At 35.4% G+C, this 60,948-nt stretch overlaps 2 protein-coding genes across 6 annotated transcripts; one reads left to right on the forward strand and one right to left on the reverse strand.

Moving 5' to 3' along the window:
- The first annotated feature begins 3,254 nt into the window (after nucleotides 1–3,254).
- On the forward strand, nucleotides 3,255–21,456 carry LOC110824363 (Amino acid dehydrogenase family protein). Its single transcript, XM_022054957.2, has 5 exons — nucleotides 3,255–3,973; nucleotides 19,531–19,847; nucleotides 20,468–20,704; nucleotides 20,806–20,973; nucleotides 21,151–21,456. The coding sequence occupies exons 1-5, from the start codon at nucleotides 3,769–3,771 to the stop codon at nucleotides 21,319–21,321; spliced, it is 1,098 nt and encodes a 365-aa protein (XP_021910649.2). The 5' UTR covers nucleotides 3,255–3,768; the 3' UTR covers nucleotides 21,322–21,456.
- Nucleotides 21,457–21,698: 242 nt separating this feature from the next.
- Nucleotides 21,699–58,686, reverse strand: LOC110808754 (retinal-binding protein). Of its 5 annotated transcripts, XM_088221955.1 has the most exons (16): nucleotides 58,282–58,683; nucleotides 57,680–57,807; nucleotides 57,325–57,457; nucleotides 44,342–44,498; nucleotides 44,185–44,263; nucleotides 43,854–43,894; nucleotides 43,587–43,703; nucleotides 43,376–43,456; nucleotides 42,170–42,232; nucleotides 42,037–42,088; nucleotides 41,503–41,577; nucleotides 28,106–28,153; nucleotides 27,964–27,999; nucleotides 27,807–27,881; nucleotides 22,028–22,143; nucleotides 21,699–21,934 (listed from the first exon to the last, which is right to left on the reverse strand). In XM_088221955.1, exons 1-15 carry the CDS (start codon nucleotides 58,439–58,441, stop codon nucleotides 22,072–22,074), a joined length of 1,317 nt encoding a protein of 438 aa, XP_088078081.1. In that variant the 5' UTR covers nucleotides 58,442–58,683; the 3' UTR covers nucleotides 21,699–21,934; nucleotides 22,028–22,071. The 5 variants fall into 5 exon arrangements, 3 of the variants coding, with proteins under 3 accessions (XP_088078081.1, XP_088078080.1, XP_088078079.1); XM_088221954.1 differs by having other exon boundaries at nucleotides 21,699–22,143; nucleotides 58,282–58,682; XM_088221953.1 differs by lacking the exon at nucleotides 21,699–21,934 and having other exon boundaries at nucleotides 22,070–23,322; nucleotides 58,282–58,686.
- Nucleotides 58,687–60,948: the final 2,262 nt, after the last annotated feature.

Here is a 60,948-nt window from a genome sequence, read left to right on the forward strand (position 1 = left end):
CCCCAGAATATAAATTTTCACCTCTTTTTCCCAAAATCAATTTCAATTAAATCCAAAAAATAATTTTACCCTATTTTATCATTATTATTATTTTTATTTTCATTAAATTAAATTAAATTAAATTAAATTAAAATCTTATAAATTAAATATATAAAAAAATTAAACTAAAATTCAAATACAAAAATAAAAATAATACAAAAAAAATAATTTGGGTGTTACAACTCTCCCCCCCTTAAAGAAATTTGGTCCCTTAAATTTGCCTCTTACTCTTTTCGAACAAATGGGGATACTGGGCTCTAAAATCTGATTCTAGCTCCTAGGTAGCCTCCCTAGGTGTGTGGTTCTGCCATACGACCTTTACAAATGATATTTCCTGGTTGCGGAGTATCCTGCTCTTTCGGTCCGTGATACCGACTGGTACTTTTTCATAAGACAAGTCCTCTTAGAGTGGAAGCGGTTCATGAGCCAAGATATGAGAAGGGTCCGAGTTGTACTTACGTAGCATGGATACGTGGAACACGTTGTGGACTCTAGAGAGCTCTGGAGGCAGTGCTAGTCTGTAGGCAGCAATACCAATCCTGTCTAAGATTTCAAAAGGTCCGATAAATCGGGAGTTTAATTGGATAAATTGGGTAAAAATATTATTTGGATTTAATTGAAATTAATTTTGGGAAAAATTGGTGAAAATTTAGATTTTAGGGGTGTCTTTGAAAAAAAAATCAGAAACTAGGGTCAAAACGTAATTTAGAAAAATTGTGCCACGTCAGCAGCCACGTCAGTGGCCCAGTCAGCAGCCCCGACCAACCAGGATACGCCGCGTGGCAAGAAAACGTTGACACAGGACGGGCCACGTGAGTGATCCGCGTGCGCGCGATCGGACGACCCAGATCCGTTTCCGCGCGCACGGACGGCCCAGATCAAACGTGCGCACAGACGGCCCAGATTCACGCGCACGGACGGCTCAGATTCACACGCACGGACGGCCAGATTCACGCGTACGGACGGCCCAGATTTAATCAGGCACGGACGGTCCAGATTTAATCTCAATTAAATCGCGATCAGACGATTCAGATTTAATCTTGATGGACGGTTGAGATTAAAAGGCAAAGGGTATAAATAACCCCACCCACACTTGACCACAAAACCCTAGCCGCCAGTGCCTCGTCGAAGAAGAAGAACCAGACGCCAGAGGAGCCGGCTGCCGCCACCCACTGCCGCACCGGAGAGGTTTTCGACCGCCAATCGAGGTAAATTTTCTCCCCCTGGCTCATTTTTCGATGTTGAGTCCGCCTATGGCCAAACCACTGGCCAAACGGCCGAAAAACCCAACCGAAGTTCGGCACCGCTGCCGCGACCCCCCTTTTGTTTTTGCCTCCGATGCGGCCCTTCCCGGCCTCCGTTCGATGCAAATTTTATAGCACCATGATCATCGTTCTTTTTTTTATAGGTTGATCGCAGCCAAACATCAAAACGCGACTCACGCCGAAGGAGTCGCCGCACCTGAATGCACCGCCGCCGGTAAGTTTCGATTTTTCGTAATTTTTTTACCCACCGAGGGTCTTAGGGTTATTTTATCGCAGGGACCGATGCAAGTTTGGCTGAATTCGGCCGAAAACAGCCAACCCGAGGCAGATCGCCGCCTTGCCAAAATTTCGATATTGGCCGAAAGGGGCCCTAGGTCTGATTTGGAATTTTTTGGGACACGTGCAAGTACTGGTAGTGCATTTCAGTTTTTCGGGAAAAAAATTCAGGAAAATTAGGGACAGCCCGTAGGCACACTGTAGAGTCGGTTTCATACCCCGAAATAAGTAAGGACCCCTCACCCTATTTCCTATCACGGTATTAAAGCTAAATAAATAATTAAACTGTACTTTGTGACTTTATAGATGTATAATTGATTAAGGTTGCCAATGGAGCCCGATTCTGATACAATGTTGGTCTGTTATTGTTTGATCTATTTTTCAGTATTAAATGCAGTATGATGTCTGATGTATTTATTTTATAGTATCGTATGCATGAATCATGGTTTCTTTTATTATGGTTGATATTATGATTAACCCGATACTGTGTTGTCTTGTTTGTTGTCAATAACTAGTTTACATGTTGTGTATGATTGGATGATTGAGATTAAGAAAAAAGGCAGAAAGGTTGTGTGAATTGATAAGTGGAAAATGTGGACAGCCTGACTAGATATCCTGGGAGATATTTGACGGACCGGGTCTATAGGGAATCCTACCGGAAATGTGGTCTCTCATACCGGACGGGGTATGGAGACCTTATATGTTTTGGCACCCATACCAGACGGGGTATGGGGACGGCCCTGAAATCAGGTTGTAATGTTAATGGTTCACGGGTAGCGGGGACCCCCTATGGATCCCCATGGATATTAGTAGGCTGGTAAAAGAGAAAAATATGTTGTTTAATGATTGAAGTGCAAAGGTGTGGTAAGTATTATGTTATAAAGTTTATATGATTTCATGATGATGATAATGTTATTGCTTTTATATGTTGTTTCCATGGATCTCACCGAGGTAAGTGGACAGTAAAGATTTTTATGTTAATAAACGAGTTTGTTATAAATTATGCTCCATTGGTCATTTTTGTTTTCTACCCACCTTTACTTCCGTGGCGGTAAGATAGTGTGATGTCTTTACTGGGCTGGTGTAACTCATTCCTTATTTAACCATTTCAGATCAGGAATACGTTGTTCCCGAGCCTGTTCTGCAAGAAGACGGCGAAGGGGACGCCTAAAGACTTCATAGTTATATTTATAGTTCTTATTTCGAGTATCTCTTTTAGTTAGTTTGTTCCTTCATATTTTGAGTACGTTTTGGTTATTGTGTAAGAGATGTTAATCAAAATTTTTATTACGTTTTCGCATTTGAGATTTTTAATACATACATTTCATTTAAATTTCCGGGGCCGTTACACTTGAACCTGTATAAACAACATTTGCATCTTTTTCTTTATTCTTACTTTCATAACTTGCTTTAATTGACTTTGAATTGAATTTATAATTGAAATACATAATTTATAGTTCAAGTTATTCTTTGTTAATCCACATTAGTATAGCAACAAGTTTGTGATTGACGTTAATATATTAAAGTTGAAAGTAATCTTTCCTTATTCATGTTATTGGCAAAAACTAAGTTAAAAGTAACTTTTCTAAAAGAAAAAAACAGTGAGATTATTGGATTAAGCTTAAAATTGTATTAAAATTATCAAACTCAGTTCATTCACCTTTTGAATTATATTCACCATTCAGAACCAACATAATTGGTTCTATAAAGTGAAACTGTATGCATAATTTAAATTGTTTTCATCTTAGTCTTACTCATCTCCTATGCATCTGTGTCTTCTTTCCATAAAAGGGAAAAAGCAAAAATCAATACATCAGAGAAACAACGTGCGTGCATAGAAGAAGTGTGGCCGAGAGGAGAGGGAAGCAGAGTTGTGAGAGAAGAAAGCGTCAGGAGGGAGCAACCTTAGGTGCCAGACCCGGAGGCGGAGAGACTCGTGCTCCGTGAAACCGATAGAGGCTAGAAGCCGTTGTGGACAAGGGCCAAATTCGTGCTAGAAGCAGGTATAGTAGGGAAACCGACACTGAGGAAGGAAGGAGAGGAGGTTGAGAAGGCAGAGACAATTTCGACAGAAGCTTTTAGATTTTTTTTTTCCTGTGAAAGAGGAGTTTGAGAGGAAGGGATGATTTGGCGAAGAGAGAGGCTAGGATTTTTTGGGGGAATGATATAATTCTTATAAGGAAATGAGATGGTGATGATTGGCAGGAGAGTTGTTGCAAGGATGGCAGTAGTCTGGAAGAAGGGCATGCCATCCAGAAATAGAGGGATTCATACCTTTAAGGATGGTGAGAAGTGCCATTTCCTAATGTCTCCTCCTCTTGTGTCTCTAGACCTGCCAGACACTTGGGGTTCTAACTCCAACTACTATGATCCTCAATCAATTCCTAAATACTGTAAGTGGCTAATCTATGACCATTTAGACTCCAGCTGTCAGAAAAATAGTTATTAAAATTTCCCTTTTAGTATTATTCTGTTAATCAGTTCATACTTTTATTTTTTTTTTTTTAAAAAAAGAAATTTTATGTTAATCAGTTGGCATATAGTTCGAGAATTTTTCATGGTTTCATTTCGTTTCTGAAAACGATGTAGAAACCTAACATGTTAATTCATTAATTTGTTAGATGTCCTATAAATACATGGTGATTCATACCGCGCATGTTCTTCAATGTGACTTCCTCTAGAATCTCAATCTTAAGCAATCTGCCCTGTTACAACATTTCAGTTTTCTTTAACGTTATTTTGGTTGTCTCATGAAGAACGATGGAATGGCAATGTTCGAACACTTGAGATTGGATATGAGTCACTAAATCAATGTTCAGAGATTGGAGATGAGTTACTAAATCAATGTTCAAATTGGCAACACAAAACAATTAACCTATTCATTTAACTGTATTGTGTTACTCATATACTAACCCTAGAATATATTTTATTCTCTCAAAAAAACTTTAGAATGCAGTTTATCATCTAATCATTGTCTGCAAGAAACTAAACGAAAATTAGAGAGAAAAATTTGGCTGCAAAGGACTTTTCTGAGTTATGAAAACTTCTCAAATGCTTAAATTAGCAAATTTATTGAGAATGGGAAACATGTTTCTTTATTTTTGAATTCCCTAGACTGCATCAACTCCTTGATGCCTTGTACATCTCTAGATACTGACAATAAGGAGAAAAACAGATCTGGAAAACTTAATATGCGAAAAACAGGACTTGAATTATCTTCCAACAGTCCCCTTTAATTTAAGCAAGGGGCTCCAGAGCAATTAAGGTGCTTAGCTTCTTGGACTTCTCTACACATGTTTTTGTAAACATGTCTGCTGGCTGTTCTTCATTGTCTCAACACTGCAACTATACTTTTCCTTTCACAACTAATTCTTTGATGTAATGATGGCATACTTACAATGGGTTTTGATCTATCTTGCTGGACTGGATTTCTGCTCAATGTAATTGCAGACTTGTTGTTACCCGACGCTATAGTTGGCTTCTCTTGCTTTTGCTTCAAATGCAGCAAGTATTCTCCTCAACCTAGTGTCATGACATGTTTTAGCTGTTTCAGCTATATATTTTGTTTCTGTACTTGATAGAGCAGTAGTTTATTGGCTTTTTGATATCCAAGAACAACAGGCGCCAGACAACATACATAACCTGTTATGTTTGTTTGTCATCTACATAACCGGCTTAATCACGATGAGTAAACACAAGAAGATCTTTACTGTTTCTATATGTACCTAATCCCATTACTTACTGCCCCTTGAACATATATGAAAATCCTTTTGCCTGTTACAATGTGATACTTGCTTGGACTGTGCATGAATTTGGAAATGATACTGACAAAGAACATATGTACCTGGATGCGTTTGTGGGATATAGTAATCCTCCTATTATACTTCAGAATTGCCTACATCTGCATTTACTGTCTCCCCTTGTCATTTTTATTGAGTGGATTATTGATATTTTGCAATTTGATATACAACTTTAAGAGATTAATAATATATAATTATTTAGGACAAATTAGGGTTGATTTGCCAACTTAGAGATTTAGGGATAAGAATCTTGAGATTACACCTATGATTTCTTAGTTTTAAGGGTTTTGTGGAAGAATTTTATTTCTTTTTATTGAATGATACACAAAAGTTGCACGTATATATACTGCAATCCTAGTTATAGAAAAGGAAACTTGGTTGATCTCATGATTTGTGGGATATTCTACTGTAATAGACATCTAATTTGAGAAGCTTAATTCTAGGGATACAATCTGTTACAGAAAAGGAAAAAATATATATGCGCAATTTATTATTTTGTCTATACTTCCACTCAAGCAAGCTGGTGAATGGGTATTTTCTATTTCCAGCTTGAAAACAATACTCTGCAACACTTAACTCTTTGGTAAGTACATCAGCAAGTTGGACATGTCTTGACATAATAGGTATACGAGTATCCAATTTTTCTTTAATAAAGTGTTTGGCAACTTCTATATGCTTCCTTTGATTGTATTGTACCAGATAATGGCTACGCTGATGGTAGATTTATATCACAATAAATTCTGATTGGACCATCTCATTTAATCTTTAAATCTTCTAAGATGATAATTATACAGAGCTATTCACACACACACAAACTGAGCCATTGTTCAAAAGTCCTTCCTCCACACTTGACCTTGCTATCACATTCCACTTTTTACTCCTTCATGTCACCTGATTACTGCTAAGGAAAGCACAATATTCGGAGGTTGACCACCTTTTGATGATTGGCTAACATAGCTGGCCTATGTATATATCTTAGGAACTAAATTTCCATGCCTTTTGAAGAGGATACCTTTTCGTGATATACCTTTAAAATACTGCAACACTCGGCGAGCTGATTATAAATGGACTTTTTTAGGGTTGTGCATAAATTGATTGATAACACTTAATATGAAAGTTTGTAATTAAATTTTCTATTTATTGAATTTTTATTTATTATACTTAATTTACAACAGCTGAATATATATAGGAGAAGATTAGAAAAAGTTTTAATAGAAAACTGACTATAAATAGCCCATAAAAAGAAAAGATCTTTCAGTTATGGAAGCCGACTGTAACTCCGCTTTATATAGAGATTTTCTTGAAAGCACCAATTTTTATAAGAATTTAACTTCCATAAAAAATTGAATTCGTACACTACCCCTCAAACTAGTTTGAAGATGTCGAGTAAATCAAATTTTGAACTCTATTCTTTGAAAGTCTTTCTAGGTAATGTCTTTGTGAAAATATCCACAATTTGATGGCAATATTGAATGTGCTCATGACTCTATTTTCTTTTTAATAAAGTGTTTATCAATCTTCACATGTTTATTTCGATCACGATGAACTTGGTTCTTCGTTATGCATATTATGTATTGAATGTCAAATAACACTTTCATAGCCTCTGAAAAAAAGAATTTTTAATTCACCTAGTATTCTTCATAGTCACATTCCTTCATAGATATCATGCGTTAAAACTCTAAACTCAACCTTAATACTACTCCTTGATTCCAATGATTGCTTTTGGTTTCTCCAATTAATTAGGTTTCTCTAGAAATATGTACAGTATCCAAGAGATGGACCTTCTATCAGTTATAAAATCAGTCCAATCTGCATTAATACATATTCAAATTCTTGCTCTTTTTTTTAAAAAAAAAAATAGCCATTGTCCAGTTGTCATTAAGTTCTTCAATTGAGTTATTTATGAATTGACTTACGACATTAATAGTAAAACTGATATCTAGTCTAATACGTGATAGGTGAATAAATTTACGAACTAAATGTTGGTATATTCTATCAGTTATAAAACCAACTAAATCTTCATCAATATATATTTCAAGTTCTTGGTTTTTTTTTTTTTGTGAAAATAGTTCTTGTTCAGTTGTTATTTTAGATATGTGAGAATTCAAAACATTATCTCCATAAGTTCTTTAATTGGATTATTCATGAATTGATTTACCACACTGATAACTATATGGTCTGTAATGTGAGAGGTAAATCAATTTACTAACTAGACTTTAATATCTTTCTTGTTCAACTAGAGCACTGTTAATTTCATGGGTGTGTCTGAGGAGTTGATGCAAGCGTACTAGTTCCTTTTAGAAGATCAAAACACTTTTTTTTTGAGAAACTTAGATTCTTTTTCATGAACTAGCTATTTTCTTCCCAAGAATTATTTGAGATTTTCTAGGTTTCTAATTCCAAATTCTTTAGTTCACACTTTTTTTTACTTTGAGTATCTCTTATGTGTCATCTCCTATCTTATTATATCATCTACATTTTTTATGAGGATTTACATTTTCCTAAAAGATCATGTTTGATAAATATAATATGATCTATTTGATATTGATTATAATTCAAACCTCTTCATTTCCTTAATGAATTTTGTAAAACTATGCTGTTGTTTGAGCCCATATAGGGACTTTTCGAGTCTACAAACCTTTCTGTTAGTGTCTTGACTTTCAAAACTAGGTGTTCTCTCTATATAAACTTCTTCCTCTAGTTTTTCATTGAGAAAAACATTTTTCACATTTAGTTGGAATAGTCGCTGTGACATTCCAAGTGCTAATTAAGACAAATAGGTTTTAGATACAGATTCAAAATAACGAGTGCATGATAAAATTTATGCAACAAAATCAAATCATAACAAATCCCTTATAAATATATATAAGTTCCAAATACATACATAAACTGAGGACAGGAGTTGGCACAAAATACAAAACATAAGGGCCGCTTATTTCACTATGCTATTGAATTCATCAGAGTGCGGAACAGTTATGTACTTAGACTTGTGAATTCACGAAATCCTCATACACTTTCAAGGATAGGTCTGCTTGTGGTTTCTCATTTTCCTCCTCATCTGGGAGGGGCGGCATGAAAAGAGTGAGTTGCATATGCTCAGTAAGGAAAATAGTATTAAATTAACATTGTAAGATTTCAAAAGTTAATTATTTTAACTTACCGTTTAAATTCCTCATTTAGCTATCTCACATTATGAAAAATCATTTATTTGTTAAAAAAATGATACGTTAGCACAGAAAATCAAACATACATCATGCCACATAATAGAGAAAATCAAATAAATTATGAAATGTACAGATTTTTCGTGTCATATTTCGCGAAATCGTTACAACTTCCATCTTTAAGGGTAGATACAGATTTCCAACTAGTCAAGTGGAATGATCAGATCAGATACAGATACGCCAATTTACTAAGGCCCATTTCCGGTTGGTCAAATCATGATACGATTTATGACTACGGTCGTACCAACCATAATGACTCTAACAGATATCTATAGTCATGACATTACTTACCTATGGGTGACCCATACAGATAGGGCAACACCACTCTCGTCAGAGGATACGCCGTCATCCACTGGGAGCGGTTTTCTTATGTCTTTTCAAACCAAATAGAGGAGGGGGAAACAGATACCCCGAAGGATAAGGGGAACAGATATCCTTCAGAGATAAAAAGTCTAACGAGACACTTAATGCAATATACATATCAATACAGATACATTTTGGACTATATAGGCTTCATTCCAAGTTTCTCTTTTTTTCTTTTTAACTTTTACTGTTACCGATTACATATTATATTTATTTCATGCAAATTCATCAAATGTCTGCAATTCACATAGCATGCTTGAAAATCAGAACAATTCGACTCATCTGAACACAGAAGCATACAAAACAGACAAATTAACAATCATATTAAATTCATTTATTAAGACGTCGAAAGTAATACTAGATTTCTTACCGAAATCTCGATGATTTCTTCTTTTTCGTTCTCCTTTCTCTTTTTCTCTCACTAAATTACTATATTTCTCTCTCTCTAAACCTTTGAAAAATGAAAGAAATGGAAGTGTGAAGGGGAAGGGAATGGGAAGGGCAATTTATTAAATTTCGAAACCATTAGATTCGCACCAAGTGGCAAAATCCGGTGAAGAGAGAGGAGAAAAAGATATTTGGTATGAAAAATGAAGGAGGGCCTCCTTCGCCGACGATGGCGACGCGCCGCCCAAGGAGCGTCCTGCAGGTTAGCCTGCAGATGCATAGGCTTATTTCCGGTTGGTCAAATTATGGTACGATTTATGACCACGGCCGTACCAACCATAGTGATTCTAACATATATCTATAGTCACGATATTATTTACCCATGGGTGACCCCTACAGATAGGGCAACACCACTCTTGTCAGAGGGTACGCCGTCATCCACTGGGAGCGGTTTTCTTATGTCTTTTCAAACCAGATAGGGGAGAGGGAAACAGATACCCTGAAGAGTAAGGGGAACAGATATCCTTCAGAGATAAAAAGTCTAACGAGACACTTAATGCAATATACATATCAATACAGATACATTTTGAACCATATAGGCTTCATTCCACTTTTCTCTTTTTCTTTTTTCTTTTACTTTTACTGTTACCGATTACATATTATATTTATTACATGCAAATTCATCAAATGTCTGCAATTCACATAGCATACTTGAAAATCAGAACAATTTGACTCATCTAAACACAGAGACATACAAAACAGATAAATTAACAATCATATTAAATTTATTTATTAAGACATCGAAAGTAATATTAGATTTCTTATCGAAATCTCGATGATTTCTTCTTTATCGTTCTCCTTTCTTTCTCTTTTTCTCTCACTAAATTACTATATATATCTCTCTCTAAACCTTTGAAAAATGAAAAAAATGGAAGTGTGAAGGGGAAGGGAATGGGGAGTGCAATGTATTAAATTTCGGAACCGTTAGAATCGCGCCAAGTGGCAAATTCATCAAATGTCTGCAATTCACATAGCATACTTGAAAATCAGAACAATTTGACTCATCTAAACACAGAGACATACAAAACAGATAAATTAACAATCATATTAAATTTATTTATTAAGACATCGAAAGTAATATTAGATTTCTTATCGAAATCTCGATGATTTCTTCTTTATCGTTCTCCTTTCTTTCTCTTTTTCTCTCACTAAATTACTATATATATCTCTCTCTAAACCTTTGAAAAATGAAAAAAATGGAAGTGTGAAGGGGAAGGGAATGGGGAGTGCAATGTATTAAATTTCGGAACCGTTAGAATCGCGCCAAGTGGCAAAATCCGGTGAAGAGATAGGAGAAAAAGATGTTTGGCATTAAAAATGAAGGAGGGCCTCCTCCGCCAGTGATGGCAACGTGCCGCCCAAGGAGCGTCCTGACCGCCAGTGATGGCAACGTGCCGCCCAAGGAGCGTCCTGCAGGCTAGCCTGCAGACGCATAAGCCTACTGCTGCGCGCAGGATCTTGGCGTGCTGGGCACCGCGCATGCAGGCTTACTGTGCGCAGGCCCCAGGCGCACAGGGCCTATTCGTGCAGGCTTGCTGCGCGGACAGCGCGCGCACAGTGTGCAGCACCTGTCCTCACGCGAGGTGATGTGCAGACGGCCCACCTGCGCACGACAGGACGCGCGCATTGGTCCTGACCGCATGCTGTGCGCACATCCCGTGCGTGTGGGTGAACGGATGGAACGTGCGTGCTGTGAGCACGCCCCACGGCCACTATACGCGCATGCGCACCCGCACAGTGCCCAACACCATGTGGGCAAACAGCCCTCTCACGGGATATTTCCTGCGGGCCATTTTTTCCTATTTTGCCGTTTTTTGATTTTTTTTCAATTTTTATTTTAATTCAATTTAGTTAAAATAAAATAATTTAAAATAAAATAAAATAAATTAAATAAATAAAAATCAATCAAAATTACGAATCACGATAAATGTTAAACAGCGTAAATTAATTAAGTTTAAAACAGATAAGTGGCCGAATAAATAGAGTTTTCAAATCATTTTAGCACAATAATAGATGGGGTGTTACAGTGGCTAATCTAGATTGGTAGTTAAGGACATTAATATCCAAACTATGTTAAACTTTGTACTGGTGTAAATATATCTCTTGATAATCAGTTCCGTAGGATTAAGTAGAGTCTTTGGCTATTTATCAAGATTTAAACCTGTTGATACTATTATTCACGTTATGCTTGATTGTGAACATTCATTTACATTTAACTGGGTGTTTCTCTAGTGGTAATTCTGGTATTTTCCAAGTTCTATTTTTTTCTAAGGCTTGAATATTCTCCATGACTATATGGGTACTTTTAATGCTTTATGTATCACCCTGGTAGCTGTATTTTGTCAATATTGCTAACAAATATCTGATAAGTTGATGACAAACCTTTGTGTGAAATAATTGTTGTAAATTGGATGAGCAACGCACAATCTTCTTTGTTTTTTTTAAAGCAATAGGTCTATCATCATACAGATTATCAAGGAAGAGATCTAAACATAAATTACTTGAAGTACTCAGTGATGTAGATTTGGATTCATATTAGATTCATGATTCTAATCAAGTGGTTGTGACCCTTTCTCTTCTTGGTTCTTATTTCTTCGTTTGTGTAGACCCAAAGTCTAGGTTTTCAATGTGGTGAGTGGGTTCATGTCCAAGTGTTTCATTTTGATCTATCTGTTAGGCTCGAATACATTTAGTTGGAGGATGATGTTAGGCTCGAATCTGTGAATGTTACCAGAAATTTGAATGACTTGGAGCTTGAAAAATATGAAAGTTTGCTTCTCATGCTATGTAAGATCCAATTAAAGAATCACAATGATCAGGTGTTGTAGAAAATGTGTATAAGTGGTAATTTTCAATAAAGACATTTTACAAGCATATAACTAGAGGGGAAGGGAATTAGTATGTTCATTTTCTGGCAGATTTGGAAGATGAAAGCCCCTCCTAGAGTTGCTTTTTTTGCTTGGGTAGCAAGCAAGAATTGTATCTTAACTATTGATAAGCTGATGCGGAGAGCTATATTATGGTTAATAGGTGTTTCTTATGTAAGAGGCAAGCAAAATCTTGCAATCACATTCTTCTTTGGTGTTTGATGGTTTATAATATTTGGACCATGGTGTATAGTCTTTTGGGTATCAAGTGGGTAATAGTGGGTTCGGTTAGGGAATAATTGTGTGCTTGGGCAGGTTTATGTAAAAAAAAAACCTATTTATTATTAATTCCTTTATCTATCTTTTGGGTTATTTGAAATGAGAGAAACGTTAGAGCTTTTGAGGGGATTCAAAAGGAGATGGATAATATTAGAAATAGGTCGTTCCATGTTTGTAGTTTTATGGTTTTCGGTCATGACATTAATAGGTTGAAAGATTTTGGAAATGTCATTGATCATTTAATTGACTTGTTACTATTATGTATACGGGTGGTACCCCTTTGGTATCATTGTGAATAATACTTCTGTACTTTTATTTTAAAAAAATGATAAAAATATTCAATGTTAGAGTCTTAAAATTGAGATTTTTGTATATTTTTCTTGTCTTGAGTACCAAATTTGTAGTATAGTTGGTTTTCATGAAAGTGACGTTCATAAAATTATAAAACTTTTAGGTGACTCGTGAATGACACTTATATTCTTTTTGGTTTGAAGAATACTCAATAAAGATATATTTTATTGATTTGACATCTAATTTGCTTTTGTGATGGTTGTATATGTGAATAAAGACTTAACAACCAAAAACTTTGATAGGTAAAGTAGATAGAAGTCGAATGGTAGGAAAATGTTGGAGTATAGCTTGGTAGAGTATTTGAAATTCAAGGACAGAGTTTTATTAATAACGTAAGTTTTGGGGAAAAAAAAAGGTAAGTTGCAGTTAGAACAACTTCCTCCTAAAAAAATTTTGAAACTTGAGTTATGAATATGAGGGTCGGACATTGATGAATATCCCATTTTTCTTTAAGATACACACCCAACTTTTTCTGAAAGTATTTTTCTGCATTATCTGTCTTCACAACTTATATTTTTGTTTGAAATTGAGTTTGAATCATGTTGTTGAGTTTTTTAAATATATGGCCAAGGGGGATTTCCAAGAGTGTATTCGATGGAGGTGGGTTCAAGAGAGAAAGTGAAATTTTTGAGGGATGATTGGGTGCGGGGTTGGGGGGGGTGAGGGGGGCTTTATCTCACCAATTTCCCACACATATATATATATATACACACACTTGCTCGCAACAAGGTGGCCATTATGAAGGAGTCTTTGGTAGGCGCTAGAGGCAACAAGGTTACAAATATAGAGTTCAGCATGAATTTTAAATTATCAGAAAATGGCAGAATATGTGAACTTCATGAATTTACTCTCCCTCTCACGGATGAAAGTGGATTATATGCAGCGGCAAACAAACCAATTTGGGAGTTGAACTCATTGGGTGTACTTTCGGTGAAGTCTTTCTATGATCTTTTGAGTAATGGTGAGGTGAAGGGATAAGAATTTCCTACTAGATATATTTGGGAAATACAAGCAACCCCAAGAGTGGCTTTCTTCACTTGGGTGGCTGCATAGGAATGCATTCTTCCTTTGGATAAATTGATTAGGGGAGGCAAGTTCTCGTTAACTGATGCTACTTATATAAAAGAGATGCAGAATCTTGCAATTACATTTTCTTGTGATGTTTGTTTGCGATGTACGCTCTGGAGTTTGGCTTACAGGTCACTAGGGTGGAATTGGGTAATTAAGGGAACAATTAAGAAAGAACTGTATGCTTGGATAGGAATTCGAGATGATAAGGGGTTAAGGCTTATTCTTTTAGCTACTTTTTGGGTTATATGAAAAAAAAAAGGAATAGAATGGATTTTAAAGGTACAGAAACTAATTTTGATAGATCCAAAGATGTTTAGTTCTAGAGCTTGAGCTTTTTTTTATAGTGGTCATCTGCTCTTTTATGGTGACAATATTCGGAAAAGAGACATCGACTAATAAACAACCAACAAATAGATTTTTTTCTCCTAATGCCTTCTCTTCAGGAGGGTTCCATGTGGTTTTAAATTGCAATACTTAGCAATTTTCCCATATTTTATCTTGATCTGACTTATTTTTATGCGAACAATATTTTTCTAAATGGTTTGTTTAACCACAATAAGAACATTCTAGAGTAATAAAGTTCTTGCCATGGTCATATCATCCTCTACTATTTCTCTCACTTCTTGAATCTTTAAACCTATTCTTCCTTGTGCTTCTCTTTTAACTCATTCCATTCAGCAGCCACTAACTTTGGTTCTTGCTTTAGGTTAGCAAGTTCTGGATATCTATTCTCCACCAAATCCCACAAATTGTTTCACTTAGACAAGTTTTTCATTTTCACTACCCAAAATTGATAGTTGGAGCTGTTGGTTATGGGTAAATGTTAAAACCTATAGTATTGACTCACAAACACTCCTTTGTTTTGGGAGGAAAGAACAACCTGGCTCACACCATGGCGCATAAACTCCCAAGAAAAATTAGAGAGGGAAAATTGGTTGGAAAGGACTTTTATTCAGTTGTGATAATTTCTCAATAGCACACCCAAAAGTGGAAGACAATGCTGCTCAAGTAAAGGAATTAATTGAGAACATGGTACATATTTCTGTATGTTACCCAAATGAATCGAATGAAGTCCATACATGCCTCGTCTACTTGATATCTGATACATCTCTAATACTGAAAATAAGGAGCATAATAGAAGTGGAACATCTAATACCCAAAAAATCAGGACTTGAATTATCTTTCAACTGGTGTGAAGTAGAGAAGTGGTGAGTATGTAGGCCTTTTCTTCATCTTAATTGCTCTCATTATTTTCCTGCTGCTCCTTCAATTTCTACAAAAATATATATGCTTATTAATAAGATGAAAAAAATGTGATAGAATAGATGTCCACAAACCCATAGAGTGAAACTCATTGAAGCTTGTGGTTTTAATTTGGACTTCAGGACTGCCTGGAACTCATGCAACATTTTTTAAGGACAAATGTTGTGTCTTCTGGCAGAATTATGAACTATTTTCCAGCCCCAACTTAGGGATAGGTGTATGGGAAGAAGGAAACCGGAGAGTTTTTGAGGGGATTGAAGGAGAGATAGCTATGGTTAGGAATAGATGGTTACAATATATGGGCTCTTTGATCTTAAGGGCATGATATTAATAGGGTGGAGGATTTAACGTACAAAAATTCAACAAACAGATGGGTGTTTCGTTTGAAAGTATGGAACATTTGACTTTCTTATTTTTCTCTGAAATTGAAATAAGAAAATTTCAAAGAAAAAATCGGGTGTGAATATCAAAAAAAGGAAGAAGCAAAACGGGGTCTTTCGAGGGAGTTAAAAAGACTTGAGTCCATAATTAACTATGAGAACAAGAGCAAAGGAGGAAAGATCGAGGGCGGGGTGAGGATGATTGACCAATGATAGGGAAAATAATTTCTTGGAATGTTCGTGGTGTAAACGATAGGGGCAAAAGATTAATCATTCGGAGATGTCTTAATAAATGGAGCCCTACTGTGGTCTGTCTACAAAAAACGAAAATGGAAGATTATAACAGTGAGATTATTAACAGCATTTGGGGTATCAAGGATAGGGTGGCAGGTCATTCCCGCCAATGGGACGGCTGGTGTGCTGATTATTATGTGAAGGATCATATTCAATGCATGGATATGATAAAGAGAGAGTGTACTTTGTCTTGTACGTTTAAAAACAGCAAAGGAGATTTTACCTAGATGTTCACTGGCGTGTATTGCACGGGCAATAGAATTGAAAAAGATGTAATGTGGAGTGAACTGGAGCAATGCAGAACAAAATGGGATAGGAACTGGATAATTGGTGGTGACTTTAATATGATTATGAGAAGGGAGGAAAGAAATGGTGACAATTTTTCGGCAAAGGAAGCTAGTGAATTCAAAGAGAGGATGGATAGAGTGGGAGTTGTTGATCTTCCATTATCTGAAGGACAATGGACTTGGTCTAACAAAAAATGCAGTTTGAGGATTGATAGGTTCTTTGTGTCCGTTAATTTGATGGTGGAACTGGCTGGAATTAGTCATAAAACATTATCCAGACCCATTTCTGATTATTTCCCGATTTGTATTGAGGCTGGAAGGGATCAAATGGGGGCCTACTCCTTTCCGGTTGGATCACAAATGGTTGGGGAAGGAAAATTTTTCGACTTTTGTGGAAAAAATCTGGAAGAATACTGAGATTGAGGGTTGTGCCTGTTATAGAGTTGCTCAGAAATTAAGAATCCTCAAAAACAAAATCAAAGTCTGGTCAAAAGAGGTTTTGAAGAAGGATAGAGCTGGGTTTGATTGTATTATGGCAGAAATTAGTGATTTGGGTTGGAAAGAAAGTACTGTGGGTTTAGATGGTGCTAACTGAGGCAAGTGATGTAAACTGAAGTATGATTTGGCCAAATACTTGATGGATGAGGAATCCATGTGGAGGCAGAGATCTAGAGAAAAATAGCTGGCTGATGGTGACAGAAACACACAATAGTTTCATGCTACTTACAGGCGCAGCTGCAACAATATTGAGGAGGTTAGAGTGGGTAAGACCAAAATTCATGGTAATACAGAGTTAAGGGAAACAGCCGAGGCTCATTTTTCAAATTTGTACACAGAAAAGTTTGAGATCAGACCCAAACTAGACGGCTTGCCTTTCACATGTTTATCTGAAGCAAATAAACAGATGCTTGAAGTTGATTTTACTGAGGAGGAAGTTTTGCTCGGATTGAAATCATGCAGTGGTAATAAAGCACCTGGTCCGGACGGTTTTAATATGACATTTCTCCAATCTTTTTGGTATCTTTTAAAAGATGAGATAATGTGCATTTTCAAGGAGCTGCACTCGTCTGGAAAATTTGTCAAGTCTTTGAACTCAACCTTTATCACCCTCATTCCAAAAAGAGTGGTGCTAATGACTTCAATAATTTTCGGTCGATAAGTTTGGTTGGATGTATTTACAAATTAATCGCTAAGGTTTTGGCTAGGAGACTCGCTAATGTATTGGGGGAGATTATTGGTGAATGTCAACACGCTTTTGTGGGTGGGAGGCAGATCTTAGATGTTGTCATGGCTGCAAACGTGACTGTTGATGATTTACTAACCAATAATAAGGAGGATTAGTGTGCAAGCTTGATATGGAGAAGGTTTATGATCACGTAAATTGGAATTTTGTTGATTACACACTTAATAGAATGGGTTTTGGCTTGAAATGGAGGAAGTGGATGAGATCCTGTGTTACAGCATCTTTTGCGGTTTTAATTAATGGGGACCCCTCATAATCGTTATGGAATCTCTTAATGGGTTACTTAATAGGGCAAATGAATTGCTGCTCCTGCAGGGTGTCTTGGTGGGGAAGGGGGGAAAAAGTACTGTTGTTACTCGTATTTTCTTTGCATATAGCACTTTATATTTTGCAACCTTGATATGAGGAATCTTCTTCATTTGAGATGTGTTTTTTTATGCTTTCAAGTGGTTTCTGGACTCAAGATCAATCTCAATAAATCTGAATTAGCTAGAACTGGTGGTGATGGTTATGCGCAGCCTTTTGCAAAAATTTTGGGATGTAAGGAAGTAAAATTTCCATTCAAATATCTTGGGGTTCCGTTAGGGGCTAAGTACAAAGATTAACCTACTTGAAAACCGGTTATCAACATGTTTGAGAAGAGATTAGCGGATTGGAAGAGAGGTTTTCTTTCAAAAGGTGGGAGATATACTTTAATTAAGAGTATTTTGGTAAATCTAACAATCTACTATCTATCTACAATTACTATTCCCATGAAGGTGGTTAAAAAATTGGAATCTATTCAGCATAATTTCCTTTGGGGTGATGGTGATGATGGTCATAAATACTATTTGGTTAATTGGGATGACATCAAAAGCCCCATCACTTTTGGGGGTTTGGGTATCCGGTTTTTGGTTAAATTAAATGAAGCTTTTTAAGGCAAATGGTTGTGGAGGTATTGGGATGAGAAGAATAGCCTTTGGCGATGGATCATTGATGGTAGATGGGGAGAGTATATGGTGAACAACAAGAAACTCAAAATTCCGGGCATGGTCTTTGGCAGAAAATTGTGATGCTATGGCTTTCTTTCTGACAGTGCATTCAATGGAAAGTTAGTAGAGGCAATCTAATTAATTTTTGGGAGGATGCTTGGGCTGGTGATGGGAGCTTAAGGAGTAGATTTCCTAGGCTGTACAGCCTTTCAAAAAATAGAGATATGAATGTGGAGAATGCGTACCAGGTCTGTAATGGTATCATTGTGTGGTTATTTATTTAAAGAGAAACTTAAATGATTGGGAAGTGGATGAATTTAAAGATTTGCTACAGCTGTTAGATTCTCAAAGGATTTCACAGATGGATAATCAGATTGTCTGGAAATTGGACAAAAATGGTATTTTTTCTGTCTCCTCTTATTACCAGTACCTGTGTAAGAATTGTGCTGCTGACAAAATTGTTTTCCTGGCAAACATCATCTGGAAGACAAACGTGCCCCCCGCATGGCTTTTTTTGTTTGGGAAGCATGCTGGAACAGAATTTTAACCATTGACAGATTGAAATCCAAAGGACGGATCTTTGTTAATGGTTGCTATTGTTGTCTGTTGGCTGAGGAAACGTGCAACCATCTGTTATTGTGGTGTCCAATAATCTATAATTTATGGTGTATGATTTACGGATTTCTTGGGATTGATTGGGTGATTGCGAGTTCGGTTAGGGAGGAAGTTTGGGCTTGGGAGGGTCACATGTAAAAAGAAGCTTTGTTAACATTATCCCATTAAGTGTCTTTTGAGTCATTTAGAAAGAGAGAAATAGAAGAGTTTTTTATAGTGTTCAGAGTAGCTTAAATAGATTAAAAAATAGTTGGTTACACACTTTTGGGTCAGTATTATTAGGTTATGACATTAATAGTGATCTGTATTTTGGGATTGTCATTAATATGCTAACTTTGCTGTAAATATTTTTGTACATGAGCGGTACCACCGGGTTTTAGTACCAAATTAATACATACATTACACTTTTTATTTCAAAAAAAAAATACAAAACAAAACATTATCCTGATCCCTCCATTTTCTGTCTGTAAGAGCTCATTGATTTCACATTCATCTCAGCCAGTGAGCAACTAGCTGCAACAATTGATGGGAAATCTATTGCTGAGGAAATCAGGTCAAGAATAACTAGCGAAGTATGTAGAATGAAGGAAATAATTGGGGAAGTTCCAGGTCTGGCAGTAATTTTGGTTGGTCAAAGAAGAGACTCGCAAACTTATGTTCGAAACAAGATAAAAGCTTGTGAAGAAGCTGGAATCAAGTCCCTGATGACTGAACTTCCTGAGAATTGTAAAGAAGAAGAAGTTATTAATGCTGTGTCAAGCTTTAATGAAGATCCATCAATTCATGGTATTCTTGTACAACTTCCTCTACCACAGGTAATTTCTATAGCTTTTATATCAAATTATTATTTTTAATTATGCTTATTTGAAAGTAAGATGTCAAGACCTTCAATGTTGAATGCAAATCAGAGCTGTATCACTTCACTGATATATTCTCTCTCTAGCTTTTCGGTCATCTACTAAACCAGTTTATCTGAATCTTCCCATTTATAGGTTTCCTATTTGGCCATCAATTATATACTCCTATTTGTCTTTTCTATTGGGGCTTGTAATTGCATATTGACATTTACTACAAAATTTTTTTTATATAAATAATTTACTACAAAGAAGTACTTCAGGGTAACTGAAGTTCAATTAGGTTGTTTAGTGGCAGAATGATTTTTGCTCATCAGCTTGGCATATGAAAGTGCAGGACTTTTGCAGGACTTTCTTAGTGTTTGAATGTCTTGGCATGCATGCATAGTTTTCTGATTATTTAAGGGATCTGATTAGGGACAGGAATTGTTAAGTGCAGCATGTTAATTACTTTACGGGAAAAATTCTACACAAAATTTAGTTCCTTTCAGTTGGTCATGTGCTGCCATAAAATAGGGAAGGCTTTTTATCAATCCTACAAGTTGGTTTTTTTGGTGACTGATAAAAGACGTTTGGTACAGCACCTAGATGAGGAAAAGATTTTGAATTCGGTGAAGCTAGAGAAAGATGTGGATGGTTTCCATCCCTTGAATATGGGGAATCTTGCAATGAGAGGAAAGGAACCACTGTTCATCTCATGTACTCCGAAGGGTTGTGTTGAATTATTAATCAGGTCAGGGGTGGAAATAATGGGGAAGAACGCTGTGGTGATTGGGAGAAGCAACATTGTTGGGTTACCCACATCCTTATTATTGCAGGTATGTTGCATATTGATTCAAAATCACCTGCGTTATTCTTCTATTTTTTGGCTTGAGGTTCTTACAGAAGCAATTTTATCTTTTTGTACAATGTTGGGTAGAGGCACCATGCAACAGTGAGTATCGTAAATGCTTTCACAAAGAACCCGGAGCAGATAACCTGTGAAGCTGACATTGTGATCGCAGCTACAGGAGTGCCCAATCTGGTTCGTGGCCATTGGCTAAAGCCTGGTGCAGTTGTCATTGATGTTGGAACATGTCCAATTGAGGTAAAATATTACCTGTGCAATTTGCTGCTTGTTTTCATATACTTTCCATGGATGAACCAAGTACACGCCCAAGACAAAAGTTGGATCCCATAAACAAAGTATATTTATGAGGTCCCTATCTCTTTTTTTACTGTCGGAGTTTTTCTTTTAATCTCTAAAAAAATCTAAAATGATCAGGATCCCAGCAGCGAATTTGGTTACCGCCTTACTGGGGATGTTTGCTATGAAGAAGCTGTAAGGGTGGCATCAGCTATTACTCCTGTTCCTGGAGGAGTTGGACCCATGACAATTGCCATGCTGCTGTTTAATACTCTGGATTCTGCTAAGAGGATTTTTCATTTTAATTGACTACGCTTTAGTTACACACCCTTTACACCAACTGGCTATTCGTGTTTATTTTTGTAACTACATACATATTTTATCTTCTAGAAAGGAAATACTAAACTATTTCGTAACTGTAATGTTGATGACGTGTTCTTGCTATGAATTGTGAATAATGGACTACAAGTTGGCGCCTGGTTAATAGCCACTGGCCAATATTCCATAGAAGGTTAATCGCCAATATGAATTCTAATTATCACCTGTAAATACAACTTAAAACTTCAATAAAGTGCAATTGAATGTAGAAGTTTCCAACATCATCCTTTCTAGATGAAACTAACAATTCAACTTAATCAGGATAGACTCAAATATAGATATCATTTTAATTGTATGTGCTAACTTGATTTGGTTCAACATCCAAACAGATCTTTGTTTGCCAATAAAGATAAAACCTTTAAAATACAATTCCCAAATCCGTAATGAAAATAATCTTTACTTATATAGCTCCCACCTCTAATTTGGTATAAGAAAAGACTGAATGACCAAATTGCCATGGGGCATTTTGCATGATAGTAACATATGTTACAGATTTCCAGGACATATACAGATGATACTTGTACACGATGCTGAGACTGCCTTTCTGAATAATAAAAATCAAAACAAATTTCAGAATGTTGAAACTAGAAACTAGGAAACGATTAATAATACAAATGAATCTGGGAGGTAAAATCACTTGATGATGAACCATCGCTAATTGTCACACAAGTTGTAGGTCTTTCATCCTTCCATGTCCATTGACTGCACTGGTTCAACCACTGGAGGTATGCAGTCTACTTTATAGCGCAGTGCCTATTCAGTCAGGTGAACAACGGGAAAAACAATCATACACATTCAACTGATTAAGGCTAATTTGGCTAAAAACACTAATTTCATTGAATTGGAAGAAATGCTAAAGAAATAGAATAACATTTAAAATAGAATAGAATTCTAACTACATTAGCTATTTATGCCAAGTGAATTTACAATTCCTAGCTGAGAATAGCAATTCATTACCAGGAAGGTTAAATTTATATGAAACTAATAACAGTGAATCAAACTTGAAAAGTTACTTCAAAAAAACATGAATTGTTATTCAGACTTATTTTCCCAATAATTAAAACCCGTGGAATAAAATAAAGGTTTAACCAAACAGAATCTAGAAAAGTAACGGTTTGTATCTGCTTAAAGTAAATCGAATGATTAAAAACAAGTTATCATAGTTTGATTTTAACCATAGATTCTACTAATACTGCCTTGAGTTGTAAACAAAAGGCAGGAAAATTTCCATTTATTTGTCTATTGAAAAAGTAAAAGATCAGAGTTGAAATGCTGTGCAGGACTTCAGGAATCAGACGTCACAATACTATGAACACTTTCCATCTTATTATCTTAAAGTTCATATATGTTTATTCATAGAAATAACATTATCTATCTTATCATTTTCAAATTCATATATGTTCATTCATAAAGATGATGTTATTTTGTGTATGAGTGCATAGCACACCAATGCACAATGGTATAAACACAAAAAGAAAATAAATTGCAGTCCTAGAATTCAAATATAATTATAAGGTACATAGATAACAATTTGTTCCTTATAAAGAAAATATATGAATCATATAATAAATACTAAATAACAATTTATCGACCACATAATAGCCATGTAACTGTCAAATAGTAAAAACATAACGTAGCACGTGATCTTACTTGAAAGACATCAGGTGTCACCAATAGAAATATATTGAATGGCAGAAAAGAGAAACATGCCAAGCAAAAAAGAAGGAAACCATCATTTCAAAAATAAATAAATAAATGCAACCATACCAATTCTGAGGCACAGAGGAGACATCAAACTGGTAAGGATTAGGGGCCAACTAGGTACAGACTTGGGGGTTTATTTTGGGAGGAATTGTCATATTTGTCAAGCTTTTGCAGTCCATTTTGGTGCTTAGGAGAGGATTTAATGCTTGTAGATTTCCGCTTGAGAGGCTACGGCAGAATAGAATGTCCAATCAATGGAGAATTTTATTGCTTTCATGGAAGAATTTGAGTTGAAAGACCTTATTTTAGCAAATCAATTTCCTTAGTTGACAGACAAAGGATAATCTCATCAAGCTTCGACTGGTTTCTAATCTCTAAATGCTAGGAGGATAGGGAAAGATAATCTCATCAAGCTTCGACTGGTTTCTAATCTCTAAATGCTAGGAGGATAGCTTTCCCGATCTAATACAAGAAATCCTCTCACGCTGTCTCATATCACTTCCCTGTTGTGCTTGAATCCCAACAGAGATGAGGGTCCTAACTTTTCCGGTTTGAGGATATCTGGTTGCAACATCTGGAGTTTGGGTCAAGAGTGAGGGAGCAGGGGTGGGAAGGAAGTGATGATGGGTGGGAGGGGCACAAATTTTTTAGGGGACTTAGGAAACTGAATGAGAAATTGAAACATGGCATAAGGAGGTATTTGGAAATACCTACTTAAAAAAGTAGGAATACTCAAGGAAATAAACGACTTAGACAAACTTGTAGCGGAGACCACAATCTCATAGCCAAAAGGAAAAAACTGTTTAGTCTAAGAAATGAACTAGACAAAGTGTTGGTGAGAAGAGAGAAGTTGAAGACAAAAATTCAAATGGGTGAAGAAGAGGGATGTAAGTATGCAATTGTACCAGAGTAGTCAATGGGCATAAATGGAAGAATATAATAAAAGAATTGGAGCTCGGCAACAGGGTAGAAGAGAGGAGAGTGGAGGCTGCAGGATGAGAGATGGCATAATATTTCAAAAGTTGTACATCAAAGAGGTGGAAAATTGGCCTTTCTTTGAGAGCATAAATTGGGCGTCTATTAGTGAGCATAAGGCAAACTACTTGAAAAGAACATTCGATGAGGAACTAAAGCGAGCAGTTTGGGAGTTAGGGAGTGATAAAGCACTAGGTCCAGATAGTTTTCTATAAAATTCTTCAAGAACTATTGGGAAACAATAAAACGGACTCAGTTAGAGTGTTTGAAGAACTTTTTATTTAAATGCCACTCTGTATAAAAGTATGAACTCTATCTTTATTACTCTAATCCCTAAGGACAAGTATAAGCAGGCCTTCGACTATTGCCCCATAAGTTCAGTGACAAGTGTGTACAAGATCATTGCTATGGTACTCTCACTAAGGATTAGCAAGATTTTAGAGGATATAATTTCACCAAACCAAAGTGTCTTGATAGGAGATAGACAGATCTTTGATGCATATCTAGTGGCAAAAGAAGTGGTAAATTTTACTCGTAGGTAAAAGGAAAAAGGGTTTATTCTCAAACAGGATTTTGAGAAGGCCTATAACAAAGTTCATAGGAGGTATGGATCGTAAAGATTTTGGGATAAGATGGAGAAGGTGGATTCACGGTTACCTGTCATAAGTCGCTTTTGCGGTACTTATTGATGGTAAGGCCCAAGAATGATTACAACATCACGAGGGTTAAGGCAGGAGGACCCCCTGTCTCCATTTCTATTTACCACAGTGGTTGATGTTCTAAGCAGGATGATTACTAGAACAATGGTTGGAAGTATAGTGTGGAGGTTTCTGTTTCATATTAAGAGTGTGATTGCTCTTATACAAGTACTTGAACAGATTCTAGGATTGAATATAAATTTGGGGAAGAGTAGTCTTACAAGAATTAATGTGGATGATGCAACTCTGATGAACCTAGCAGAGTCGATTGGATGCACTAGAAGTATTTGCCCATGACTTACTTAGCAGTCACTTTGGGACGGAAGCCTAGTAGCAAAGTATTTTTGGGGAGGTGGTTGAGAATAACGTGTCAAGCAGGCTAGAGAGTTGGAAAATGGGACTTTTTTCTCTATGAGAAAGAGTTACCTTGATCCAAGCTTGTTTATCCATTATACCATTCTATTTCTTATCCTTGTTCAGGATATGGGCAGGCTTGTAGAGAGATTAAAGGGATGTACTAGAAGATCTCGATAAATATAAGCTCAAGAAGAAAAACGCGACATGCAGTTAGCTGAGTTGCAAATCCAAGAGTTCTGGAGGGTTGAGAATTTGGGAATCTTAGATCTGATAACTTATCTTTACCAGCTAAATGCTGCTTTAGCACTTACCTCAAGCCAAATTTTTTGTGGTACAAAGTGACTTAAAAGTATCCATGGGAGTGGGAACAGATGGGATACTGCAACAGGAAGATTCATATCCAACCAGAGTCTTTGAAAGCCATCTTCCATGTACTTCTTTTGTCCCTTTCCCTCACCCGGCTCCAAGTGGAAGATGGTTATAGAGTGAGATTTTGGCAAGACACATGGGTGGGTTAACAACCTTTGGCCACACAATTTTTCTAATTGTTTAGTCTTTCTTCAAGACACAACACCTCTGCCTCTGAATTTGTTTTAAACAGCAAGGGGAACATTGCTTGGAAGTTTTATTTCGCATGCAACCTATTGAATAGGGAGGTTCTTGAATTGCAGAATTTTTTGGCACAACTAGAGCTTATTTACCTTTCTTTTCCTTCGATCCATCAGAGACATACACTTGAAGGTCTTTTTTTGAATATCTCATTAAACATCACGATGGGGATGGATATGTCTCTTCCGCTAGCACTTTAATCAATAAAACTCCTGCAACAAAGGCTACTTCAAGACAAGAATTGGATTCCCATCTCGCCAGTAAAGTGACTCAGATGCTTAGTCGACTTTGGCTTGCTTTCTAGAGTCATCAATTGACGTTGAGTGCCATCCCATCCGAAACATCCTTTCCAGAAGACGAGTGGCGCCCATAAGACTCATTCGTTCTACTTCCTTTTTGTTGAACTATTGACTCATGCCTGGTAGTCAGCGTTGGAAGTTACCTTGCTTTCCATTCCACATCACTGTTGAAACAATAAGGGGAATGAAGTTGCTACCAAGATAATACTTTCTTTTCTTTAGAAAACCATATTGGGTGATTCCCGAAGGAAAGTTGCTACCTTAGCACCCAAACCTATCACGGTTTTTTCTGAACCTGAAGTAGTTTATTAAACCTAATTAAGGTTACACCGAATTAGGTAATAGTACGTTGCTTCTTTCTTTTTCATATCTGCTGTCCCGGTTGAGTTCCGCTATCAACTAATTACAGTCGCATAGCAAGCGATGTAATAAATTACTAAGGTGAATGATGGGTAACTACTAGTGTAGTCAGTCAGTCTACTTACTATACGTTTTTCACTATTTAAGTAAAGGTCTTCTTTCTTTGGAGCTCAAGGGCCTATGATGTAGGGATTGTGTTTAGATGTCCGAATGACCTTTTGTTTGAGAGAAATTGATCATATAACCAAGGTTCAAAGAAAGGGTGGGAAAGAAGAATAGCGCTCAGAGGGAGAGAATTCTTTCTATTCCATTTCATTGCCCTCTTATCTTATTATATTACATTGTCAGTAGGTCAGTCAACTCATATAGAAAGAAGTGTCTTTGCGGAGAGATGTCCAGTAAGAAGGGCCTTTCTAGAATATAAATCGTCGATTAGGTTTTATCCGAGAGATTGGAATAACCTTTTACCCTATCCTTTGGAGTAGGGCGTGCAAGGCCTGCCTCTTTTTTTAGTAGGTGATTTACTACCGAAGCGAAGAAAAGGCTTGATCAAGAAAAGGGGGTACGACGAGCCCTCTGCCCTCCTAACCAATTTCATACTGCAAAATTGTTTTGGAAAGTACCAGTTCCATCAAAGATAAAAATACTTACATGGACAGCCATGCATCAAAGGTTCAATACCAACAAGATGCTACGAATCTGACAACTATACCTTGAGCTATCTTTAGACATCTGCGTAATATGCTTTAGAGGATAACATACATTACCTTTTATTTCTCCATTGCAAGGTTATTTGGAAGCTTTGGATGAAATTATCAACTCTCTTTGGCATCATGTGGGTCACATCTCCCACGGTTGAAAGCCTTTTAGGGGTGTACACTAAGGTGATGGGGTGAGAAAGGAAGCGAGACGTTGTGGCAAGGGGCTATCTAACTCTTTATGGAGAATATGGTTTGCACGTAACTAGAAAATTTTTTACAACCGAAGTACGTCATTTCATGAGCAATGTAAGAGGATGACTTTTCTAGTATCATCATAGTCAAGCATATAGAAAATTAATTAACCTACCTATTCCTGGACTTCATTGAAGTAGGGAGATTATTGTTTTTGGTCCTTAATTTCTTACGTTCTTTTCTGATCATATATTTTTATATTTTTTCGCTCGCTATAGTCTATAACATTTAGAGAATATTTTTCCCTCCTTTCTTTGTATTTTTTTGCATTTATCTTAAAAAATCTTTTTTTTCTATTAAATAAAAGTGAGTTTAGTGTGAAAGAGAAACATGCCAACATTGATATATAGAAAACAAGGCTTTGTGCTAGAAACTGATTGAACAGAAAACTTGTCACAGCATGATTACCAAAATGAGATCCAAAGAAAAATAAAATGAACCCCATGAACTCATTTTCCTACCTTCTTGAAGAAAGTTGAATATGAATTATCCCATATGAGTTTGTAGTTTCCAGCCATGCACGTGCAGAAATTTCCCTGTGATAACATTTTTAAAATTGAGAGGATACATACTCTGATTACTAAGCCAAGTATTTCACAAACAGATGCAGGAACTCACTTGATCAGACTCATACCGACCATAAGGTAACACAGGCTGAAAGATGAATCACCCATTCCCCAAGACAAAAAAGAAGAAAAGTAACAAGTCAGTCAACTACAAGAAAGAACAAACAAAAAGCAAAGACATTGCCTTAACTCACAGTTTTTCTACCAGAAGGATCTGTATACTCCACACTAAATCCAATATCCTGACAGCAAAAATGAAAAGCTAAATACAAGGAAGAATCCATTCAATATAAATCATGCATCTCAAAAAAATTCAACATGTATGATCTCAAAAAATGCAATACACAAGACCCATCAGAAGATCAATCTAATAATGGCCCTCAGATCCCTTCAGAGATCATCAATAAATCTGACTGGTTTTTCAGAGCCATAAGCATTCAAGAAAAAGAATTCGGATGTCATATCGCCTTTTACATCATCAAGACACAATGGCTACAATCCGAAAAGTTCTGCAGTTTGATCATGCTAGAAATCAAGATCTTCATGCTTACAAAAGCTTGAAGGATCTTTAGGCATCCATGTAAAATCTAGGCAATTAAGTTTCCTGCCAAAAGTTTTTTCAATTTTGCAGACCAAAAGAAAATATAGAATTCACAGTGCAAACAGCTACAGCTTCATGTTTGCAGATCACTTATTATGAGTTTAGCACAAGATCCCCATGTAAAGAATCACAAGCTAAAATTTACTGGTATCCTAGTAGGTATGCTGACCTCAACATCCACAACAATGTAGTTTTGAAGGATTCACACGATTTAATCCATTATGCAATTCACTTAATTCTTGTTAATATTAAACCTATGGAAATATTTTAATAATTTATTTTCATTTACTTAAAAATTATAATTTTTAGGATGATATAGTTAATTATCAATCTACTATTTCAAAATAATTTAGAAGTACTGTATATATTTATACAATATGTTTAGAAATAAATATTTTTTTGTTTACTATAAGATTAATATAAATTTTGATGAGTTAGTTTTATACCAACTAATTTAGTATCTATATATTTAATCTCAGCTAGGTTTTATCAGTTTATGTGGAATTTATCATATTTTATTTATATTGCATAACAGGAAGCAAACTAAATGATTCGGCGAAGTTTTGAGGGAAAAGGGCTGTTGGAGTAAAATGTGTATTTTTAGACTTTGATATTTAACCTTCGAAGGTTCAATGGAGGTTTTACATCCTTCGAGTTCCCAAATAAAAGCAGCCTTCTAACTTCATGTAGATGTCCTGAGCTTTCAAGATTGGATTCACATGCCCAAATCTAAATTCATTTCAGCTCTCAAACTCTGTATGGAAATTAGAAGATCCAATCCCGTCAAAGTTTGAGCACTGATCAATAATCAAGCTATAACTTGAGTTCTAAAATGCAAAGGAAGCAGTTCAAGATGCATTGGAAAGCTTACATATAAGACTACAACTTTGATGAAGAGCCCAGGCCAAAACTCAGTTGTTATTGGCTCCAAAATCAACTCATAAGCATGCAGAATGCGGCCACTGCAGTGGGGAAAAAAATTTCCAGCTGCAGCATAAATCAATGGAATTACACTGTGTTCATCACTACAGCAAGGAAAACTCTGCTAAGTGCAATTTCATGGGAAAGCCAGTGTAATAGTTTTCAGAACCCTATTTTTGGAGGCTATATAAGGAAAAGATGTGAGAGCCACCATATACACACTCATAGCTTTAATTTAGAGTTGTGACAGCATTTTGTAGCATAGATAGCCACCATAAAAGTTTTTCCAAGAATAATTTCACAATCTTGTGCATAAGATTTAATCATCAGTATAGAATAATTTCTATTGTTGGGGATCTATTTTTTTAAAATAAAAAAAAAAAGTGTTATTATAGACAAAGGTATCAAAAGAGTACCGCCTCTATACAAAACAAGTTGCAAATCAATCAAATTGTGCATGACAATCTCAAAACCATCTCAATCATTAATGTCATGACCTACTAAAATAAAGTCAAAAATATGAACTCATCTATCTTTAATGTTTGTAAAATTAGTCTCTATACCCTCAAAAACTCTCGTTTTCTTTCCTTCAACACAATCCAAAAAAAAAAAATTTAAACAAAAACCCGCTCATGCCCACAGCTCTCTACTCACTTTATCAGTCATAACCCAATTTAACCTCAACAAGCTCAAAACAATGGTACATATGCTGGATGTCGCCGGACAACTCAACAATAAGTGGTTGCACGTTTCCTCATCAGATTTGCAGAAGTAGCATTTATTAACCATAGTGTTACCTTTCCTCTTTAGCATGTCAACATCAAAATACATTTATTTGTAGCTTCTCAAGTAAAAAATATCATTCTAGGAGGGGCTCTTGTCTTCCATATTTGCTTGGAAGGTGCTGTTGTGCCACCACTATTATCACTCATACAAAGAGACTGGTACTACAACTTCACTGAAAACCCGTTCTTCTCATCAAGCTTCCAAACCATTTTATCTTTGTCATCATTCAGTTCATGCTGTCCAAACACAATAACAGATTGCTATAATCATTAATTTCCCAATCTTGTAAATTTCTTTTCACTTTCACATTCCAGGCTTTCCCCTCGCCCACATTCTCATATATCTCCTTCACCTTAACCTCCTGTAGATTTTGGAGAAAAATTAATAATTTTATTTCTTACCATTTAGGTTGTTAAACCTAAGGTATTTATAAAATTTTTAACTTATTAATTAAAAAATAATTATTTTACTAAAATTCTAATTACATGAGATTCTTATTCTATTAGAATTCTAATTAGATAATATCAACTAATTAAAAAATAAATTAAAATAACAAAATATCATATTCAACACCCCCTCAAATTGGTGCAAGGATATCTCTCATGCCCAACTTGTATAGCAAGTTCTAAAGAGTCATCCTACAGTTTACTAGTGTCAATCATCTTTCTTGTTCGAAAATTCTGATTTTACTAAATTTGTTGCACCTATAGTTGATGAAGAGCTAAATTGAGACAGAATACGCTTTAGAGTTTGAATCTCCTCATTCGAAAAGGCTCCAATTATTGGTGTGTCAGGTGTTTCACTTTTCTCAACTAATTTTCTTGAGCTCTCGTAGGTCCACTAGTCTTTCTCTCACGACCTCTAATAGGCTTTTTATGTATTTTCCAAAAAGTTTCTCTAGTGTGTTTTAGCTTACCACAATAGTCATACCACCGTAAATATTTAAATTGTTCAAACTGAGCAACTAATCCAACTTTCTTAACTAGTATTATGTAAAACATGACATTCCTTCTACTTTTTTCTTTCTGAACATAAGCATAAGTTTATTCTAATGAAAAAAAAAAAAGATTCTTACCAACCACCTAGACTCGTATTTGATCATGTTCGATGTTCAACCTAGCTAAAAAATCATAAATTTGCTCTTTATTTATCAATTTCTGAAATTTGACTGCATCTGTAAGACAATCTGCCTGAAAGTCTTGATAGTAATCTAATTCTTATCATAATACACTCACTTCAAAAAAATATTGTAAAATAATCATCTATCCTTACTTTGTGTCATGAACTTTATTCGGTAGTCATAAATTTGGCCGTCATTACTCATTTGTTAATATTTAAGAGATGTTGTATACTATATTTTTTCTACAGTTTTAAGCAACAAATATATTCGTGCAATATGGGGTTGTATGGAATTGATTAGCCAAAATGTTAACAAAGAGTTTTCAGAATCTCATCTGTTATACTGTGAATCACCTACATCTGATTTATTCATATCACCTGTAATGTACCCCTACAATCCTCTAACCTTGATAAACAATAAACAAGATCTTGACTACGCAAGATAATTAGTTCTATCAAGTTTTACAGGACTGATGTGTAATGAGGGGTTATTCCAATAAGAAACCATCATTTTTTACTTCTGTCATTTTAGATTGCTAAAAATAAGAGGAAAAATACCCAATAATGGAAAACAGACCTCTTAATCTACACCAAATAGCCAAAAAATGACAGAAAAATAGTAAAATTAGATATGTCTGGCAGTCCGACTCAGCTTGACTCGACTCAAAAACGGCTCAGCTCAAAAATGGTTCGGCTTGAAAACAGCTTGGCTCAAAAACGGCTCAGCTCAACAGCTTCCTCGGCTCAGGCAGATCTACAGTATACAGTGGCTAGAAAAATGAAGCAAATCACAGCTAGAAAAGCTTCCACGTGCGGCTCTCTGTGCGGTGGAAGTAAAACTGGATCGTGCACCTCTTCGCGCAGCTCTGCGCGCGACAGAAGAAGCTGGAATGATCATATCTTCACAAGAAGAAAGAAAGAAACAGAGGAGGTCGCGCAGTTAAAGAAGAAGGAAGCTGAGGGCTCTTCGCGAGTCTCTGCGCGTAGAGGAAGAAGGAACCAGAGGTTGCGCACTCTGCGTACGGCTGAAGAAGGAAATCGAGGGCTCTTCGCATGTCTCTAAGCGCGGAGGAATACAAAACCGGATCGTGCGGCTCTGCGTGCAACTTGGTTCGCTCCTTCGTTGACTCGCGACTCTAACTTGCAGAATCTCTAAGACCTGTAATTCGCGCGGCTCTGACTCGCAGTAACCAGGGACTTCCCAAATTTGGCTCCCTCTCTGATCTGGCTTCCTTTCTACTCATTTTATTTTTGTTGTTTTAGGGTTTAAAAGAAAATCTAAAAATAAACCCCCCAAAATACCTTTATTCTACTTTGATATCATGTAAATTTTTTATAAAAAATAATAATTTTATTTCTCACCTTTTAAATTGTTACACTTGATATATTCATAAAATTCTTAACTTATTAATTAGGAAATAACTATTATAATAGAATTTTAATTACATGAAATTCTTATTCTAATAAAAATTCTAATTACATAATAGTAACTAATTAAATAATAAAATAAAATAATATAAATACCATATTCAACACCTCATTATCACAAGCAATGTCAAAGAATCTAGTAAAGCATCTTTTAGCTTAAAGTTTTCCATTCATTCATTGTGCCAAACATTGATATCCTCACCATCACCTAACTGCCAACCAACATAGCCCTTGAAAGAATAGCTGTCATCTCTAATTTTCTTCCATAGGCTCATCCCATGCGGTTTGAATCTACCCCTCCTACCTCTCTCCTTCTCCCAATCACCCCATCTCGCTTGCACCACCTTCCTCCACAACCTCTCCTCTTACACAAGAGATCTCTACAACCATTTCCCATGAATGGCTCGGTTTAACTTCTTAATTGACCTTAAACCGAGATCCCCCTTCCAAACCGGTTTCTTCACCTCCTCCCATCTAAGCAAATGATATTTTCTATTACCCTCCTGAACCCCCTGAAGGAACCTACATTGAATACTTTCAAGCTTCAATCAATGCTGACCGAAATGATTAAAATAGAAAGGTAGCATATAGGTAAGTTTGCCAACGTACTTTTTATCAAGGTAAATCTACCCTTTTTAGAAAGAAAATTTCTCTTCTACCCCGCCAACCTTTTTTCAAATACCTCCACAATAGACTCCCAAGTTTTTATATCTTTAAATTTAGCCCCAAGGGGTAATCCAAGATATTATTGGAAGTGTAGCTGCCTTACATCCCAACACCAAAGCCAAACTCTTCTCATCCCCTCTATCACCAATTCTAACCAATTCTGTCTTCCTCATATTTATTTTAAGACCGGATACCATTTGAAAACAAAGAAGGATGCACCCTAAGTGAAACATTGGATTGACAGTCGGTTCACAAAAAATTAAAGCATCATCCACAAAAAATAGATGAGAAAACCTCACCCTTTCCTCCCCCCCTCCCCACATCCGCTCCCTTCAACAAATTCTGCTCCCTTGCCTTCTCCATCAATCTGCTAAAAGCCTCCATAACAGTAAGGAAAAGTAATGGTGACAAAAGATTGCCTTGGCGGAGCCCTCTAGAAGTCTTAAAAAAGGTTGACGGGTCCCCATTAACCATGATCGCAAAGGAGGTAGTGGAAATACATTTCATGATCCATTTTCGCCATTTACTCCCAAAACTCATCCTTATAAGCATATAATTTAGTAAATCTCAACACACATGGTCATAAGCCTTTTTTTATATCAATTTTACACATAAAACCCTCTTTTTCTTGTCCCACTAAGTCATCCACAACTTCATTGGCAATCATCACAGCATCAAGGATTTGTCTATCTTTAACAAACGTATTCTAATTTTCTCCAATCACTTCACCCAACACTTTTGATAGTCTCTTTGCTAAAGCCTTATAAGTTAATTTATAAATGCTCCCCATCAGGCTGATCGATCTAAACTTTTTTATGTCTTTTACACCCACCACGTTTGGAATAAGAACCAAGAAAGTCGAATTGATAGAATTGGCAAAAGACCCCGTCCAATGAAACTCATTAAAACATCCGGCCCCGGCGCCTTCTCCCCATTACATTCATCAAGACACCCTTTAATTTCCTCTTCAGTGAACTGAGCCTCGAACCCATCTCTGGTTTCACCACACAACACCTTAAAGTGAAGATTATCAAGCTTAGGCCTGCTAATTACATCCTCAGTATATAGTTGCTGGAAAAACAGTCTTGCCCTCTGCCTCATGTCTTCATTGCCTTCAACCATTTCCCATTTACAACAAAATTCTTCTACATAATTATTCTTCCTGGGAAAGTTAGTCATACAATGAAAATACCTTGTGTTTCTATCCCTCTCTTTAACCCATTTCGCCCTATCTTTTTGTCTCCAAGAAATTGGCTCCAAGTTCATGACCGATGCGACTTCCTTCCTTAACTCATCCCTCCTCACCCTTCCTTGCTCACACAGTATACCATCCATCTCCTTATTATCAAGGTCTGCCATCTCTAACAAATTCTCATTTAATAACCTCTCGAATCTATCCTCTTCCTCCCTTGCCCACCTTTTATTTAGAGCCTTCAATTTAGAAGCAAAAAGAAAACTATACGTACCCACCACAACCGTCTCCTGCCAACATTTTTCCACCAAATTTCTGAACCCCTCCACCTTCAGCCACTTGTTATCCAATCTAAATGGAGTAGGCCCCCAAATAATGCCTTCAGGGACATGGTAAATTGGGAAATGATCAGAAATTAGCCGGTTTATTTGGCTCAAACCTGCAAACTGCATTAACAAACTATTAGAAATTAAGAAACGGTCAATTCTTGACCATGAAGGGTTTTCTCTTTCATTGGACCAAGTCCACCTTCCTCCCCCCAAATGGCAAATCCACAAGCTCCAACTGATCTGCCATCTCCTTGAATTCCTCAATCTCCCTTGGTGCCCATACCCGATCTCTCACTCATATGCAACACCATGTTAAAATCACCCCAATCACCCATCTCTCACCCCACTTCATTTTACACCTCAAAAGTTCATCCCGCAGATGCTCCCTTTCCTCTTTGTTCCCTCTGCAATAGATGCAAGAAAAAACGCACCCCTCACCATCCTTATAGTTCTCCAACAAACATGACAGAGACACCCTCCCCCTCTCCACCCCCCTACATAAAAAATTTTCATCATCCCAAATAACAAGAAACCCACCCACAGTTCCCACTACAGGCAACACTCCCATTCCATATTTTTGTCTTTCCAGATACTGCATATCACCTTTTTATTTATCTCCTCCATTTTGGTCTCTTGGAAGTAGACCAAATCAGGTTTCCATCGTTTCAAACAACCTTTAATAACTCCTTTTTTTTCCTACATTCAACCCCCTCACATGCCATGAAATGGTTTTCTCAATCATATTTAAGACTCAACAGAATGCTCATCATCCCCCCCCCTCCTGCGACTCTTTTGCCCCTCATAATTAATAGACCACTCCAACCTTTTTAATTCTCTACTTTCCCCCCTCTCTCTTTTTTAATTCTATTCTTTTTTCTTTTTTTCCTCTCCCTTTTTGCTTCTAAAAATTTAATTTCAAGTTCTGCCAGCAGACTTAACACCCTTTGTTCCAAACCCTCAAAAGTCATTCCAAACATTTTATTCAGCTTGACAAAATTCCTCTGAACCCAAGCTGAGTACTGCTCTGCCATTTCTTCTTTGGTCAAGACTATCATTTCATGGTTGAGGTTGTCAAACTGGATAGGGGGTCACATCCAGAGCTCCTTCATCATTATCCTCCACCATCCCAGCCTCGACCAGAACTAATTCATTCCCCACTAAGTTCAGACTCGCCCATTCAACTTTATCAACTTCTTCCTCTCCTACTCCTTCACTCCCTGTCATTGCTCTGCCCAAAGAAAAGCCGGAAAGGACATATCCATCCTTCCTAAAAGTTTCTTCCTTCTCTTCTCCTTCTGTCTCCAGCTCGTCTTCCGCGATTTCTCCCTCTATTTTTTTCAGATCCCTAACAATCCTCTCCTCTGTCGGGCATTTTGATTTTTTCTCGTTTAACTCCTTATTTCCTTTAATCACGGGTTTTTTAATTGCTGGCGAGCCGGGTTTGACCCATTTGGGCTGCCAAATTTTTTTCACTCTTCTCTTACCTGTCTTCTTACTCGGCCTAGGGTAACCCACCCACTTTCCTTTTTGAGCCCATGAATATTTTCTTTTTTCTCCTTCCTTTGGCCCAAAACACACCCCCTCATTTTTACCTTCCCGCCCTCCTGCTCGCACGTGACACACCACTTCTACATATTTCAATTTTGAATCGCCCCAACCCACTTCAATCCGACCCGGCAAACCTTCCTGCCCTACCCAACTTGGCTTCGCTTCTGGCAACCCCAGAACATCAGTGAACGAGACCGTCATCTTCCCCTTTCAAAACTCCCACTTGATGCTACAGCCTGGACATTTGAAAACAATAGCAGCTGGTTCGGTCAATCCGACAAGTTCCCTCGCATTCAACCATCTTTTTCCTTTCAACCATTCTGGAAGAACCAATTTCATTCCCACGACCTCATGTATTGCTTCTATCATCTGTCACCAACCATCTACCTTTTCCCCCTCTGGCAGAAACAGTCTATTGATTCTACCCTTGGGCCTCTCTTTTCCTTCCGAGAACACCAGAAGATTTTCTCACCTGTTTCCACTAAAAGTCATCCACAGTGTCCTCCAACTACTTCTCCAATATCTGCCCCGCACATCTTCTCTTTTTTCCCATCTGAACTCCCTAAAGCTCTGAAGAAGCTGTTCCACATCATTCTTCTGGAAAAATATGGATTTTTGGTAGCCCTTTCCATTCTCATACACGCAAACCCCTCTGCCCCCTTCCACCACGTCAAAAGATTTTTGCCTACTACTAGAAATTTCTGCCAACCCACTGGCATGGTCAGCCAGGGTGACCGTCGCCACGGAACAACCGTTGCTCACAAGGGTGTCTCTAAGACACACTCTCTCTCTAAGACTCTATTTTCTGCAGTATACTCTTTTGTTGGGGATCTATGGATCCAAACCTTATATTTTAAGTCTAATAAATTAATATTTCGTTTGTATATCTTATGTGATGATTATATATCGAACTTAATGTTTTTTAATTAAAAGACATGTTTATGATGAGGAATCAAAAGAAGAAATCATATTCATAAAAATTATTTGATGCTAAATTGATCCTTGAATATTAAGAATACAAAAGCAGTCTCTAGAATATACTGCACATTGAATAAGCAACTACAGAGGAATACTAGGACATCTTTTAGGGTCAGCCTTAACTCAATCCAAGAGGACAATTAACCATTAAGATTCCATAAAACATAAGATTCATCTTGTCGGGTGTCAATTAAGGAGCCGATCTGATAAGGATCTTCTAAGATTGACTACCTCATAAAGTTGTCAATACAACCTAAGAAGGACTATTAAATCATAAGAGTCCATCATCACAAGCATTACAACAACTAAAATCAATTTATGAACACTCTTAATAGAGGGTGTAGGTGAGATTACTCTCCAACGTCATTAATTCTTGGATAAGCACTTATTAAGACTCGATATAGGTAATTTAGATTTAATCTATTTTTCTTTAGTTTAATTAACCATCAATTTCTTACATTTCCTTCATCTCAACCATCATTGAAAGTACAGTTACCATGAAATCACATCAAAACAATTTTCCTTGAGAATGATACTTTATGCTCACTCTTTATTACTTGTTCGACTAGTATACTTGCTAATAGAAAAGAGTTTCCCCCAATCAAATTTCTTAAGATATTTTGATTTGGAGTATCTTTTAATTATATAGAAATATACATACAAGGCACTAAACTTTGGTTTTTTTCTTTTGAAATAAAAATTTTAATTTTTTGAAATAAGGCACTAAACTTTGATCAATGAAGTATATATTCTAAATCTTACCATTAGACTTGATTTTTCAATTAAAAAAAAAAGAGCTTTTGGTTTATAGTTTGAATATCGATTCAACATCTAAATGTTAAGTTAACTTACAGATTTCCAAGGGAGTGACACATCTACTTCGAAATTAGGACTGGATCTCTATTTTGTCTTTAAGGATTTATTCTTTGTTTTTCTGGATTCTCTTTTTTTTCTTTAGTCAGAAGATTCTGTCTCCTGTTTTTTTGCATTCCTTCATCTTTCATCCAAAAAGGAAAAGAATGCAGAATCTTGTCATATGTCAAAAGATTTCATGGCAAGCATAATAAAACTAAAAGTTCATATAAAAGATGCAAAGCTTGAATGTTTATGGTTATGTTTGTACTTAAATATACAAAGCAATCTATTTATATGAAGTGGAGAGCAGAAGAATGAAGGAAAGGACTATCTGGTAAACTGTTTGATCCTTGCAAAGCAAAATTAAACTCAAGGATAAGCGTTTTGCACCTCTAGGAGAACTGGTTATAGGATAAAGTAGGAGTTTCCTAAAAGATTAGGTGTCTTTATTTTGTATTTATTTAGGATCATTCCTATTTGGTTGGATATTCTACGATACATATTTATTAATTTAGAAACTAATTAGGAAACTAATTGATTCTTTTAAAAGAAAAAAGTTCGAAAAGTTTATAATATTTAGGTCTTTAATTGTTTCAGAATTTTATTTCTTGTTTCCATTAGATTTATTTTTCTAGCATTAATGCAATCCTATTTTTAAAAAAATAAATAACAAAAGTGTGAATTAACTATTAGTAAGATATCAATGGAGTACTGCCCATGAACATAAGATTTACAATTATATTAGGGTATCAATGACATTTCCAAGATTCTCATTCCAATTAATGTCATGATCCAACAAAATAAATCCAAAATAATGAAACTATCTATCTCTTATTTTGTCTCCGCCTCATTTCTCTCAAAAGCACTACTATTCCTTTCTTTTCACAATACCCAAAGAATTAGTTAGTGAAATTAACCTTACAAATTCTTTTTTATTACAAATCTCATCTCACGCCCAAATCTCGTCCTTGATGGTACCCGCCATCACCCAATTAATTCCCAAAAGCCCATAACAATTGTCCATGATTTATAGGGCATACGACACCATAGGAGGATATGATTGTAGGATTCCACAGCTTTCTTGCACAAGTAGCACTCATTTTCCATAAGTTTGCTTCTTGTTATTAGTTTGTCAATTATCAAAATGCATTCCCAACTTGCCTCCCATGCAAAGAAAGCAATTCTAGGAGGTGTTTTTATTTTTCAAAACTGGTGGACCGAGAACTTAGACACCCCTCCTAGACTCATCGTTCACAAGGTGCTTGTAATAAGATTTGACAATGAAGCTCCCATTTTGTCTCGGCTTCCTTATGACTTTGATCTCTATCATCGTTGATCTATTTCGATGCAAGAATCTGCAACAGTATTTTGTACTCGCTTACTTCCCAGTCATTCAAGTTTTTATTCACATTCACATTCCATTCTCTAATCCCATTATGGACACTATACGCATCCTCAATCACCATGTTCTTCAATTGTACAATGGAAAAGATTCTCGGGAACTGCCTCATAAGGCTCCCCCCATCAATCCACTCATCCTGTCAAAATCTGATCCGGTTTCCTCTTCCTAGCCTCCATTAAATGCACTCGTAGAATCTAGGCTATTTCACCTTAATCTTCCTCCACAAACCCAACCAATGCAGTCTCCTCACCATTACCCTAGTCCTCACGTCATCAATGGTCCCCCACCTTGCCTCAATAATCCTCTTCCACAATTTGTCCTCATTCATGAATCTTTATATCCACTTCCTTTTGAAAAGCCACATTCATCTCCACAATGGATCTAATCCCAAAACCACCTTGATTAATAGGTAATTTGACATCATCCCATTTAACCAAGTGGTATCTCCTTCTGTCATCCTCATCACCACAAAGGAAGCGGCACTATATAGCTTCCAATCTCCTCATCACATTTACTAGGATCATCAAAGTAGACAAATAATAGATTGGGAGATTGGACAGCATACTTTTAATTAAAGTGAATCTACCTCCTTTATATAGAAAATTTCTCGTCCAACCAACTAATCTTTTTTCAAACAACTCAACCACAGGTTCCCATGTTCTATTGTCTTTATATTTACCCCCAATGGGACCCCAAGATACTTGATTGGAAGACTGACAGCTTTGCATCCCATCACCCCAACTAGTTGAGCCTCTTTTTAAAAGATAGGTGCAACACTAGTTCTCAGGAGGTTACCCATCTTAATACGACTCTCATCCAAGCACACCTAATTGCAGAGTTTTGATGAAATCCGGTACATTAGTGCTAATATTATCGCATCCATTAAGACCCTAAATTGCACAAAAGAGGGGAGAACAGCAGTTTTTCATAACTGAGAGTGTAGGATGCTCATCCTCTAAAAATGTAATTTTGTCTTTTCACTCTCCTAAATAAGTGAAAATGAAGGAAAATAAAACTTCAAAATTTTAATATATTTTCTATTTAATTCAGCTAACTGTTTAGCTTGTCATTCTATTAACAAAAAATATTATTCAATTTTCTATAGTTATTTTTTCATCCTTTATTAATTCAAACAAAGCAATGTATTACAACAATTTCTTTATTACTTTACTTTCTCATTTTTTAGTTACTCGAACAGGGTAAATATTTTTTTTCCTTTAAAAGCTTTTCTTCTCCTTTATCTTTCTTTGTGTGTCCATTCCTTTAGTAAATTTTGTTACTCTTCACCAAGCATTAGGTATCAGGACATATCTCATTTATTTCTCTAAAGTTTAGTTCATGACTTTTAAAAGAATTTTTAGTGAAACTTCTGCCTTGTCACTGGTAAAATTCTAATTCTAAATAGATTGACCTCTTTCATCATTTTTTATTTTATTTTATTGTTGAGAGATTTATCTTATCCACTATTTCTATAATAAAACTTATCGACCAATGGGTTCTAGAAAACTAAATAACTAGGTTGTCTTTAGGGGAAAAAAATGCAACACTAGTGGTCAAAGGAAACACAGGATGCCAGAAGGTGAGAAGCATGTGCAAATGACTAATTAGGCTGCACTAATTCTGAATTTAACGTCTCATAGTAAAAGTTGTCTTAACAACCCGATAATTTAAAAACATAATAAACCCCGACAACCCCCTCCCCCCCTCAAAAAAAAAAAGGAAATAATGAGGAAAGAAAGAAAAGATCTGATATCTAATAATAATACCATGTTCATCTTGCCTTGCACCAATGAGAAATCCCAGGCAATATAGGAGTTGATTGATTCCACGATCAGTGAAACCTAGGAAATGCATGAACGAGCACTATTCATGTTAGTCTAAGTATTAACATCAGAAGGGAAATCAATTTTAAAAAGAAAAAAAAGAAAACGTTAGAAAAGCTGTTCCAAAAAATAAGTTAAAAAATTCATCAAAGCATTTGAGAGCTTCCGGCTACTTGAAAATAAAGCAGACATCAAATTCAAAAAGAAGAGGAAAGAAATGGAAAATGTTAGAAATTAGTGATTTGACGTCATGGAAGTAAAGCAATTGGAGCTAACAAGTTTATGATCTAGCAGTGCTCCAACTTATCCATCTTAAACAGATGCAGGCCAATTCTTTTAAAGGCTCGTTTACATAGACATGCCGGAATTCTTTTTCCAAAATGATAGCTTAATTCAATTACAAAAGCAGATCACTTGGATGAATTTCTCAGGCAATATACAAACGTACAAATATCTAGAGGACAGATGAGTGCAAACCTCATAGTTTCTCCCAGCTGGAATAATTATTTCCCTGTAGTCCTCATTTTTGCTGAAGAAAACAAACTAAATAAGTTCAAACTGGAAATATCTAATAAACTGAAAACATCATGGAAACTTTTTTGAAGCCTACCTTGCTTCCAATGCACCAGCTAACTCTGCCGAAATAAAGAATGGGGAATTTGCAAAAACTTCACTGACAAACAGAAAAGATGCCAATTAACATACCACCTATAAACCTGGCGGAATCAGTGTAAAAAATTTCCCCTCTTAAAATATTAAAATTTTGCATATAGCAATATACATATATTAGGTGCTTTTAACATTAAGAGTGAATGACACCATGGTACTCTTCTCATAGACAACCAGAACTTTTCATTTACTTTTGTAATAGAAATACCCCATAAAGTAGACGTCTCCAGGATTTAGTTAAGGCACTACTAACTTAAGGCATTCAAATATAATTGTTAACTTCTACCAAGGAAAGAAATATGATTATTTATAATGGTACTTTATCATAGATATGCAGAAAGTTTCGTGTACTTCTATAAAATCAGAACCACATAAATTAGATGATGCAGTGTAGGGAAATCCTAAAGCGGACAGATTTCTGTAATAAGATATATTTATGTAATTGTAATGTTTATGTATAATTAAAGGTATTTAGGTTATTTAGGAATTAGTATCTATATGGAATAAGTTTATTATTTTCCGATTTAATTAGGATCCTATTTAGTTATTTTCTACTATAGATTAATTTAATTAATTAGCTTATTTTCCTATCTTAAAGAATTTCTAGATAGACTTAAAACTTCCTATTTTGAATATATTTTGAGTGCATCTATATAAGATTCCCTAACTTATTTACTTGCTAGAACATTCATGATTATTATAAAAAAAAATGAGTTATTAGTTTGATTTTTAGGATCTGAGACGCCTCTATCTCTCTTGTTCTTCATGTCTGCATAATATTCTTCTATGTTCTCCTTCTGAAGTCTTCAACTTTATCCTCATAATTTTCTTTTTTCTCTACTTTGCAGGATAATCGTGATTCTACTATAGTTCTTTTATATCAGTAGATGTTATTGTAGATTTGTTATGGCATTGCTGAAACACCTTCAGCCATTTAAATACAATTTTTTATTTGTACTAAATATATAATAGCTGACAGGGAAAAAAGGTGAGCCAGTTAATCCGTTGTTGGTTTGACTTAATTCATCTGATTCCCAAATACTGAATGATCAAAAGAAGTAATATTCTTAACAGTCAACAGCAAGTTCACAACAGCATCATTATAACCAATAGAATATTAAGTAAACAGTTATGGCAAAGTGCATACCTGATAAATATGAGAAACCTTTCAAACTCAGAGGTGTAGACATGGACTGCTTGTTCCAATATAACTATCTGATCCTTCTTTCTGTTCAGCAAACATAAATAAGTATCATTAACTCTCAAGTCAAATACAATATGTGATAGTTCTTCATAGTCTAAATTCACTCCAGCAAAAGCATCATAAACTGATGCACATGGATTACAAGATATCTTACAATTTGGAAGCTTCGAACCTTCCCCAGACTAGTGAAAGGAAGAGTCGAATCAATAGCACCAGCGTTGTAAGACTGTATAGAGGGGGTCCATAACGTTGCCGTTGCTCTTCCATGGGCCTATATAAGAAGATATCTTCGGTTATTCAACCACAGCTATTGACTAATTGTTACATGATTAACCCCATCTTTTCTAGTAAAGACAAGAAATCATGAGCACTTAAAATTGACAGAAATTTACTCCTTTACTATTGTAAAATGAGGAAGTACCCATCATCATCATTTATCTGCCGAATAAAATCCAGTAAAACCTGCATTCAGACAAAAAGAAACCAATATATTAACCAATAAAGTCGATAATTTAAGAAGTAAATTTTTCAAGTGCCATTAAGCTTTTTCATAAACTTATGCATCTCAAATGAGCATAGAATTAAACAGAGCACAAAAGAAATCCAGGAGCAGGAAACAGATGGAGACAAGGCATAAATAGCAAGGCGAGAGGGCACGAAGCATAGACCAAATTATAATATTGACTGGCAGACCCAATTCGGCCAGTAAAGGGCTTCCACAAAAGAAAAAATGAAAGGCGCCAATAAGCTACCTCTGGAACTCCCACCAAGTACTTTACAAGGGTTTTGTAGACACCTGTTGCAGAACCAAGCTGAGCTAATTGTCTCCTCCTGATACATCAATCAACAGTTATATTGGAAGATATATACAGACTACTCAACTGAAAAAATAGAACCAAAATGTCTCACCTATCCATTTGTTGTTTCCATAACAGAGCATATCGATCACGTATGCTTCCGCCAGAATTAACCAAAGCATCAACCTCCGCTTGCTTATTCCTCTCTGATCTCTCCCTTTGTTGTCTAATAAGGGTTCCCCGGAAATCTTGAGGCATGTATGTCATAACTGTTAATATTTCACAAAATCTAATCAATAACTAAACAGAAGCATGCGAGATAGAATTTCGCTTGCAGATAATAGCAGCAGCCTGGTCAAATAGCCAGATTTTTTCCCCAAATAAAAAGGGCTAAAACAGCACTTTGTAATTTGACAGAACTGTTTATCGATTAGCATACTACTAAGGTGCTTTGGTCGTAAGCAGTGTGATGTGAGCATGGCCAAGCCAAGAGACATCGTGAAAATCCAAGCAGAGACTCGTCCCAAACAGGCAAGCAGTTCTAGCATTTTGTTGTTTCCTAAAGGGGATCGTCTCAAACGGGAAAGTGAATCCAAGTTTCCTAAACTAAAAGAGGAAAGTAGCCATGCTCTTAAACATTTTCCTAAATGGGATTATTCTAAATAATCGGCCAAGGTTGTTCAAAGCACGCCTAAATCCCAAGTGATGCATCATGGGGTTGAAGAATTACAAGGTGAAGTGGAGGGACAAGTTTTAGCCCAACCTGAGAAGAGAGCAAGGCCGAACGGCCTAGAGGAGTTGCGGGCATCACATGGCACGCATGTGAACCTCCTTGTTCGCATGTGCGGGCAGCCACATATGCGGGAAAGCACATCCGCACCCGCAGAATCCTTTCCCGTGTGAAAGACACGCTGCAGCGCGCAGGAGGGCCTTCACTGCATGCAAGGAAGCGCGTGCTTTTGCGGATGCACACACGGACAGCCGCACGCATGGGAGGAAGTTTCACCCGCATGGATGAAGCATGCGGCAGTAAACGTTTCCGATAAGGATTCTACCTTTTCCAATTTTCTACATGTGATTTTTGTGGTAGATTTTTCAAGGAGGATTCTTCATCAATTTGATCTCTCCATGGAGTTCAAAGGCACATGGAAAATATGGTAAAGGACGGGAGAAGCATCTATTAAACATGTTTAATTAATAATTTATCGTTAATTCTTATCCTTAAGATTATTTTATAATTATTTTGGGACTTAAATTAGAATAGATTATTTTAATTAATATTTTTATTGTTTCCTAGTTTAATTAAGTTTAAGAATTAAAGTAGAAATATGTCATCCTACTTCTACTCGTATTAAAAAATTGAAGTCTATAAAAAGACTTGACCATTAGACATGTAATCACAACTTACCAACTTCAATATTTCAGATTGGAATAAAAGGATCAAGTTTTTGCTTGCTTATTAAAAGTTATCTTTGCTAATTTTTGTGAGTGTTCTTCAAGCATTTTTAAGTTAGGGAGCTTCAAACTGCTTTGTTGAGTCAATGATTCATAATTGACTTATCGGGTAAGCCATAGCGTTTTTTCTATTTCTTTTATTTTTTCCAGTTACCTTGATTTGCAATCAAGTTTATTGGTTGTGATTCAAGTAGGGAGGATAAATTAGGTGGTTAAACTTTCTGGTTGTTACGTTGTGCTAGGTTCCGGAAGTCAAAACAATTCTTCTCCATCCCTCCCACGTCACACTGGGTGCTTCATGATAATACCATTTTTCTATAAAAGAATTAAAAGAAGAAATTTCAACGGTAATTTGATGTAGGACTCCTTTCTCCTATCAGTTTTGTTGATTGGCTTATAGTCTTATGGATGTGAATTGGGTCATAGCAGGATCTGTTAAAGAGATTTGTGCTTGGAAAGGCATCCTTAGGGATAAAAGCTCTAACAAGAATCCAGGCTTCATCCCTCTGACTATCCTACAGGTTTTATGAAAAGAGAGAAATAGAAGAGTTTTTGAGAGTATAGAATGGTTTTTGGACATAATAAAAGATACTTGGTTTCAGATACTAGGTTTTTTAATTAAGGGGAATTGATTGATATGCTGATAAACTTGCACCCCTGGTGGTTTTTTAATACTATACTTTTTATTTCAAAAAAATGATGTAGGAAATGAGAAAATGGAGGCAAAAGACAAAAACCTAAACAAGAGAAGAAGATTGGAGATCTACCATATCAAAAATAACTTTGAATCCTCAAAAATATTTAATAGTAGTCTCAAGAAGCAACAATTTTGACAAATAGTCAGCTTCTTGTGAGCTTAAAAACAAAAGAGACAACATATACTTTTAGGTATCCCTTTCCCTATCGCTTGTGATTATGGCTTTTGACTTCTTCAAAATGCATTGAGTGACTGCATATTATTGGGGCAGAACTCTGACCTTGTGATGCAGCACCATCAAGAACAGTTTTTATTAGCATGGAAGTAATAAGAAAATTATTATATTTTAGTAGGATTTTTATAGTTATTATACTTTGTCAAGACTTCTTATTTCATTAGGAGTCTTATTTTCTTATTATTTTTAATAAAAGATTAATTGGCATGTAATCAATAATAAAGGGTGAATCATAACTTTTTTTCAAACTGTCTAGAATAAAGCAACTGATACCCTCAATGAATGAGTGCCTAACAATATGCAATTCTGATTGCGATAACCCAGTGCTTTGCTTGTTGACAATATATTTCTTTTATTTTCTCTATCTTTCTAAACCCTATTTCCCCATACTAAATCGCTTCTTTGGCATATATGGTAATAAGAGGAGAAAAATGCTTGTTTCTCTTGTCTCTTTGGCTATCTTATGGCTTAATTGTAAGGAAACGAAATGACAGATTTTGAGGATCGTGTTCTCCATTTTGATAGAATTAGGTGTTTATGGTTCTAGTTCCATGGTCACCCTCTTTATTCTAATGAGGACCTAGGGGATGTCGTAGTTATTTTGTCCGATTCTAAAGGCTCCGAATCGGGTGGCACTACCTTGCTGCCTTGTTAATAGATTCCTCTTCCCCTTAAAAAAGAAAGGGGGAGGGGGGAACCACAGGGATCTACAGGGAGGCATACTATGAGGCACTCAACAAACGATGATTCCAAGACAACTAAGAGGCACTTTGCTGACTTGTCATGGGAATCATTGGGAGCTTTCAACAAAGTACTGAATCCACATGGAAAGAACTAGGAGGGCCCATTCATAGGCATGCTCCTATGAATTCAACGAGGTTTTGGATAGACTTAAGGTCATTCCTTACCAATTTTGAGTAGTCATTGGGCCTAGTCTAATTTGAGAAGAGAACTATTTCTCCGACATTGAAAGGTTCTTGGTAACACCAGATTTTGAGGAGAAAATGTTTGACACAGTCCAAAAGATGCTTCCAAGGGTCACCTGATGACCATTATGCTTAGAATTGAAAGGGATTAAAATGGGGCCCTATTCCATTTATATTTGGAATAAATGCTAAGAGTGGTAGAAGGCTGGTGGCGGAGGATCAAGCTTGAGAGGTTAGAAAACTCAACCATATGAAGTCCAAAAAAGGTGGAGCTTTATCCATTTTGGTAATGGGAGCAATTAGGAAACTTTTACCAAGGAGATTGTGACTCAAGTAAGAGAGATGGTAAGGTGCGACTTCCAATTAGGGAGAGACAGGAGATAATTGGCTAGAGTGGAGTTACTTAATTGGACGTTGAGAAAATTGGCATGTAAAAATTGCAGCTGTTATGGTTAAAAAGAGAGACCCTGCCATATAATGGCCACTTTGCACCGTAGAAGAAATTTACATCTCGTATCACCATCAAATGGATTGATTTTTTGAGGTAGATAAGCACTTGAAAGTGGCTGTATGTTACAAATGTCAATAATAATACATTCACAGAAAGTTTATTGAAGGCTCACTTACGGGAAGAAACAAAAGCAGGATCAGGTTAACAACTATGTCATCTTTTAGTGTCTTATGTTGTTAGTTTGCCAGTCGGTTATAATTAATTATTTTATATGGATAGGGCAGTTCATCATTAGAATACTGATGGATTAGTTTCCTGCAATTCACCACTCTTACAAACGCACTAATCATTCTGGTAGAAATGATTAGTTTCCTAGGTTGTAGGTCATAAAAAGTCAATCTGGTTGAATAACGAAATAAGAAAAGAAGCATTATGAAGAAGTTTTCGAGTATTTTGGACTGTCGGAGATTGCTAGGTTCTCTATCAATGACCTCAAGCTTTTAAGCTGTCAAAAATAGATTGCAAAGTCAGGAGAAACCAAAAACATTCTAGAGTTTCCATTTCAGGTTTCAAGGTAGAGGGACCCATAACTAGATCTAGGGCTCTAAAATCTAGCAATTTTGATATCATACAAACTAAAATTAATTTGTTTATATATGGATTTGGGGATAAATATGTTAATATCATATCTAAAATTTGATTGAATCACACAATCAAGTATTGAAAAATTCTCAAATATATTATCAAATAATTAAATGATGATAACAGACAAGGACAGGAAACGACCGCCCCCCCCCCCCCCGCCCCCCCCCCCCCGCCCCTCCTCTTTTTATTTAATATAGCCAACATGTATCCATCAGTCACCTTACATACTAGAACATAAATGATATCCTCCACTAGATTAGTTGTATTGCAGTTGAAAAACCATTCTAATTTCAACCAATCAAGTGCAGTGTCGTCAACTTGATCCCTCGTCTTCTCTTCAATCCTTATCCCTCCATTGGTTCCGTTCCACTTGCTCATAGAGAAGAAGAAAAAATGTCATATGTTGTACTAATGAGTCTCATACTAACCTAGATTAGGCCATGCTTCTTTGTTGCTCACACCTATTGTCCAAAGGCCAAATACAAAACTAAGTTCAAACGGTAATCATTTATTAGTGACTGCACCATTTGGGAGTTGGGTCAGAGAAAGAAGCAAGGATACTCTGGAAAGGAGCTCTAATTTTGTTCTTTGAAATGAAAGGTATGAAAAGGATACTCTAGAAAGGAGCTTTATTTGTTTGGTTATGAGTGTTATAGTTGGCACATAAGGCTAGAAGTTAGAAGTTATGGCCGATTCAAGAACTATTGAATAGCAACTCAAGAATTTTTACAAGTTGATTAGGTAAATTTTGAACAAGATTGTTCAGATTGTGAACACTTGACTGCCAAACAAGTGCTGGTTGGGTGATTGGAAAAAGTAACCAGAAAACTCTTTACCGGCAGATCAGCAAACAGGATGGAAAGCGAGGAAGTAAGTGCTAAGCACAGTCAACATGATCAAATAAAACAAAGGCGAAGAAGGGACAAGAACATGCTTCTTTTGTCCCTAAGTGCTCTAAATTGGATATCCCTCATTATGATGGCATTATTGACCCAAGATGGCTTAATAGATGAGATCATTTGTTTAGCCACCAAAATACTCTAGAAGAAGATAATGTAGGGTTGGCTTCCTTCGATTTCAAGTGCGGTGCACAATTGTAGTTTCTGACACTAGAGATAGATCAGCCATACATAACCTGGATTTGCTTCCTCCTTCATTCTAAAGTAATAAACTAGGAGAATTGGTAAAACTTAAGCATACGAGTTCTAACGTCGTGTGTTAGTGTCTGTTTGAAGAACTATCCACTCGGAATAGTCCATTGATGGCACAACAAGAAGTTAAGATGTCCTTTAGCGAATTACAAGAGTATATTCCAATTAAAGTAGAGTTACAATAACCACCAAACTTAACTAGTGTCCCTAGCATGGGTGTAGGAGACTATACCTCCTCGAGTCATTATGGAATCCTCCAATATCAAACAATGGCAGCTACTCAACCAAGGCCTACATTGGCAACTTGGCTTCAGCCAATGGTATGTAAATGGCTCAGTCCTGGGAAGCTAGAAAAGTAACAAATAAAGGTCTTTGTTTCAATTGGGATAAACTTTTTTTCCCAGGATATAGATGTAAAAAACTTTTCTAGTTGGAGCTAATGGAGGAAATAACTAATTTAAGAATTGAGGAGGGAAAAACAAAGGAGGCTCAAATCTCCAAACATACAAATAGCTAGGATTCATTCAACTTAAATGATGTAGGTTTCTGATCTTTTGGGGGGATCATTGTTGGTGCTTTTCATTGCTCAAGAAGCACATATAGTTTTCTAGAGATGGCAATTGCTTAGCATCTGAATCTACAATTAAGAATCAAGAAGAATTTTCAATAACTGTGGCTAATAGGGGACGCACGAGGTCTGAGGGAGTATGTAATAGTATTTGTCTGAATGATTAACTTTGACTTTAATTTTGATTTTTTTCTTTTCTCTCTCATTTGTTATGGAGCAATTTCAAGAGTTAATTCACTAAGAACCTTGAGCTCAGCTTCATGGGAAACAAAACAAGATCAAACCAAGCTAAGTGGAGCATAAGAGATAGAATTGCCAAGTCCCTTGCACCATGGGAGTGTTAACTATCAGGCAAAGCTACCTTAGTGTCTTCATAATAATTTGGCTCTTTAAAAATAGCCATAAAGAGACATTAATAATGGAGGTATCCTCTTTATAGCTATCAACTATATGACCAAAATAAAAAAATTTGTGACCAACTTACAGTTTGTTTAAGAGTCTTTAAAAGTATAAAGTACAAAGAAATCTTCTTTAAAAGTTAATTGTAACAAAGAGAGTAAAAGGAAACTCGAACTACATTTTTTGATTAGTTGTATAGAGTCAAGCAGAATAATGAAATAACATATTTATTAGAATATTATGAAATATTTCCTTAACATAATAGTATGATTATCTTTCTAAATATGTAAGCGTAATTAGGAAGAAAATTATTAGAGTAATTTATGTTGGTTACCATATATGAATCCATTTACATGTATATATATGTCAACTTTTATTTCAATAAAACACAAGTAAATATTCAATATTCATTTTCCTAATTCTTACATGGTATCAAAGCTAAAATTAGGGTTAGGGTTTTACAAGTCAAATTATATCAGACCAAAAAAAGAGTTGAACAACTATTCCTGGTGTTGGAGAAAAACAACAACCAATCTCCGGCCAGTTCAGAGTGCGGCCAGCACGGTGATGTATGCAGGAGAAGTCGAGAAGGCAGTTTGTGCAACAGTTTGAGGCGATGTGCGTTGGGATTGCCGAAGAAGAGCATTCTCGTGCGTGTTGGATTCCCGTTCAAGGATAGAAGCAACAGAGGAGCTTGGTCAGCCGGTTCTGTGCACGAAACCAAAAGACCAAAGAGGAAAAAGGCACGGTGGAGCAGATCGCGCAATAGCAAGCGATTCTCCGCTCTCCAGAGCGATTTGAAGCATTTCTGCTAGCAACATTCTGAATTAGGGTTGGCATTAGAGTTTTATAGTGATTTCCAGCCGAAAGAAGATTGTTTGGTAGTTTCAGGCGACAGTGCATGAAACTCCAGCGACGGCGTGTGGCTCTCCAGTAGCAGCGCGTGCAGCAACGCAAATCCTCCAATGGTTGACAGTAAGATTCTATTAGGGTTGTTGATATCTGTACATGAAGAGGTACTTTGTTTTTTCCAAATTTTTCTGATATATTTGCAGTGTTTTTGGTATATTTCTAGTTACTGCATTTGGTACTTTTGGGTGACAATTTGTGGATATTTTTGAATTAAAAATGAGTGATAACAAATTTTAGGAGAGTGAAATAGTCCTGATCATGTCAAAAATCACTGAGTATAAAGTAAATGACACAAATTATCTGAAGTTGAGCAAAACTATTAGGGTTTATCTACACAGTATTGATAAAGATGATCACTTGACTCAAGACCCTCTCACTGATGAAACTAGACATATCTGGTTAAGAGATGATACACGATTGTTTCTGCAAATTATAAATCCAATTGATAGTGAGATAATTGATTTAATTAATCATTGTGAATTTGTTAAAGAACTGATAAATTATTTAGAGTTTCAGTATTCAGGCAAAAGAAATGTGTTCTGCATGTATGACATTTGTAAGGCTTTCTATCGTGCTGAGAAGGAGGCCAGATCTCTCATGGTCTAGTTTATGGAATTTAAAAAGACATATGAAGAGATTAATGTACTTTTGTTGTTCAGTGCTGACATCAAGGTACAGCAAACACACAAAAAGCAGATGGTCATAATAAGTTTCTTGGCTAGTCTTCTATCTGAATTTGAGACTGCTAAATCTCAAATCCTATATGGTTTCGAGATCACATCTCTTAAGGAAGCTTTCAGTAAAGTGTTATGCACAGAGACTACTACACTTAATCAGCATACTAATGTTTTTATTGCTAGAGGATGAAGAAAAATAATAACAGGGGAAGAAACAGAGCAATGGATAGTTGGTATAATATGATTCAAACAATATTGTTTGTTATTACTATCATGAGCAAGGACGTAAGAAACGGCAATGCAAAAAATTATAGAATCGGAATCAGAGAACAAAAACTGCGAATATTGCTACTGCTGCTACTGCTAAATCCTCTTCTGATATAACTATTATGGTTTAAACTGACGAATATGTAAAATTCTCTCAGTTTCAAGAATCTTTGAAAGAATGCACATCAACCACTACTTCTGCTGATTCACGTAAAAGATGTCTTATTTTCTCATCAAACAAATGGGTGATTGATTCCGGTGCTCCAGATCACATGACAGGTAACCCTAATATCTTTTTTAACTTTCGATCACACAGAGCACCCTCTCCTGTGATTATTGTTGATGGGTCAACCTATAATATTGAGGGTTCTGGAACTATAAAACCAACTCCCGCCATTACCCTAACTTCTGTTTTAAGTATACCCAAACTTACTTTCAATTTTATTTCTATAAGTAAATTTACCAAAGATCTTAATTGTTGTGTCTCATTCTTTCCTGAGCATTCTCCTTTTCAGAATCTTATAACGAAGCAGATTATTGATAAATGACATGTATTAGAAGATTTCTACATTCTTGATAGTTGGGTGCAGTGATCAGTTGTTTGCTCTAGTATTCTCTCTTCATTTAAAGTACATTGTCAGTTGGGGCATTCATCTCTCACTGTGTTGAAGAAGTTGTGTCCTCAGTTTCATTATGTATCTTCTTTAAATTGTGAGTCATGTCAGTTTGTAAAATATCATCGAAACTCGTTAAGTTCAAGAATTAATAAACGAGCTGAGTCCATTTTTGAATTAGTTCATTCTGATATTTGTGGTCCATGTCAATGTCTAAAATAAGATTTAAGTATTTTGTTACTTTTATTGATAATTTTTCTCGAATAACTTGGATATATTTTATGAAAAATTGTTCTGAAGTGTTCACTTATTTTTGTACTTTTATGTGAAAATCAAAACTCAATTTAGTGTTTCTGTGCAAATACTAAGAAGTGATAATGTTAAAAAATATATGTCATACTCATTTCAAAATTATGACTCAAGATGGGATTCTTCATCAGTTTTCTTATGTTAATACACCATCTCAAAACAGGGTTGCTGATAGAGAATAAACATTTACTTGAGATTGTTCGAGCCTTCTTGTTTCAAGTTCTTAAACAATTCTGCTCTGATGTTGTATCCACTGCCTGTTTCCTGATTAATCGTCTACCATCTGCAGTACTCGAATGTGATATTCCTTACAGTATTTTTTTCCAAACAAGACATTATTTCCGGTACAGCCATAGGTATTTGTTAATAATTGTTATATTCGAGATGTACGACCTAATATTACTAAGTTGGATCTCAAAGCCTTGAAATGTATTTTTTTTTTTATATTCTGGCCTACAAAAAGAATATCAGTGTTACTCTTCAAATCTCAATAAATATCTAATATTAACTAATGTAGTCTTTTAGAGAATATACCGTTTTTCTCCTCACAGTCCAGTTCTACAAATCAGGTGAAGGACGATGAGTGGCTCATTTATAAATTATAGAACAGTACATCTACAGAACAACCAGATAATAGTATTTCTTTGCCTTCTTAGCAAACTAATGATGGTGTGCCTCCAACTCAAGAACAACCACCCATTATTCATGTTTATTCCAAAAGACAACAAATTAATGATACATGTCATGCACCACCTTCTTTGTCATCTGATCCTTCCATCCATGATCTTGATCTTCCCATCAATTTTTATAAAGGTACACATCAATGCACCCTTCCTCATTCTACTTATGCTATTGCTAATTTCATTTCATATAATCATTTATCTCCTTCGTCTAGCTTTTTAATTGCTTTTATAGATTTCATTTCCATACCTAATACATTTAAGGATGTTCTGAATCACCCTAATTGGCGTAATGTCATACTTGCAGAGATAAATACTCTTGATGATAATAATACCTGAGATCCGGTAGATTTACCCAAAAAAAAATGTTGTAGGATGCAAATAGCTATTTGCAGCCAAAGTGAATTCAGATGACTCTGTGGTGAGATTTAAAGCTCGAGTGGTAGCAAAAAGTTATGCTCAGACTTATGAGATGAATTACTCTGATACATTCTCTCCAGTGGCCAAATTTACCTCTATCCGTTTATTCATATCTAGTACAGCTTCTAGAGACTGGTTCTCGAACCAACTAGATATTAAAAATGCATTTTTTCATAGTGATCTCTTAAAAGAAGTGTATATGGAGCAACCACCTACGTTTGTTGCTCCGGGGGAGTACGAGAAAGTTTGTCATTTGAAGAAATCTTTATATGGTCTGAAACATAGTACCTTTGCTTGGTTTGGCAAATTTAATGAGATAGTCTGTGAATTCATATTGAAGAAGAGAAAGTGTGATCATTCAGTTTTCTATAAACAATCAACAGTTAGTATTATATTTTTTTTTATTTATATTAATGATATTGTGATTACAGGAGATGACCATACAGGAATATCCTCTCTCTAAATTATTTTTGCATACTAAGTTCAATAACAAAGATTTGGAACAACTAAACTATTTTTTTGAGGTTGAAATAACAAAAAATAAGGAAGGGATTTTGTTATCTCAAAAGAAGTATGTATTTGATCAACTTGCAGAAACAGAAAAGTTGTGAGCTAAACCATGCAATAAGCTTATGGTACCAAATGTACATCTGACAAAAGATGATGGTGATCTCCTCGATGATCCAAAAAAATACAGGCTACTAGTTAGAAAATTAAATTAGTTCACTATGACTTGTCCAAATATTATATATCCTATCAGTATTTCTAATCAATTTATGTATATACCTACAGTTAAACATTGAGAAGTTCTGGAACAGATTCAGTGCTACTTAAAAGGTGCTCTAGGACTTATCATAATGTTTAGAAATCACGGACATACTCACATTGAATATTTTACAAATGCAGATTGAGCTAGATCTAAGATTGATAAGAGGTCTACTACGAGTTATTATGTTTTGTTGGTGGGAATATCATATCATGAAAAAGTATGAAGTAAACAAATGTATCTCACTCAACCACAAAGTCTGAATATAAATCTATGCCCCAATCCACATGTGAAGTCTTATGGATATATCATCTTTTACATGAAGTGGATTTGAATTCCACATCTCCTACAAAACTCTGGTATGATAATCAGACTGCTCTTCATATTGCCTCAAATCCTGTATATCATGAGAGAACTAAATATATCGAGATTGATTGTCACTTCATCTGAGAGAAGATCTAGAAAAACTTTATATTTATTAGTTATGTGAAAACTAGAGAACAACTTGCTGATATATTCACAAAACCTCTTAATGGAATACGAATTGAGTATCTTCGCAACAAACTAGGCATGATTAATATCTACACTCCAGATTAAGATGGAGTATTAGAATATTATAGAATATTTCTTTAACATAATAGTATGATTATTTTTCCAAATATGTAAATGTAATTAAAAAGAAAATTATTAAGGTAATTTATATTGATTACTATATATGAATCCGTTTACATGTATATATATCTCTACTTTTATTTCAATAAAACACAAGTATATATTCAGAATTTCTTTCCCTAATTCTTACAATATTAATAAAACTCTCTCAACCCTCCTGACCTCCCAATTTACAGGGTCGGATAAATAAGTTTTAGTGTGTTACAAGGGTTCTTTCTCTAATTTACTTCCACTTACTCTCTTAATAAATCCCAAAAAAGGATGTCAAAAGTACTCTAGCATACTCCACTCTCCTTTTCCTTTAAAATAAAACTTCCAGACAAGCCATTAACTCCTTAAGGGAGAAGGTAAGGTGCAAAAAGAATGGAACTACAGGATTTTAATAATTCATCCTTGTTTAGGAGATAGTTTAGTGAATTGAAAGAGAATGAGCCGGAACATTTTACTCTAAAAAATGGCCCAAATTGGGAAATAATCAACAGAAAGTAAAAGGGAGTTAATGTCATTTTTTCAACTAGTTTATCCTTAATCATTTCTTTAAATTCATTCGTCTCCCAGCCATTCCTTATTGTAAGAAAAAAGGTATTATTATCTTTCAAACATTAATACCTCTCTACGGCTTTCCTTCTAATCTCTTAACCAAACAAACATACTTCACTCATTTTCATTCCATCCAATAAAGTAAAATATTTTAAAATCTGTTCCATTCAGTTAGTTATTATTCCATTGCCTACTGCCTTACTCTCCCGTCCCCTAAACAAAACTTTAGGAAAACAAATGGTCATAGAAAACTAAGGAAATGAGATATAATTGAAAATGAACATAATATTTTAAGTGTAACTTAAGACTTCCTATTTCACCTAGAGTAAACTTTCAGATAGTTAAAATCTTCTTTTACTTGTACAAGGTCGACCTTACATGTCATTCGGCATCACCAAAGTTCCACTCTTACCACATAATAATATAGAAGCATGGAGTCTAATTAAGTTGAGCCACCTCTAAAGGAAGATCAAATACTCAAGTTCATAGCAATTGAACATAACCAGTTATATAACTAATATGCTTTGATGTAAAGCCACAGACCTGTGCCAAGATACTGAAAAGAAAAAATGCTTCCAAGAAGTAACCTGTGTTAAATACTCGAAGTTCATAGCAATAGAACATAACCAGTTATATAACTAATATGCTTTGATGTAAAGCCACAGACATATGCCAAGATACCGAAAAGATAAAACGCTTCCAAGAAGTAACCTGTGTTAAATACACGTTCCGAATTTTTTGATTGGAAAGCAACCAATGCCTTTAATGTCTGCTGAAATTTATCTCTGAACTTCTCAAGACTAATAGCAAAGTCAGAATCATCAGGGGTGGATGGTTGTTGAAGCTGCAGCCATAACAAATAAATGTGAAACCATGGATCATGAAAGATTCAGTTAATACTAACTCTGTCAGATTGGATATGATGCAAACTAAAAGATGAAAGAAAATATGGGCATGCAATCACATAAGAAGTTGAACGCAAGACCATGGTGCCGCTTTCCAAACATTGTATTGATTTCACTTGATCACGGATTCACTGCATATACAAAGGTTTGACATATCTTACCACTGCTGGCCACCGAGATCTCTCAAGCAGAAAAAGGATTTCCTCAATATGTTCCCGGTTCTTCCACATGTTCTCATCAATTTTATGTGGGGGCTCGTGTTCCACTTCCGCCACCAGTCTGCTTTCGACTAGAATAACAAAGAGGTAATAAAGGAAACAAGTGAATGCAAAAACCACAAGTCAAAAGAGCTAATGCAAGATATAAGTACAAAGTGACTTGGTTAATTAAATTATAAATAATTTTCGGCAACTTTAGTCTAAGAGATGGAACTGTAAAGTATCAGATAAGTCAAAAGCTGGTTTCTCCCAGATGATAGAAATCACACGAGTTGTTGCAGATTTTCCCCGATAAAATTTGAGGCAGAACTATCGTTCCCGGATCATGTTCGCAACTTTTGCTTTAAGAAAAGAAAAAATTAAAATCTCTTTTTCAACTCCAAAGATGCAAAACTTTAAATCATTTAACAGAAAAATGAATGAAGAAAAACGAAGCGTTTATGCAAAACTGATTAGAAAGAAAACTAGAGTGTGAACAAAATAAATAAAATTTTATTTTTAAAAAATCGATTGAATAAACAAACAGGACGATGAAATACAGGAACCTTGGTTTGGAGGAGATTGGTGAAGCAAATCATCGGCGAGGAAGCGAATCTCGGTAGAGAGACGAGAAACATCATCGGAGATAGGATCCAACGAATATTTATCGTAATAAGACGCCAGAAATTTCCGCGTTATTGGAACCAGACCTTCCGTTGAAGCCATTCCCAAAGTGACGCCCAATTGTCATGCAAGGTTTTGAACGTCTCCTTTTTCGCTTTGATCTGATTTTCAGTTCTGATTGGCAACCGAATTAATCAATGGAATGCCGCCTGCGAGCAGGAAAGCAAGGGGAGCAGCAAGCAGCATCAAATTTAAACCCGGGAACAATGCAATTTTAGGATTAAAAGGTTTCCACAAATCTGGTGTTTACCCCTCCTGAGTCCTCTCACCCTTTTTCAGCCTTTTTCATTTTTTTAATTTAGAGCTATTTCCTAATCATTTTTTTTACATTTATTATTTAAATTATATATATACATTAATCATATTATAACATAAATAATTTTTAAATAATAATCTATACAAAAACACAGTTTATCTCAAACAACATTCAACTATTAAATTAAACAGCAGTTATTTTTACTTAATGAATTCTTTATTTCAGTTTTGTATTTGAAAATTTTTCACTAGGAAAAAATATTTTTTGGGACAATAATATATTTTTTATTAATTTTTTATTAGTAATATATACAATTTTTTTTTTATTTTTGCTTAAGCAAAATATTTAGACAAAATACATTGGAAGCACATGTAACTCATAGTTTTTCCTACTAAATCTATACTAATTTTTAGTCCATTTTAATCTTATAATTTTAAATTTTCTTCAAATAAATACTCACAACTAAGCATTTAAAATCCATTAAAATTGTATATACCAGGCTAAAAATATGATATTGTTTTGTGTTTCTATAAAATATTAATATCTCATTAATTTTTGAATCATTCATATTTTTTTCAAATAAATTTATATTTATATTACTCTTGTACTTTCAATTTTTTAAATAAACTCTCACATGAAACATTTATTTAAAGTTTATTAAAATCATACATATATTATTGATGATGTAATAATATTATATGTTGGTGTAAATTATTTACCAATATGGCATCCACATGTAGTAGACATTTTATTTTTTTTATTTTTTTAATATTTTTTATTTATAAATTAATATTTAAAAAATAAAAAACCCCTTATGAACACTCTTCTCCTCTCTCAAGTTTTCCTTTGATGCTCACCTTCAAACTCCTCTCTAGCATCACAATCTTGAGTCTTTTATGCTTTCTAGTATTAATGTTACATACCTTGTTATATTTTCTAAAAAATACAAATAAAAAGTATAGAGAATATTAATATTGACTTAAATGGTAAATGATATATTCGATATTAAAATAACAAAAATGAAGGATACTAAAATAACAAATTGGAAGAGAAGTTTCTCTCTTACCTATCCCCACTAATAGTTCATAAAGAATGTTCAAGTAAGTCACTATAATATTTTTTTATTCAAATTGATCATGTATTTTTTAAAACGACTTAAATGACCTCTTTTCCGTTAATACTAAATAATCTCGTTTATCTTGTCCCATGTGGGAAAATTGTACCTTTGAGAACAATTCAAATAACCTCTTCTCTAGTAATATTGTCTGACGTCATTTATGTTGTTCCATGTGGCCACGTCAAAAACGACTTAAATAACCTCTTATCCATCAATATTGTGTAATATCGTTTATGTCATTCTATGTAACCACATAGATTAATTATTTGCTTACTAAATACCCATATAGTGTTATGGATATAATTGTTATACATAAGATCTAATTATTCGTGTAATATATTAAATATATTATTGTTTGATAATTTATTTTAATATATGACAATAATATTTTTATTATCATATTTATTATCTTATTATTTAATTTATATAATAATTTTTTTTATTAAATTTAGAAATTTTACATCAAGATAGAGATCTTGATGATGAGAGTAAAACTTTTTATGATTTAATCTAAAAGATTTATAGTCATTAGATCATTAAAATAGGTTATCAATAATTCGGTAAGACTAATATATATATGATTTTTGAAAGTATTTAAGATTTTAAATAAAAACCTTGGAGAAACTCTGCTAAATTCGTGAGAGTAAAGGAAGAAGAAGAAAAGAGAAGAAAGACTTACGATCAAAAGAAGGTTATAAATTATTAGAAATGTAAGTTTTTTCTTAGTGATGAAGTATACAATAAAGCAATTGTGAATCGATTTTTTGATTTGTGCATTCGTCATCTAATTCGTATATCTATTTTAGAAAGATTACATGATATATGTTTTGTTATGTGTAAAGAAACTATATACTGCATGTACTATACTGTGATTTTATAATATTCTTTATTGGAATATTTTATCTCATCCCTCTATCATTCTCTAGATATTAAAGATGTTAATACAGAGTGACCGGTGATACGGAGAAAATTTTTGAAGTTAGACTGTGAGATTAAGGTTATTGTTTTGTTCATTTGTTCAGTAATGTAAGCAACAAAATTTACAGCCTCATACATGTGTTTATGTTTTATATTTAAGAGATATAACGCTTTTGTGACTCCGTTATGATTAATAAAGGTAAGTTATTTTACTTAACTCGAGTTTATGTAATTCAAATAAGTAGACTTCGATCATTA

The sequence above is a fragment of the Carica papaya genome, chromosome 6 (assembly GCF_054855325.1).
Source record: "Carica papaya isolate Zhongbai chromosome 6, ASM5485532v1, whole genome shotgun sequence".
NCBI classification, from domain to species: Eukaryota; Viridiplantae; Streptophyta; class Magnoliopsida; order Brassicales; family Caricaceae; genus Carica; species Carica papaya.

Bases quoted from the DNA above. Each gene is read 5' to 3' on its own strand.
- LOC110808754 (XM_088221953.1), bottom strand. From the start codon at position 58,441: ATGGCTTCAACGGAAGGTCTGGTTCCAATAACGCGGAAATTTCTGGCG. The intron at 57,808-58,281 runs GTTCCTGTATTT...TTGTTATTCTAG, and splicing joins CCAATCTCCTCCAAACCAAG to TCGAAAGCAGACTGGTGGCG. The intron at 57,458-57,679 runs GTAAGATATGTC...TTATGGCTGCAG, and splicing joins GATCTCGGTGGCCAGCAGTG to CTTCAACAACCATCCACCCC.
- LOC110824363 (XM_022054957.2), top strand. From the start codon at position 3,769: ATGGTGATGATTGGCAGGAGAGTTGTTGCAAGGATGGCAGTAGTCTGG. The intron at 19,848-20,467 runs GTAATTTCTATA...CGTTTGGTACAG, and splicing joins TACAACTTCCTCTACCACAG to CACCTAGATGAGGAAAAGAT. The intron at 20,974-21,150 runs GTAAAATATTAC...TAAAATGATCAG, and splicing joins TTGGAACATGTCCAATTGAG to GATCCCAGCAGCGAATTTGG.